General features: G+C 43.7%; 2 protein-coding genes across 2 annotated transcripts; both read left to right on the forward strand.

The window, feature by feature from the left end:
• The first annotated feature begins 2386 nt into the window (after positions 1-2386).
• On the forward strand, positions 2387-32610 carry HSD11B1 (hydroxysteroid 11-beta dehydrogenase 1). The gene is made up of 6 exons (XM_075262675.1): positions 2387-2487; positions 25401-25531; positions 27537-27648; positions 28275-28460; positions 29265-29408; positions 32331-32610. The coding sequence occupies exons 1-6, from the start codon at positions 2400-2402 to the stop codon at positions 32555-32557; spliced, it is 888 nt and encodes a 295-aa protein (XP_075118776.1). The 5' UTR covers positions 2387-2399; the 3' UTR covers positions 32558-32610.
• Positions 32611-48874: 16264 nt separating this feature from the next.
• On the forward strand, positions 48875-56807 carry SNRPE (small nuclear ribonucleoprotein polypeptide E). The gene is made up of 5 exons (XM_075262677.1): positions 48875-48968; positions 49337-49363; positions 50559-50621; positions 52444-52522; positions 56566-56807. The coding sequence occupies exons 1-5, from the start codon at positions 48915-48917 to the stop codon at positions 56619-56621; spliced, it is 279 nt and encodes a 92-aa protein (XP_075118778.1). The 5' UTR covers positions 48875-48914; the 3' UTR covers positions 56622-56807.
• Positions 56808-72089: the final 15282 nt, after the last annotated feature.

Consider the following 72089-nt stretch of genomic DNA (forward strand, 5'->3'; position numbering starts at 1 on the left):
ATATACAATAAGAAAAATAAAACATGAAAAACATGCCATAGTAAGTTGACTGAACATTAGGTAGTTTAACATGGAGATGCACACCAAACTAACTAAACAGAAGTAACACAGAAAGGAGGGGATATGAGTTAGAGACCTTGCATGATACATTAGGCATGTCAGGAAGACCATATGGCATTGAAAGCTTCAACGGTTTAGTTAAGAGAGGCAGTCAGAAACTCCAGACTATGGACGTCCTTCATGTGGCCAACTCAGGAACCCATGGGGGGAGCACCCTCTTCCAGTGAAAAGCAATGAGTGTTGTAGCAGCAGTGCATAAGTAAAGAAATAGTTTGGATGGTTTTTTTTACCCAGTTGTCTCTGGGGGACATTAAAGGGGTATTCCCACGTTGCATACTCAGCAGTCTTCACTGCTGTAAAATCTTCTTTCTTCCTGGTTTCTTGCATCATTTGGTGGGCGGGGTTTCACATGCAACCTGCCGTTTAGCTCCGCCACCAAATTCGTGTGTAGCTCCGCCCATCCATATTGGACTATGAAGTACAGGCAGGAGCAACTCCATTCTGTGTTACATACAGAGACTGCCTGTCTCTGCCATAATGAACACAAATGAGATAGCTAGCCTGATAACTGGGAGAACAGAAGACAGTACAGAAATGAATGCAGCTCCTCTCCTCTATCTGAGAGCAGGAAGCTAGGTCACGTGGTGTAGACACAGGAATAGCTAGATACACAGGCTGGCTCCTGTACACTTAGCCCCTCCTCCCTCCCCCCTGAGAGCAGGCAGGCACATCACTTGACTTTTGAGCAGATAAGTCAAGGGCTGTGTCAACAATGAATTGAATAAAGTAAGATAGTGGACAAACAAAGCAGTTTTGCTGAAGCAGTGTATTTAGGAAAAGTCTTACATCCACATTAACCAGCAGTATAGATAGGATCCTTGTGATGGGACAACCCCTTTAAGCAAGTAGGTAAAAGGGTCCAGTGGCCTCAGTAAAGATTTTATATACCTATCTAGTATCAAGGCTAGTACAATAATGAATAATGTCCACAAAAATATAAGCTGTACAAAAATATACTTTATTCATTAGCTACTTGAGCAGAAAAAGAATTTAAGTTTAAAATCAATTAAAAACACAGAAAATCTTACTTTAGTGGGAGTAACAGTGAAAAGAGCACAAAGAGTAATTATGATTCACACATATACCATAGAGGGGCCAGAGAAGTTGAAGTGTGTACTGTTATAAGTAACCAAATATATATAAGTATGCACAATAATTTAAGGGCTCGTTCACGTGGGCATGGAGGGGGCGGATTATGGCGCGGAATCCACATCATAATCCACCCACTCACAATGGTGGTCTATGGAGACCGCTAAAGATCTTTTTTCTGCTAGCGACATGTTGCACATTTTGTCCCTCCTTCTGTCCTTTGAAAGTTGGGAGGTATGTATTTTTCATCAGTTTTTTTTATATTTTCATTGTTAGAGGTTGCTGAAAATCAAAAGATAGCATCTTGTTTTTGCTTTAGCAAAAAATAAAAATAAAAATAAATACATAAGAAAAAAACAAACAAAAAAATTGTATGGCACACATACTAGACACATATCTAAAACGGTTATAACGATTTACAATGAAGGGTCCATTCACACGGAGTAAACATGCGCTCATTTTGGCAGAATACACGTGTAAAGAATACACATCGCGTTTTCTGGTGCGTTTTTTACACGTGTAAAAAATGTCATTGAAGTCAATGGGAGTGTTATTTTTTACACATGTATTCTTTACACATTTATTCTGCCAAAAAGAGCGCGTGTTTACTCCGTGTGAATGGACCCATAGTTCAGCTCACAAAATTAATCATTGAAGTGAAAACAGCATATAAACAAGTTAGAATCATGTTCTTAGACTCTTTGGGGTGCATTCACACTAAGTATACGCTGACTGATTCTGCAAGTTAAAACACGTTCAGAATCAGCACTTACAAAGCAGATCCCATTCATTTAAATGGGAGCTGGCATACGTGCGCTCCCCATTGAAATGAATGGGCTGCTTTTTTCCCTATTGGTTTCAATGTGATACGCGGGAGCTATCATGCAATCAATAAGGAAAAAGCCTCACATTGAGTTCAATGGGGAGCGCACGTATGCCGGCTCCCATTTAAATGAATGGGATCTGCTTTGTACGCGCTGATTCTGAACGTGTTTTAACTTGCAGAATCAGTCAGCGTATACTCAGTGTGTGAGAGATAACAAAAGCCTTGCCTCTGGGCCTGCCTTCCTTGTTATCCAGTTAATCCAGCCCCAGCCTGGCCTCGCACTACAGAAGCCTTCTCCACACTGCAGCACATGTAATGAATGCTCTGTGAATGTGAACTTCTCTCAGTCTATATACATATCACCATGGCCTTACTAAAGAAAGCATTGTTTGCCCTGATCGGGATCCTACTGGCTGTGTACTTTTACTCTGGGAAAAATGAATTTAAACCTGGTACGTATGTCGTGTTTCTATTTAGCTTGTTTTTAGCCTGATCCTATATAAAGTATTGCTGTTAAAAACTGTAGGTGCTTATTTTTACTGGGACCTTTTAAAATGATCCTGTTATTATCATGAGGCACAGGAGATGCATATAGACACTTCAAGATGGCTTCATGAGGGCTTTTTATATTTCTTTTGCTACACAAATGTATTAGTTTATGCACGCTTTAAGTATCAAGTATTGTAATGTATCTATGAATATCTACAAACAACTGACCTATTAGGGGAGAGATACTAAGGACCGGTCTTTAAAAGTAGTGTAGAGTATGCAATCCTTCTTGGCTTTGGTGGGATTACAATACCTGGCTTCTCCACCATTCAGCTGATTATAAGGGGATGCATTGCCTTTCCTCTTCTTAGTGACTGATAACACATGTCAGTCGTGATCCTTCATTTAGCTCAATCTCATTCAAATGAATGAATGAAACTAAGCCATTATACTAGGTACAGCTGCAACACTATATGGTGCTGTTATCGGTATACAGTGAAGCTAGCCCATTCTAACATTTGATCAGTGGGGGTGCTGGATAGTCGAAACCCCCCAATGTGATATTGTTGTGCTTTACTGAGGACAGGCCATCAAAAATCTAAAATACTGCTGCAAATATACTAAACAAGTGCAAGGCAGCATGGTGACTCTAAAAAATGGACTATGTGCACTAAAAAAAAAAAAGGGATGTGGGCCCTAACTTTTGTGTGCAATGGCTTAGTCTGGTCACCTCACTAGTAGCTGCTCTTTATCTTTTCCGCAGCAATACAATCCAGCTTGATGGAGGAGCTTAAGCAATCATGGGTTAAAATTCCTGCATATAAGCTTACAAAATACCTGGCTGGTTGTTATGAGAGCAAAGTTTCATGCAATATTCTTTGTTAGCAGAAATGTTTATTTCTTGTAATTGTGATTATATTGTTTTATATGTTTAGGGTTCGTGCTCATGTAGCCGCAGTCACAGCCAGAAGCTACAGAATCGTGTGGTCACCAGAGTGCATGATTCTACTATATAATCATTGGGTATAAGCCACATGCGGCTGTCGATACTTGAGTATGCACTTACTAATGAATAACTTGACCAGAATTTTTTTTTTTCTAGAATTGTAAAATTTCTAAATGAGTCCAACATCAAATCTAGAAACAATGCTGATGACTAGAATAAAGGGACCATAGCACTTTAGGCACTTATCTGCACTGTTTAGATATACAAAAAGCAATGTTAGAAATCATGTTTTATGCTGATGTGAAGTTATGCTCAGTTATTATATTTTATCTGTATCAGTTCTAGAGTTCACCAGACTGTAGTGTCTGTGCAATTGTTTTATACCCTGCATTAACCTTTCACAGTGTAATATAATGGAATATTCATGGTCACCTTTCAAGATTGCTAGCATCTAAAACTCCACAGATATATACAATATCTTATCTTACTTTTTCTTGTCAGTTATATAAAAGAGCAGTTCTTGGTAATCATTAACTAGCAGATGACAGTGACAGTAGAGTAGACAATCGTGTCAAGGTGAACCCATACAGAACAGAGGTATTTAGGTCTAAGGGCACTGTCCACTAAACCCTAAAAACATTCATACTGTGTGCATTAGAAATGTACTTAGTCAGCACTGTTGTACTAATGTTACTACTAGAGATGAGCGAGTACTGTTCGGATCAGCCGATCCGAACAGCACGCTCGCATAGAAATGAATGGACGTAGCCGGCACACGGGGGGTTAAGCGGCCGTCCGCCGTCAAAGCGGAAGTACCAGGTGCTTCCATTCATTTCTATGGACCGTGCTGTTCGGATCGGCTGATCCGAACAGTTCTCGCTCATCTCTAGTTACTACTATACCTGACATAACCATGAGGACTATTTTCCAGGACTGGCATTTTATTCACCATTTTTAATCCCCCTGTGCACTAGAAAGCATATGCGTCTAATTTATTAAGCAACACCTTCCTACATAATCATACGCAACGCTAGATTGCTGTGTTCCAGGAACTCCAATCTATCGGCATTTTTGGCATAAATTATGGTAAATCTGCCAGGCTGCAGATCCCTCCTGATAAGCCCCCTGTAATGCCCACGCTTCTGAAAACTGGCATGTAGGGCACAAAGCAGCCATTTGCAAATATTTACTTTTTTTTTTCTTTTTTTTTTTAATTTTTTTGGTATACTGAATTTATTAAATTTCCTTCATGTCTACCCCACGTTTTATGTTCCCTTTTAAAGACAGCAGCCAGACAGCAGCCAGATGGTGAAGCAGGGAGCACTCTCTAGAGTTTAAAGGGATTCTACCACTAAAACACATTTTTTTCTAGTTAACATGTCGGAATAGCCTTTAGAAAGGCTATTCGTCTCCTACCTTTGGATGGGCTCTCCGCCGCGCCGTTCGTTCAAAATACCGGTTTGTACCGGTATGCTAATTAGTTCTCTCGCAGCGATGGGGGCGTCCCCATTGCAGCTCGAAAACCGACCGCAGCGCCGCCTCTATGGTCTTCTGTATCCTCCCCTTGCTTCTTCAGCGTCTGTCGGACACCTGCGCAGTATGCTCTGTTCGGCGAAGATTGACGAACGTACTGCGCATGCGCGAAATTGCGGTGCCCGCACTATGGCTGGGATGGACAGGGTACTATAGATAGTCTCATAGATTGTAAGCTCTTTTGAGCAGGGCCCTCAGTCCCATTGTGTGAAATGACGTTCTTTGTTATGTATGTCTGTCTGTATCTGAACCCTATAAATTGTACAGTGCTGCGGAATATGTTGGCGCTATATAAATAAAATGTATTATTATTATTATTATTATTATTATTATTATTATTATTATTATTACTATGAAGTACCTCAGTAGACATAGACATTGCCTTTACCATGAAAGATCATTTATTATGATTACTAGAAATCTATAGTAATGCAGATCAAATATGCACAGCAGAGGTGTAACTTGCAAAGATTGGTCCCCTCAGCAAAGTTCTGACTCCCCCCCCCCCCCCTCCACCCCCATGGCATAGAGCCACTTTTTCCTAGCCTCTATTCAGTATAATGTCCCATTAATACACAGTATAGTGTCCAATAGCGGCCACTGCACACAGTCAGGGCTGCCGATAGGGCAGTACTACTGGTACTGGCGTCAGGGGCCCGGCCAAATTGAAAAATGGGGGGGGCCCGGTTTTGGCCCGCCACCGTGTGCCGGCTCCCTGGCGCCCGTAGCAGTCATTGTGTATGTCCTATTTCAACTCAGATCTGCATCCAGAGGACGCAGATCTGAGTTGAAGACATACGCGGCTGAAGCAAGGAGCTGACACAGGTCAGCTTCTCGCTTCGCCGCTGCGCGCCTCTCTCCCTGACACATATGCAGCTGAAGCGAGGAGCTGACATGTGTCAGCTCCTCGCTTCGCAGCCGCCGCCGCTGCTACTGGCTTGTAGACGCGATGTGATCACATCGCGTCTAAAAGCCAGTAGCCGGCGGCAGCGGTGAAGCAAGGAGCTGACACAGGTCAGCTCCTCACTTCAGCCATCGCGTCTACAAGCCAGTAATCGGCGGCGAAGCGAGGTGCTGACAGGTCAGCTCCTTGCTTTGCCGCTGCGCGCCTCTCTCGCTGTCACATATGCGGCTGAAGCGAGGAGCTGACCTGTGTCAGCTCCTCGCTTCGCCGCCTCCGCTACTGGCTTGTAGACGCGATGTGATGACGTCACATCGCGTCTATAACTGTGCGCCAGTGAGAGAGAGGCGTGCAGAGAGCTGCGAGGGAACGAAGGAGAAGGTAAGTCAGTCAGTGTAATGTGGAACGTGAAACTGGGGGCAGAGAGAGGACGGCATGACACTGGGGGCAGAGATGGAGAGGACATGAATATGGGGGCAGAGATGGAGAGGACGACATGACAATGGGGGCAGAGATGGAGGGGACATGAATATGGGGGCAGAGATGGAGGGGACATGAATATGGGGGCAGAGATGGAGGGGACATGAATATGGGGGCAGAGATGGAGGGGACATGAATATGGGGGCAGAGATGGAGGGGACATGAATATGGGGGCAGAGATGGAGGGGACATGAATATGGGGGCAGAGATGGAGGGGACATGAATATGGGGGCAGAGATGGAGGGGACATGAATATGGGGGCAGAGATGGAGAGGACGACATGACAATGGGGGCAGAGATGGAGGGGACATGAATATGGGGGCAGAGATGGAGAGGACGACATGACAATGGGGGCAGAGATGGAGGGGACATGAATATGGGGGCAGAGATGGAGAGGACGACATGACAATGGGGGCAGAGATGGAGGGACATGAATATGGGGCAGAGATGGAGGGGACATGAATATGGGGGCAGAGATGGAGAGGACGACATGACAATGGGGGCAGAGATGGAGGGGACATGAATATGGGGGCAGAGATGGAGAGGACGACATGACAATGGGGGCAGAGATGGAGGGACATGAATATGGGGCAGAGATGGAGGGGACATGAATATGGGGGCAGAGACGGAGAGGACGGCATGACAATGGGGGCAGAGATGGAGGGACATGAATATGGGGGCAGAGATGGAGGGGACATGAATATGGGGGCAGAGATGGAGGGGACATGAATATGGGGGCAGAGATGGAGGGGGCATGAATATGGGGGCAGAGATGGAGGGGACATGAATATGGGGGCAGAGATGGAGGGGACATGAATATGGGGACAGAGATGGAGGGGACATGAATATGGGGGCAGAGATGGAGGGGACATGAATATGGGGGCAGAGATGGAGGGCATGAATCTTGGGGTAGAGATGGAAGGGACATGAAACTGGGGGCAGAGATGGAGGGGGGGAACATGAAACTGGGGGCAGAAATGGATGGGCGGACATTAATCTGGGGGCAGAGATTGGGTGGGAGACATGAAACTGGGGGCAGATGAAGGGTGTATATGAAGCTGGGGGAGAGATAGAGGGGGGACATATAATGTACGGGTGACTGTAGGAGGATTATACTGTGTGCGGACACATGAAAAATTAATGAGAATGGGTGGAGTCAACATAACGGTGGGTGGGGCTAAATTTGCCGCGTCCCTCTTTTGGTTCTTCAAAAGTTGGGAGGTATGGGTACAGGGGGCAGTGGAAAGATGTTAGAAGGTGGACGGGGGGGGAAGGGGAATTGTTGGGGCATCGGGTGTGCGGCACTGCGGAGAGGGAACTGGGGCAATAATATATAATATATAAGTTTTTAGCTGGAGAACTACAAAGCACACAAGACCTCCAAAGGTATGTGTGCTTTGTATTAATAATGATGTAGGCGGCTATGCTACTAGCATAGCAGCCTGTTTGGGGGTGGGACTTTCACTTTAAAGGAGTATTCACATTGCGTTTTTGGCCTCCCTTGCCGGGATACGTTGGTAACCAGTCACATTCAGCTCCCCACTTATCCCTGCACGGAGAACTGCAGGCCCCCCTTTTTTTTTTAATGGCCAGTTCTTCGTGCAGGGATAAGTTGACAGCTGATTCTGACTGGTTACCAACGTATCCCGGCAAGGGAGGCCAAAAACGTAATGTGAATAAGCCCTGAGGATTTATTAGGAGGGCTCTTATAGATGGTGCTGGCTCTCTATAGGCGCTTTTACACGTAGCAGATTTTACCTGCAAATAGAATCTGATGAAGCCTTGTAATGCTGCTAAATAAAGGGAAATGTAATACAGAATTGGTATGTCGCAAAATAAAGTAGTTTTAAAATGGCGGCAGCCGGGGGGGGGGGGCAGACACTTAGGCTGTATGGGGCCCCAAAATTCCTGATGGCGGCCCTGCACACAGTATTATGTTTCATAGCAGCCTCCATACAGTATACTGTCATGCAGTGGCCCCTCTGCACAGTATAGGTATCGGTAAGTAAATGGGGCCTGTTATCTGCTGGGGTTATTCCAGCCGCTATGGTTGCTACCACGGTACTTGCGCATCTGGTGCACAATAAATTTATATTATATTACACAGGTTTATAGAGGAAAAAAAAACTTTCTTGCTGCCAGGACCAAGGGCATAGAGTGGGATTGCATTTATCTCAATACTTCTCACCGCAGTATGCCAAAGGGGGCATTCACACAGAGGAAGTTGGCGCTGATTCCGGCACGATAACTCGTGGTAGAATCAGTGTTGAAAAAAAGACTCCCATTGACTTCAATGGGTTCCATTTTCCGCGCGGAACCCATTGAAATCAATGGGAGGCTTTATGTCCCATTGATTTCAACGGGTTCTGCGCGGGAAAACGGAACCCATTCAAGTCAATGGGAGTCTTTTTATTCAGCGCTCATTCTGCCATGGTGAACAAGCGAGTTGGGAATACCCCTTTAACTTTATATTGTTTATCTTTGTTGTTATATAATAATCACAGATCAGTTATTTGGACTACTCTTGGCTTCTTGTACAAACTGTAATAAACTTTTGTGTTGTCAGTAGAAATCTGGTTCTTTACTAGATCATGGATACCTGTTTGATGCTTCTTGTACCAAGTAGTTATTTAGGCTATGGCCCACACATTGCAAAACCTTTTTTGTTGCAGAGTTTGCTGGGGTTTTTTTTTAAAGAAAAGCCAGGAGCGGATTGAGCAGAAAGTTGAAGTATAAAAGAGTTTCCTATATATTTCCTATTCCTTTTGTAGCCATTCTGCAACACGTAGCAACAGCTCTGTAAAGAAAGATATATATATATACAGGGCCGGCTCCAGGTTTTTATGGGCCCTTGGGCGACAGAGCCTCAGTGGGCCCTCTTGTAAAGGAGGTGGGGGGAGTCGAGACACTGTGCGTTGCAGATGAAGCGAGTGATGTCATGCAGGAGTGTGGCGTCACCAACGCCATACCTCCCAATCTTTTAAAGAGTAGAAAGAGGGGCAAAATGTGCGCCGCGGCAAATTTAGTTCCACCCACTTTTATGTTGATTCCACCCATTCTCATTCATTTAGTATGTGCTCCCACACAGTATAATCCTCCTACAGTCACCCGTAAATTATATGCCCCCCTCCATCTCTCCCCCAGTTTCATATACACCCTTCCTCTGCCCCCAGTTTCATGTCCCCCTCCATTCCTGTCCCCAGTTTCATCACGTTCTCCCCCTTCATCTGCCCACAGTTTAATGTCCCCCGTCTCTGCCCCAGTGTCATGCCACCCCCCCCCTCCCCTTCATTTGCCCCTTCAGTTTCATTGGGCCCCCTCCATCTCTGTCCCCAGTTTCATACCGTTCTCTCCCCACCCCCTTCCCCAGTGTCATGCCGTTCCCCCCCCCCCCCTTCATTTGCCCCCTCAGTTTCATTGGGCCCCCTCCATCTCTGTCCCCAGTTCCATGGCGTTCTCTCCCCACCCCCTCCATCTGCCCCAGTGTCATGCTGTTCTCCCCCCCTCCATCTGCCCCAGTGTCATGCTGTTCCCCCCTCCCCTTCCTTTGCCCCCCAGTTTCTTTGGGCCCCCTCCATCTCTGTCCCCAGTTTCATGCAGGAACACATGGATCACATGCGCACATACATATACACGGACCACACACGTACATGCACACATGCATACATACACATGGATCACGTGTGTGCACACACACACAAATACACACATACATATACACAAACCACACACGTGCATGCACACACGCTTACATACACATGGATCACACACATTCGCACACACACGTGCGCGCACACACATGCACAGACGACACACGTGCATGCACACGCATACATACACATGCATCACACGCGCATGCACGTATACATATCCACAGGCCATACACACGTGCATGCCCACACGCATACATACACAAAGATCACACACATGTACACACACGCATGCACTGACAAAACACGTCTGGTATCCTTAGTGGCTGCTTGCACACTATAGGCCTATATCCAGGCCATGGATTTGGCAGTTCCATAGACTTCTTTGTGCACAAAGCTGGGAATTTTGCAGGCTCCATAGAAGTATATGGAGATGTAGAAACCACGGGCCGGAGACTGTAGTGTTACTGTAGTGTGCAAGCAGCCTTACTGAGCAGTGATATTGGTCAGGCGAAAACTGCCTCATAGTAAGATTGTCAGTATTACTTACTATACAGGGAGCTTTCATCACTGAATCCCTACAATAGATAGTTGTGTAACTGGAAACCAATATTACTCTTTTGTCCATGAACTACTTATACATTACACTGGAGGGAGGGGGAAAGGGTTGCACTATGTTGTTAATTGGGTGTAAATCCGTGGCATAACTAGGAATGGCGGGAAGTGGGACCCGTGGTAAACTTTTTTTTTTTTTTAAATGTAGATTGTGAGCTCCTTATAGGCATCACAATGTACTTTTTTTTTCTTTTTCCTATCAGTATGTCTTTGTAGAATGGGAGGAAATCCACGCAAACACGGGGAGAACATACAAACTCCTTGCAGATGTTGTTCCTGGCGAGATTCAAACCCAGGACTCCAGCGCTGCAAGGCTGCAGTGCCAACCGCTGAGCCACCGTGTTGCCCCACGTGGCGAACTTTTGACATGGCCCCACCCCCCCCTCCCGATGCTGAAGACCCCAACCGACACCATGAACAATTATTATACTGTGCGGACTTTTCAGAACCCAGAATATAATAATCGGAGATCCAGGAGGGATACAAACATAAAAAAACACTGTTACTTACCTATCCTTGGCTTCGCTGTACTCCCTGATGATGGCGGCCATCTGCAATGACATCTGGGACGTCATGTGACTCGGGGGGCCTGTGTTGCAACGCAAAGGACACAGGCCCTGATCATGTGAAGTCAGGGACATCACACAAGTAGGCCCGAAGCTTGCCTAGGAGAGGTAAGTAACACAGTTTTTTTATTTTCCATTATCTCTCCTGGGCCTCTGGTCATTATACTTGGGGGTCTTTTCAGACCCTTGAGTATAATAATACTGTTTGTGGGGCCCGTGGTGTCACCTTCCGACCCCGGCCGTTGCCAGAATCGGTAAGTAAATAGGGCCTGTTACCGTCTGGAGTAACTCCAGCCAGTAACGGCCTATTAAAAAAAAAACAAAGACGCAGCGGTATTGGCTGTCGCTGGGCCCCTAATTTCCCGGGCCCTGTGGCAGCTGCTACCACTGTTACCCCGGTAGTTACACCACTGTAAATGTAAACCGTAAATGTTTTATATGTTTGTGTAAGGTGCATAAATTTTAATTTTTGACAAAAAATAGTTCAAAAAATAGTTGTAATAGTTTATACTACATAATATGTATTGAATATGTAAAATCAATAAAAATGTTGAAATGAAAAAAAAAGTTGTTCACATCAATGTTATGCCAAATTAGTAAAATGCCAAAATAATAAAAATTTAAAGTGGAAAAAAAGATCTACTGTAGCTCTGAAAATGTCAATTTCAGTCTGACTCTGAAAATTTTACTTTAGCATAATCAATAATTTAACATATTTTCCGTGAGCGAAGCCGTGGGTATTCTACTAGTGTATATATATATATATATATATATATATATATATATATATATATATATATATATATATATATGGTATATACTTTTCTAATGTTTTCTCAGGCTACTGTTGCAAGATTCTGAACATTATTTGAAGGCTTTCAGTTTTCCACTTTTACAGTTAAAAGGGACTGTGTCACCAATGACCCATCAATCAGGAGAAAGGATACCAAGGATACCAAAAGTTCCCTGGTGCACCTTGTGCTGGTGTGCGTCAGTCACTTCTATTGGACTGCTGGTCACCATTCTGACAGACCCACAAAAGTGAATAGAACACTAGCACTTCATTCATGACTACATAGAAACTTTCAATCTCCCATTCTCCTGATCACGGGGGGTCCCAGCGGTCACATAAAGGACAAGTGTCTCTGTGGTAAAATCCCTTTGAGGGTATCTTCACATGGAGGAAAAGGTGGCGGAAACGTTTTCCAGAAACTTTCCGCACGGCTAGCCGCGATAAGATGCCGATACAGTATCAGTATTCCGTCGCAGCATCCCGCTCCTGTTTAAGCCTGAATGAATGGGCCTAATCAGGAGCGTGTCTTGAGCCACAGACGCTGTGGCTGACTTAGCAGCGGAATCCATGGCAAGAAAGGTCATGTCTCTTATTTTGGGAAAAAAAAGCGAGCGGCTCCCGTTGAAGTCAAAGGGAGCCATTTTTGCAGGCGGATTTTGAGGCAGATTCTGTGTCAAAATACACTTGCAAAAAAACTCTGTGTGAACCTACCCCAACAGTATATAAGTTTTTTTTTTTTTTTTAAATAACTATTAGAGATGAGCGAACACTAAAATGTTCGAGGTTCGAAATTCGATTCGAACAGCCGCTCAATGTTCGTGTGTTCGAACGGGTTTCGAACCCCATTATAGTCTATGGGGAACAGATACTCGTTAAGGGGGAAACCCAAATCCGTGTCTGGAGGGTCACCAAGTCCACTATGACACCCCAGGAAATGATGCCAACACCTCTGGAATGACACTGGGACAGCAGGGGAAGCATGTCTGGGGGCATCTAACACACCAAAGACCCTCTATTACCCCAACATCACAGCCTAACAACTACACACTTTACACATTCAAAAAAACCTCTATCAAAGTGGGAAAATACCTGGAAACCTTCTTTACTCCCCAAATGGATGGACACAAACCCCAATTTAAGCTCAACAAACAGTAACAACCACCCCTTTAAATCACGTTCCCCATGACAACCACAAATGGAATAGGCAATGGGAATTCCAAAAGCCCTCACCCTTAACTGTCATTTTGAGTGTGTGTGTGTGTGTGTGTGTGTGTGATGTGGTAAGACCTTCCAAAATTCACTTTTCTAGCCCTTAACATGAGCCCTTCCAAACAAAGTTACAGGACCTTAAGCTGAGCTACCAGCAGAGATTGAGGCCCTTGGCATGAGTAGAGCCTTGCACCAGCAGTGTTTTTGGCACTTAGGGTGAGTTGAGCCTTGTACCAGCGTGTGTCCCTTAACATCAGGCGGGCCCTAAGTTCTGCGCTTTGCACAAAAGTTCCACATTAACTAGGCTGAATGGTACAAAGATTAGTAGGCCCGAGAACCAGGAACAGGTCTTGCAATGGCTGTCGGATAACGCTTAAAGCACATTGTCCACCAGCCAGGCAGCCTCTACCTCCTCTTACCCAACAGTCTTGTCCTCCTTCCACCCAAAATTCCCAATCTTCCCAGAACAATAACCCCAACTGTCCCTGCTCCCCAGAGCTGTTCTCCCTTCCTTTGACTGTACCGCAACCTGCCCCTCCATTTCGCGATTCCACAGACCTAACAGACGAGTATCTGTGTCCAGATGCTCAAACACTAGAGTCTCCTCCATTCCATCTCCGGTCGATTTGGTGGCGGATGACCAGCAACCCACCCTCATCGACGACGATGAGACGCAGTTGCTGTCAGGGCAGCCAGTTGACATGCGCATTGTGCAGGAGGAGGAGGCGAGACAGGAGTTGGAAGAGGAGGTGGTGGACGACGAGGACACCGACCCCACCTGGACAAGGCAGATGTCAAGCTGGGAAAGTAGTGTGGATGTTGAGGCAGGTGCAGCACCAAAAAGGGTAGCTAGAGGCAGAGACATGTCCAGAGGCAGAGGTCAGCTGCTTTGCCGAAGCCAGGCCAGACCCGGAATGTCCGAAGATGTTCCCTTTTGTACCCAGCCCAGAAAAACTCCCCCATCGAGGGCACGTTTCTTGAAGGTGTAGAGTTTTTTCAAGGAATGCACCGAGGACAGATATAGTGTCGTCTACACAATTTGCCTCTCGAAATCGAGTAGGGGCCCTGAGAAGAGCAACCTGTCCACCACTTCAATGCACCGTCATTTGGAATCCAAGCAATGGAATCAGTGGCAGGCAGCAACGGCAGGACAAACGTCGCCCGCCGTTCATGCCACTGCCTCTGCTCACAGTGCTGGTGATGCACTCCAGAGGACGAGCCAGGACATCACTTCATCTGCCTCCGCCACTTTGTTGACTTCTCCCTCATCCTCCCCTGTTTCTGTCTTATCTCCTTCTCCTGCACCATCAAAGGCACCATCAGGCGCTTCTTTACAACAACCCACCATCTCTCAGACATTGGAGCGCCGGCAGAAATACACCGCTAACCACCCACCCACGCAAGCCTAAAACGCCAACATCGCTAAACTGCTGGCCCAGGAGAGGTTGGCGTTCCGGCTTGTTGAAACTCCCGCCTTCCCGGACCTGATGGCAACTGTGGCACCTCACTATGCCGTCCCTAGCCGTCTCAACTTCTCCCGGTGTGGCGTCCCCGCCTTGCACCAGCACGTGTCACTCAACATCAGGTGGGCCCTTAGTTCCGCGCTTTGCTGCAAGGTCCACTTGACCACCGACACTTGGACAAGCGCCTGTGGTCAGGGATGCTGCAGTGCTTATCTTTAATGACAGGCAGGGTGAATGTGGTGGAGTCTGTTCCCCGGGTGCAAACTGGGGTGGCCTATCTCCTCTCCCAGGCCATGGCAGGAGTAGACTGAAACCCTATGACGCTGCAACCTCCACCACAGCTACTAGCGGCAAACGCTAAAACACTGGTGTGGGGAGACGTCAGCAGGCGGTGCTGAAGCTCATCAGCTTGGGGGACAGACAGCACAGTGCTTCCGAGGTCAGGGATGCCATCCTGGCTGAGATGGCATTTTTTTTCCCTGCTACACCTGGGGCCTGGCATTTTTACGCCTGTGATAATGGCTGGAACCTGGTAGCGGCTCTGGAGCTTGCCAGCCTCCAACACGTTCCATGTTTGGCCCACGTCTAACCTAGTGGTGCAAAGTTTTTTAAAAACATACCCAAATGTACCGAAGCTACTGTTGAAAATGCGGCGCTTGTGCGCCCACTTTTGCAAGTGCACAGGAGTCGCTGCTAGCCTAAAAACACTCTAGCAAGGCCTACATCTGTCCAAACACAGGCTGTTGTCCGTCATTCACACACGCTGAAACCCTACAATACCATATCTTGAGCAGGGTGTGTGAGCTGCACAGACCTTTGATGGAGTTCCATCTACAAAACCCAAGGGTTCCTCAAAGTCAGCTCCCAAAGTTTCTGCACCATGAGTTTCCAGGGGTGGCAGAGTTATGGCTAGGGGCAGAGGCATGGATAGGGATGATGTCTAGGGGCAAAAGCAGTGTGGATGTGGAGGCAAGCTAAGCAGGAAAAACTGGGGGTACAAGCTAAGGCATGGACTGGGGTGATGTCTAGGGGCAAAAGCAGTGTGGATGTGGAGGCAAGCTAAGCAGGAAAAACTGGGGGTACAAGCTAAGGCATGGACTGGGGTGATGTCTAGGGGCAAAAGCAGTGTGGATGTGGAGGCAAGCTAAGCAGGAAAAACTGGGGGTACAAGCTAAGGCATGGACTGGGGTGATGTCTAGGGGCAAAAGCAGTGTGGATGTGGAGGCAAGCTAAGCAGGAAAAACTGGGGGTACAAGCTAAGGCATGGACTGGGGTGATGTCTAGGGGCAATAGCAGTGTGGATGTGGAGGCAAGCTAAGCAGGAAAAACTGGGGGTACAAGCTAAGGCATGGACTGGGGTGATGTCTAGGGGCAAAAGCAGTGTGGATGTGGAGGCAAGCTAAGCAGGAAAAACTGGGGGTACAAGCTAAGGCATGGACTGGGGTGATGTCTAGGGGCAAAAGCAGTGTGGATGTGGAGGCAAGCAAAGCAGGGAAAATGGTGGCTAGAGGCAAAGGGATGTCCATAGGCAGCAAGGGCAAAGATGCAAAACTCCCGTTTCAAGAATTTTCCTGACTTGTCTCCCCACAAAACATTCCTGGGAGGAGGGCTGAAACACCACCCTCCTCCTCCTCCGCTGTTAGATTGACCCCAGCTACGAGCTGAAAACGCTGCAACACTGGTGTGGGGAGACGTCAGCAGGCTGGGCTGAAGCTCATCAGCTTGGGAGACGGACAGCACACTGCCTCTGAGGTCAGGGATGCCATCCTGGATGAGATGGCAATTTGTTTATCCCCGCTGCCCCTGGGGCCAGGCTTTTTTGTCTTGTTGGAGGGCTCTGGAGCTTGCCAGCCTCCAACACGTTCCATGCCTGGCCCACGTGTTCAATGTAGTGGTGCAATGATTTTTAAAAACATACCCCAAATTAGCTGAGCTAAGGGTGAAAGTGCGGCACTTGGACACCCACTTTCCCAAGTCTACAGTACCTGGAGCTAGCCGCAATACACTCCAGCAAGGCCTACATCTGCCTGAAGCACCTACTGTTGTGCGAGGTCACCACACGCTCTAACCCTAGATACCGTATGTTCAGCAGGGTGTGTGAGCAGCAGAGACCTTTGATGGAGTACCAGCTACAAAACCCAAGGGTTCCTCAGAGTCAGCTCCCTCACTTTCTGCACCATGAGTTTCCATGGGTGGCAGACTTATGGCTAGAGGCACAGGCATGGATAGGGGTGATGTGTAGGGGCAAAAGCAGTGTGGATGTGGAGGCAAGCTAAGCAGCAAAAACTGCGGGTACAAGCAGCCGGTGGCATCATCACTGACAAGCACAGCTGTCTGTCAGCTGACAGGCTGAATTTCACCAAAATGAACAGACAATGGATAGACTCATCATATACATGTCAGTTACATGACAAATTTAGTGCAATTTGCAAGTCCAAGATGGGTTGGAGATCTGCGGAGAGGAATCTCACCACCTCTTGCGGGTGCCATCATTTGGAAGGCAAGCCCTGGGCTCAGTGGGTGAGAGCAAGCGCAGGATAATCGTCGTTTGGCCTGGCGGCCACTGCCTCTCCCACTGTTGACAGGGCTGGCGCTGCAGTCCAGACCAGCAGCCAGGACACCTCCACATCTGCCTCTGACACTTTGGGGAGTTCACCCTTATCCTCACCTTTTCCTGCCATTTCTCCTTTTGCCCGCGCCATCATGCGCCTCTTCCCAGCAACTCCCCATCTCCCAAGCCTTTCATTTCATGCTAAAGTACAGCGCAACCCACCCACATGCCCAAGGCTTCAACGGCCTCATCTCAAGAAATCTGGCCCAGGAGATGTTGGAATCCCGGCTGGGGGACACTCTGCCCTTTTTGGGCAGAGTGTCTACTGCGCCACCGCACTGTGCCGTCCACACCAGCACTTTCCCCCAAACATGAGGCGGTCCCTAAATTCAGCGCTTAGCCCTAAAGTTCCATGTGACCAGTTACGAATGGACAAGTGCATGCGGACAGGGACGCTACCTTTCAATTTGGGCACAGTGGTTGAATGTAGTTGAGGCGTGGACCGGGTCGCAAAATGTGGTGGCCTGACTTGTCTCCCCACACAACATTCCTGGGAGGAGGGCTGAAACACCACCCTCCTCCGCTGTTAAATTGACCCCAGCTACGAGCTGGAAACGCTGCAACACTGGTGTGGGGAGACGTCAGCGGGCCGTGCTGAAGCTCATCAGCTTGGGGGCCAGACAGCACACTGCCTACAAAGTGAGTCATGCCATCCTCGATGAGACGGCAATGTGGTTTTTGCCACTGCACCTGGGCCCAGGCATGTTGTCATGTGTGATAATGGCCGTAACCTGGGATTGGCTCTGTAGCTTGGCAGCCTGCAACATATTCCATGCCTGGGCCACGTTTTTAACTCATTGCTGCTAATCTTTTGAAAAAGGTACCCCAATGTTCCTGAGCTACTGGTGAAAGTGTGGCGCTTGTGCGGATAGTTTTTAAAGTCTATAGTTGCCGCTGCTAGCCTCTATGCACTCCTACAATGCCTGTACCTGCTGGAACAACGGCTGTTGTGTGACGTCTCCACACTGCTGGCACTAAACATATCATGTGTTGAGCAGAGTGTGTGAGCAGCACAGACCTTTGATGTAGTTCCAACTCCAAAACCCTCGGGTTCGTCAAAGTCAACTCCCTCAGTTGCTCAACCATGAGTGGCCATGGGTGGCAGACTTATGTGAAATCCCATCCCATCCATTGCACTGGACACGAAACATTAGCATGCGCTCAGCACAACTTCGGATATGGCAGCTGCGTTAAGCAGGGTGCAGGGTACAACACAGACCAGGCCCGAGCACCAGGAACAGGTGTTAGAAATACTGCAGCATCTGCCATTTCCTTCCAATTTTGGGGTTTTGGACCCGCCACCGACTTGTCTGGACCTAAGTGGGGATCATGAGACACAGTTGCCATCAAGGCAAGCTGTGGTCATGTGCAGTTTGCAGTAAGGGGGCAGTGCGCAATTGGAAGAGGAGTTGGTGGATGACGAGGCCACCGACCCCACATGAACAGGGGTGATGTCTAGGGGCTAAAGCAGTGTAGATGTGGAGGGAAGCTAATTCAACAAAAAAAACAGGTTAGAAACAAAGGCATAAACTGGGGTGATGTTTAGGGGTGAAAGCAGTGTAGATGTGGAGGGAAGCTAAGCAGCAAAAACAGTGGGTAGAAGCAAAGGCATGCAAAACTCTACCCTGTTGGAAGACTTATTCCTAGGTCTGGAACACGTTAATGGCCCCCGTGGACAAATTACTGCCACTCAGGGGCCTAGTGTCACCAGGAGGGACAAGTATAGGCGCATGTTGTGGGAATACCTGGCCGACACCAGCTCTGTCCTCTCCGATCCCTCTGTGCTCTACAGCCTACACTTATTTTCTCATCTTTTTTTCTGAACTGCACATCTCTTGCCTGCTTCCTTTGGGATCTTAGAAATGGTGGTCCACTTCCACAGATGGTAACTTCAATAGACAGTGTAACGGGAGTAGCTGAGGGATCGCTGTCTTAACCACTTTTTGGCACAAAATTAACTTCCAAAGCCAAATATGGTGCAAGTATATGATGCAAGGACACCTACACACCTATCTCTGACACATTGGGGAGTTCACCCTCATGCGCCCTTTTGGCCTGCACCATCATGCGCCTCTTCCCAGCCACTCCACATTTCCCAAGCTTTTCATTGCAGGCAGAAGTACAACACAACCCACCCCCATGCCCAAGCCTTTAACAGCCTCATCGATAAACTGCTGGCCCTGGAGATGTTGGTGTTTGTTTATGCTTCTGGAGACCCAGGCCTTCCGTCAGCAGATGGCAGCTGGGGCACCTCCCTATGCTGGGCCTAGCCGTTACTACTTCTCTTGGTGTGCTGTCCCTGCCTTGCGCCTGCATGTGTCCCATAACATCAGTCGGGCCCAGAGCTCTGCGCTTTGCTGCAAGGTCCACTTGACCACCAACACATGGACAAGCGCCTGTGGTCAGGGATGCTGCAGTGCTTATCTTTAATGACAGGCAGGGTGAATGTGGTGGAGTCTGTTCCCCGGGTGCAAACTGGGGTGGCCTATCTCCTCTCCCAGGCCATGGCAGGAGTAGACTGAAACCCTACGACGCTGCAACCTCCACCACAGCTACTAGCGGCAAACGCTAAAACACTGGTGTGGGGAGACGTCAGCAGGCGGTGCTGAAGCTCATCAGCTTGGGGGACAGACAGCACAGTGCCTCCGAGGTCAGGGATGCCATCCTGGCTGAGATGGCATTTTTTTTTCCCTGCTACACCTGGGGCCTAGCATTTTTGCGCCTGTGATAATGGCTGGAACCTGGTAGCAGATCTGGAGCTTGCCAGACTCAAACACGGTCCACGCATGGCCCACGTTTTCCAACTTGTTGGTGCCATGTTTCTTTGAAACCTACACCATTGTGCCTGATATACAGGTCAAAGTGAGGCCATTTTCGTAAGTGAGAACTAGCCTCTGCTAGGCAGAAAACATTCAGAGCACACTCCTCTCATCTTCGCACCGTTGGCTGGCGGAGGAAGACGAGGGGGTTGGAGTGGCATCTGATGTCCCTATCCCACACGAGGCTAGAGGGTGCACTTCAGTGCATCCCATTGCTTCACCACAAATGGTGTGAAGGGGAGTGGAAAATGGAGGAAATGGAGAGTGACCCTTACAGTTGGGGCCAGCAAAGGCATGCCAAGTAACACACTGGCACACATGGCTGACTTCATCTTGGGTTGCTTTTCAACACATATTTCACATCATGAAGAACAAATAATACTGGATTTTTACAAGCCTCGAACCCCGGTCTAGGTCTAATGTCTGTTCCTTTCTTATATTAGGGGAGAGGGAAAAAAAATTACTTCAGTGATACGTTTAGCGTACATAGACTGACTATTAATGTGTATCCCACTTAGTGTTGTTAGGGTTACACACCGTCACAACCTGGCTAAAGCTTCTATAGCTGTTAATAAAGTCAACATAACTTTACGGTATCCAAAAAGACAGCTGGTACCGACAGAGAGCAAGACAAATGTCAACCAAAGCTGTGAGCTCTGAACACCCACAGTGACTTTGGCGTCATCATCATTATAAGGGAGCGGGTGGTAATAAATAACTTGGCAGTGCCTAAAACTCAAAAAGCTTATACAACTATATTTACATTAAGATACACAAATGACACTTTTCAGTAGCATGTCATGAGACAAGCTGATAAGCTCTTCCTTTGTGCAGTGCTATTTGAAAGTTAAATGCTGCCTTTATTTTAATTCTGGAGAAGGTGCAGACATTAGATTTAGAACATGTTGTCTTCATTGTCCAAATCCTCTATATAGGTAACGTGTTTTTCGGGCCGAGCTGTCTGGGAACGAGCTGGTGCAGCACTGACAACCTGGGTGAATATGGCAAGAGCCTGAGATGTAGGGTGAATGAATCCCCAAATTATTTGTGGAATTCCCAGTGAGACAATGGCACTATCTACCAGTAGCAAAAATTGTGGGTGCACGTAACCCCCATATATTCTTTGAATTCCCAGTCAGACAATGGCACTATATGCCAGTAGCAAAAATTGTGGGTGCACGTAACCCCCATATATTCTTTGAATTCCCAGTCAGACAATGGCACTGTATACCAGTAGTAAAAATTGTGGGTGCACATAACCCCAATATAATCTTTGAATTCCCAGTGAGACAATGGCACTGTATAGCAGTAGCAAAAATTGTGGGTGCACGTAACCCCCATATATTCTTTGAATTCCCAGTCAGACAATGGCACTGTATACCAGTAGTAAAAATTGTGGGTGCACATAACCCCAATATAATCTTTGAATTCCCAGTGAGACAATGGCACTGTATAGCAGTAGCAAAAATTGTGGGTGCACGTAACCCCCATATATTCTTTGAATTCCCAGTGAGACAATGGCACTGTATAGCAGTAGCAAAAATTGTGGGTGCACGTAACCCCCATATATTCTTTGAATTCCCAGTCAGACAATGGCACTATATACCAGTAGTAAAAATTGTGGGTGCACATAACCCCAATATATTCTTTGAATTCCCAGTGAGACAATGGCACTGTATAGCAGTAGCAAAAATTGTGGGTGCACGTAACCCCCATATATTCTTTGAATTCCCAGTCAGACAATGGCACTATATACCAGTAGTAAAAATTGTGGGTGCACATAACCCCAATATATTCTTTGAATTCCCAGTGAGACAATGACACTGTATAGCAGTAGCAAAAATTGTGGGTGCACGTAACCCCCATATATTCTTTGAATTCCCAGTCAGACAATGGCACTATATACCAGTAGTAAAAATTGTGGGTGCACATAACCCTAATATATTCTTTGAATTCCCAGTGAGACAATGGCACTGTATAGCAGTAGCAAAAATTGTGGGTGCACGTAACCCCCATATATTCTTTGAATTCCCAGTCAGACAATGGCACTGTATACCAGTAGTAAAAATTGTGGGTGCACATAACCCCAATATAATCTTTGAATTCCCAGTGAGACAATGGCACTGTATAGCAGTAGCAAAAATTGTGGGTGCACGTAACCCCCATATATTCTTTGAATTCCCAGTGAGACAATGGCACTGTATAGCAGTAGCAAAAATTGTGGGTGCACGTAACCCCCATATATTCTTTGAATTCCCAGTCAGACAATGGCACTGTATAGCAGTAGCAAAAATTGTGGGTGCACGTAACCCCCATATATTCTTTGAATTCCCAGTCAGACAATGGCACTGTATACCAGTAGTAAAAATTGTGGGTGCACATAACCCCAATATAATCTTCGAATTCCCAGTGAGACAATGGCACTGTATAGCAGTAGCAAAAATTGTGGGTGCACGTAACCCCCATATATTCTTTGAATTCCCAGTGAGACAATGGCACTGTATAGCAGTAGCAAAAATTGTGGGTGCACGTAACCCCAATATATTCTTTGAATTCCCAGTCAGACAATGGCACTGTATACCAGTAGTAAAAATTGTGGGTGCACGTAACCCCAATATATTCTTTGAATTCCCAGTGAGACAATGGCACTGTATAGCAGTAGCAAAAATTGTGGGTGCACGTAACCCCCATATATTCTTTGAATTCCCAGTCAGACAATGGCACTATATACCAGTAGTAAAAATTGTGGGTGCACATAACCCCAATATATTCTTTGAATTCCCAGTGAGACAATGGCACTGTATAGCAGTAGCAAAAATTGTGGGTGCACGTAACCCCCATATATTCTTTGAATTCCCAGTCAGACAATGGCACTGTATACCAGTAGTAAAAATTGTGGGTGCACATAACCCCAATATATTCTTTGAATTCCCAGTGAGACAATGGCACTGTATAGCAGTAGCAAAAATTGTGGGTGCACGTAACCCCAATATATTCTTTGAATTCCCAGTCAGACAATGGCACTGTATACCAGTAGTAAAAATAGTGGGTGTATATAGCCCCAATTCTATTGCTAGGGGACTTGCAGGGTATTTCTGAGGTGAAGGTGGGGGGGCACACCGTTGGAACGGGGATTTGGGGTATATATATGGGGTATATGGGAATACACTGTCAGTGTGTTCCATTCAGGATCCTGGGAAAGCTGTGTTGCGGCGATTGAGCCCGTCAGTGCCACGTTACACTGACAAGCTTCTCCCTGGAATTGAAGTTATATGTAAGCCCAATATATTCTTTGAATTCCCAGTGAGACAATGGCACTATATGGCAGTAGCAAAAATAGTGGGTGTATATAGCCCCAATTCTATTGCTAGGGAACTTGCAGGGTATTTCTGGGGTGAAGGTGGGGGGGCACACCGTTGGAACGGGTATCGGGGGTATATATCGGGTATACGGGAATACACTGACAGTGTATTCCATTCAGGATCCTGGGAAAGCTGGGTTGCGGCGATTGAGCCCGTCAGTGCCACGTTACACTGACAAGCTTCTCCCTGGAATTTAGCTCTTATAAGAGCTGTTGGTTGTCTTCTCCTTCCTATCCTAGCCTGTCCCTGCCTACCCAGAATCTAAGCCCTAGCTAACTGGACGGAAACCTCCGTCCCCGGTGAATTGCAAGCTCAGAATGACGCGAACCTGGGCGGCGCTGTTCTTTTAAATTAGAGGTCACATGTTTTCGGCAGCCAATGGGTTTTTCCTACTTTTTTCAACGTCACCGGTGTCGTAGTTCCTGTCCCACCTACCCTGCGCTGTTATTGGAGCAAAAAAGGCGCCAGGGAAGGTGGGAGGGGAATCGAGTAATGGCGCACTTTACCACGCGGTGTTCGATTCGATTCGAACATGCCGAACAGCCTAATATCCGATCGAACATGAGTTCGATAGAACACTGTTCGCTCATCTCTAATAACTATGTCATTGGTATTTAGAATCTTAAAAAAAAAAAATCATTTTTCATGTTGTTTCTTTCTTTCCTTAGTAGGATTATAAGAAGACAGGGGCACTTCAGATAGATGGCAACCATAGAGTAGATGGAAATGATTGCAAGTGAATTCTTATCCGCATCGGTTTACCTGTGTTTATAGTCAAAGTTCATATTTTACAATTTATAGAAAGCATAGTGCAAGGCCAAAAGAATAAATCAATTACATTGCTTGCAGACGGGTGATAAATCTTTATATTCTCCAGCAGATTGTACAAAAAATAATCTCATAGCACTAAGTATTAAATCCAAGGCCGTTACAATGCATATTATTACATGCTATAGAAGAGCAATCGTTCATTCACATATTATGTAGCTGGTGTAATGTAGCATGAAAGGAAGAAAAAGCTAGTCTTGTAATATAGCCACATCAGATGTACTGTATGTGGTCTAGACATAAGACTGAGTGCTAATGGAGTTGTCCAGGCATACCGTATTTACCACCCAAAAATAATAATTACTAGGCTATAATCATACAAATAAATACATGTACAGATTTATATTTGAAGAATTATTTTTCACGCAGATGTGTCAAAAAATGAAAATTGTTCCCTATTTTAGAATACTTTTTAAACTGACCATCCTCCCTTTGGTAAATGTTTCAGCTCTACATGCGCCATTGAGTACATGTGTATAGGTAGAGCCTTTCTGGCAATGCTTAGTTACAGTATTGCTAATGGGAACTTTACAGCCTGTTTTCTATGAAGAGAAAGCTTGCTAGTCTGATAAAGTATGTTACAGAAATGTTCACCAGACACCACCTGACACAATAGGAAATATACATAAAATAAAATGGGAGTTACACTTTAAATCTTGCCCTAGGGGTGGAGCAGTTATTCCCACCTTGTAAGTGATTTGCCAAGATAGGAATAAGTCTTTATTGACATGCAAACAATTCTGTCTAGCAAAAGAAAAGACTGTGTACAAAGAAAGGGTGGTAGGTTATACGGTATATTGCTTTAGATCATTTACAAGATAAAACATCTGACCTATAACTCTTGAAATGACATTTTAGAACTTTGCAAAGGATGTATTGGCAGGTTAGCCGGACTCTTCGTAGGTAAGACAGCGATATTTTATGCCGCCCCTATAACGGAGATCTTTCAATGAAATGTTGTCAAAATTGGATCAACATTTTTTTAATGGTTGCATTCTTTATTTGTACTAATGGTTGCATTCTTTATTTGTACAGAACAAAATCAGGATATGTTAACAAAACTGTATAGACACTAACATACATTGATTCTGTTTCTTTAGAAATGCTTAAGGGCAAAAGGGTGATTGTTACTGGTGCAAGTTCTGGCATTGGTGAACAGATGGCATATCACCTGGCGAAGATGGGATCACATGTACTAATAACAGCACGTACTGAAGAGAGACTCAAGAAGGTAACACCATAATGCCGTTTGTTTATTAACATTAATTTCAATCAAGCTAGTTGTCACAAAATACACATCATGTCTGCCTTGTCTACGGTCATAAGAAAACTTCCCATAATGTTCCGAGCATACAATAAAAAAATATATGCCAACAAGTAGAAACCTTCAAGAAGCAAAGCTATTTAAAAAATGTACAAAAGAGTAAAATAAAATAAAAGTGCTTTTGATCATACGAGTGTACAATATATTCATTATATAACGTTATTCAGCTTCATTGTATACAATTACATAGCTACAACTGCAAGATAGGTACCAATACTTTAATAGGGACAGTAATTCTGTAACCAACACTTACCGAGGTTTTGTGTGAATAACTGCATTTATTTGAAGAATAAACGTAACAATTTCTACCTATTTACAGAGGTGAAAGAAATTATCCACAATATCACTCTCTTAGGGCTAGTTCACACAGGGGCTTTGTGTGTGCCTATTCCGTCACGGCTTTCCGCTCTGGATTAGGCCCAAATGAATGGGCCTAGTCCAGAGTGTACCGTTGCAAGGCGGACGCCATGGCTGAATCAGCCACCGAATCCGCATGAAGAAAGGGCAGATCGCTTCTTTTTTCCGCAAGCGGGAACAAACCGCTAGCAGAAAACAGAACGCTAGCGACCTCTGTTGTGAGGGGGCAGATTTTGAGGCGGATTGCGCGCCAAAATCCGCCCGTCTTGCCCCTTGTGAACTAGCCTTTATGGCTTAAATATAAAATATAACTTTTATTATAAATATTTGATATGCGATCTTAAGAAATATTCCTGAGAGAGAAGCAGTGTCGAGACGTAAGGGAAAGTATGCACTACACATCATGTACTACTTACCCAGAGGTCCTGGATATTACTTACCTGCAGGCAGTGTATACAATATTGTGACTGTATTAGGGGCAACACTTAGGATTTCTCTCTCTATAGGGGCAACAAGATTTTCAAGAGGGGTGTAGCCATAATATGGCAGTCCACATATATGTGACATGTGAACTGGTCATTTTTATGTCGTTCACTGTGCAGCCAAAACGACATGTCACCTGTATTCTATGTTTTGGTACAATTCCATAGATACCAAATTTCATAGTTTTATCTACATTTTAACCCCTTAAAAAAAACTAAAACTTTGCTAATTTTTTTTTATTCTGACACCCATAACTTTTTTATATTTTTGTGTACAGGGATACATAGGACATCATTTTTTGCAGGGCCAGGTGTACTTTTTAGTTCTACCATTTTGTGGAATGTCTATTGCTTTGATCACTTTTTATTCAAATTTTTATCACAGACAAAACAGTGAAAAAACAATGGTTCGGCAATTTAGATTTTTTTCCCCGCTACAGCATTCACCATAAAATATTTTTATAAGTTTGTAAACCGGGAGTTTTTAGACGCAGGGATACCTAAAGTGTATGTGTTTCACAGTTAGGCTCTGTTCCAACGGAGTAACGCGCCGCTCATTTAGACATGTAAACACGTGTCAGAGCGAGGTGTTTCAAAACAGATCCCATTGACTTCAATGGGTCCTGGTTTATGCGTGCTACACATTGAAATCAATGGGTTATAAAGCCTCCCATTGATTTCAATGTGTAGCGCGCGTAAGCCGGCACCCATTGAAGTCAATGGGATCTGTTTTGAAGCGACTCACTCTGGCACGTGTTTACGTGTCTAAATAAGCGGCGCGTTACTCCATGGGAACGGAGCCTAATTTTTTACTTTTATGTGTATTCTAGGGAAAGAGGGGGTGATTTGAATTTTTAATTATTTTTTAAAAAATGTATATTTGTTTTTACTTTTTTTTATACTTTAATTATTAGACCCCCCTAGGGGTCTTGAATCCCAGAGAGTCTTATCACTAATGTGATGCATTACAATGCTAATACATTGCAGTGCATTGCAACATAACAGCACTTGTATGACAGACTGTACTCCTGTTCCAAGGTTAATGGTGCACGATAATTTTATTTTTTCCTAAGGTCATTGAAAAGTGTACAGAACTTGGTGCAGCTTCTGCCTATTACATCCCTGGAAGTATGGACAATATGACTTTTGCTAAGCATGTGGTGCATGAAGCTGAACGACTGTTTGGTAAGAGACAATAAAGTAAACAACTGAAAGTCTGTAATTAAGTAACGTAGCTATTTCCATTGGGTTACATATATTATTAAAAGGGTATATCCCATATGGCCAATTATTGCTATATGAATTAGATATACCATGAATGCCTAATGGATTCTTCTATCTCAGGAATGGGGGCCTATTCACGACTACAAGTGCATTATAAAGGGCCACGTATGTGTGTGTTCTCCATTCACTTGTATTAGGAGTTCTAGAAATAGCTGAAGATGTTGAAACTGCTTGACCATTTTAGTTCTGTACAAGTGAATGGAGAAACTTGCACATGTGTGGCCCTTTCTCATTCACTTGTGGCTACAAACGGGCCTCATTCTATCAGGCATTAAACATATTCCATGGATATAGCCATAAATGCCAAGATGGGAAAATACCTTTGAGCTATTTCAGTAGAGTTTTGTGTATTTAGGATGTAGATCTCTTTTGTAACAGACTTAGCATATGAAATCAGATAGTGGGGGTGTAGTTTGATTTTGACCGTTTTTTACCCAATAATGATTGGTCAGATAATGCTACTTTTGATCTGTGAGAGTCCCAAGACTGTATTTAATCTGTTATGTTTTCTTTTTCTATACAAATAGGTGGACTGGACATGCTAATCCTGAACCATATTGGTTTCACCTACTTTAATTATTTTGATGGTGATGTGGATCATATACGAAAACTTCTGGAAATTAATTTTCTGAGCTATGCAACCATGACAGTCGAAGCTCTGCCAATGTTAAAAGCGAGTGGTGGTAACATTATAGTGGTCTCCTCATTAGCTGGTAATTACATTTTAATACTTTTCAATGGAAATAGGTTTTAGTCAAGATAGAGTTAGGACAGCCTACAATATTAGATCAGTAGAAAACTCAAACAGTAGTCTTATGACAGTACGGAAGTACCTGAAGCCACCACTACCTTTGTAAAGCAAGTGAGCAGCAAAGTTACCAGCACGTAAACATTACCAGGAGCGCACTGTCCTGGAACAAATAAGTATAGGTCATCGATATTCCAAAGGTAGATAACCCCTATAAATACGACTAAGTCTAAAAAGTTAGTTATGCTGTTGTGGACATTTTGCCTTTTGCTTCAAATTTCTTCATAAATTTGTTAAACCAGGTACTGAAAAAGAAGTCCATACAATGGTCCACATTTACTAAGAATACACAGTGCAAACTTTGGCAATATGAAAATGCATCCAATTTATCACAAGGGCCGATACGGCATGATAAATTTGGTGCATTTTTATACTGTCTAGTGTACATTCATGCCATGTAGTAGCTGGGTGGTATAAATGTTGGGTAGGAATTTTCCTTAAAATTTTTGGTGTAATTTCGAACATTTACGTCACACCAATTTCAACTGCAAAGCCATACCCCCTTTCTGTGAAGCTATACCCATTTTCCAAGCGAATCAGAATATTTTTATCTAAAATTAGATGTGCCAAAATACTACTAAATTGCACCATAGTCTGGTATATTTTAGGCTGTGTTTTAATTGCAAACACAATAGTAAATATGCCCTGTTATGTATATTTTGGCCTTGACATCATTAATACAGTATTATTCAAAAAATTTATATTACAGGCAAGGTTGGCTTACCATTGACTGTGCCATATTCAACCACTAAATTTGCCCTGGATGGCTTCTTCAGCTCTCTACGAATGGAGTTCTATTCTCAAAAAGTTAATGTGTCCGTTACCTTGTGTGTTATCAGCTATATTGATACAGGTAAGAACAATTTACAAGACAAATAACGTAACATGCTCCTTACAGTCAAAAACTAATAAAACAACAAGTCAGATGTACCAGGAGCACAGGACGGGTCCAGGGAGGGTTTTTTCAATATTTTTCAACCATTAACACAATCCTATGTGCAGAACACAATCCTTTTAGACTGTGAATTATCATTATACAACCTTACAATAAAGATAACAATATACAAGACATTAGGGAATACTCATTACTCTATATACCATCTGACAAGCATTAATGTCCATATCTCCATGTTCTAGTATCCTGTTAGCTGAGAAACTCATGGCCACTTAGTTTGTTATCTTTTTACCCATTGTACTCTGATTATACTCTATTAACATACCATCATCTAGAATTTACTAGCTCAGATTTAATATATGGCTATTGCTGTTTGACCTGTGTCTCTGACACAGCTCTACTCTGTCTTTACTACCTTTTTTTACTTGTATGTGTCTCAAATTTGGCAACAGCATACAGACCCATCCCACATCTGCTGCAGTCTTTTGCCATGTAAGGCTAAGGCCCCACTTTGCAGAAATCCATGTTTTTTTGTTGCAGATTTTGTTGCGGTTTTTTCAGCCAAAGCCAAGAATGGCTACAAGTGGCATGAGATATATATATATATATATATATATATATATATATATATATATATATATATATATATATATATATATATAGCACTTATACTTCTACCGTCTGCTCAATCCACTCTTGGCTTTGGCTCAAAAAAATGCAACAAAAACTGCAATAAAAAAAGCTGTGTTTCCACAACGTGGCTCTTAGCCTAAGAGACACATCAAGCTTCACCAACTGACGGGGCTCAGTCAGGATAGTGCGACAAACCCTTAAGTGCTGGGTGCACATTGGCGTAATCTATGCACCAAACAGGGGACTAGATTAAATTTTTCATCTACCATATAACTAAACATTGTTGTTAACACAGACTTTGTGATTTCTCAATAAAACAATTATAATAAATCAATTATAGAAATTATTAGACCAATCCCACTTCTCACACCAAGTGTAGACAAACAGGTTCAATTGACACAAGGGAATTTGGCGTGAAACTTGGGAATTTGGGTTTTCCGCACAGAACCCATGGAACTCAATGGGAAAAAGCCTCCCATTGATTTCAATGGGCTCCACGCAGAAAACGAAACCCATTGAAATCAATGGGTTTTTTTGCATGCGGATTCCGCGCCAGAATCTGCACCAAATTCCTCCGTGTAAATGGACCCTTATAGTACTTTTGGAGGAGTGAGGGGGCTTCCCGAACTATGTCAGTCTGGACATAACATGACTATTTATAGAAAACCAGGAATGTTTAGCAACTAATCAGAAACCAAACTTATCCATAGATGGACATAAATACAGATTGGTCGTTAAGACATTAACCATGTCATATCACCTCAATAAGTCTGATTTTGTGGAAAAAAAATGTCCTATTACACAGCTCCAAAACACTGTGTTTGAGTGAATTAAAAAAAAACTAGGATCTCATGTGGGATATTTCTACAAAGTTCAGAATTAGAGTAATAAATATTGAGGTTTGGTTTTCTATTAACCCTTTACAGGAGAACATGGGTTAAAATAGAGAATGTGAAAAAAAAAATTAAATTTTTACCTTAGTTAAGAAATACTTAAATTTCCTAAATGGAATTTTGAATACTTTGTACAGCACAGATTCTAAAATAGGGTTATTTATTATGGTTTTAAAATATATAGGTCCTCTAAAATCACTTCAGAACTGTACTGTTTCCTAAAAATTCATATTTGGTCTATGGTAAATGTTTTTTTTTATGATATAGCTGTATTTCTTAAAGTTTTGGAAATTCATTTTTTTTTAAATAAAATTTGATCATTTACCATAGTAAAATTTGGGATTTCTAATAAATGTAAACATACAGACTAAAATTAGCCACTAACATAAATTGCAACATTTCATGAAAAATACTGTCTCAAAATCACTTGGATAAGTAATAATTAGACATGAGCGAACAGTAAAATGTTCGAGATTTGATATTCGTTTTGAGTAGCCCCTCAATATTCGACTACTCGAATCGAATATCGAACCCTATTATAGTCTATGGGGGGGAAATGCTCGTTTCAGGGGTAGGCAACATTTGATCAAATTATACTTACCAAGTCCACGAATGAGGGTTGGGCTGGATCCTCCGAGAAGTCTTCTCCGTGCAGCGTTCCCGCGGCATCTTCCGGCTCTGAATTCACTCTGCCAGGCATCGGGCCTGGGCAGAGCTGACTGCGCGGGCATGCGCAGTCCGCTCTACCCAGGCCCGATGCTTGGCAGAGTGAATGAAGAGCCGGAAGACGCCGCGGGGAAGCTGCACGGAGAAGACTTCTAAAGGTAGGAGAAGAACCAGCATTGATTGGCTGACTGTATAGCATTCGACCAATCAATGCTGGTTCTGCATCGAACTTTTACATTCGAATAGCGAGTGGTACTCGATCGAGTACGGGTATTTCGAATACCGTAGTATTCGATCGAATACCTATTCGATCGAATACTACTCGCTCATCTCTAGTAATAATTCATTCCAAAATTATTACCACGTAAAGTGAGACATGTCACACCTGATATATAGAGCTGTATCCAGATGGAGTAAACGGATGTACAATATAGCCTATATCATGCCATGCAGCACTCAGCTCTGTGTCCTTAGGTGGTTGATGGGGAAGGAATCATGTGATGTGTAAACTAACTAAACTGAATTATCTATAAACAATCCATGAAGATCTAGTTCAATGACATGCTGAGAATAGTAGTGACACCTATGGTAATTTAGAGGTACTGATTCATGGTGAAGGTGCATGTATGTGATGAAAGAGAATTCACATTTCACCATTAATTACAATATATCTTATTAATTATTGCAGATTCCGCTGTAAATACAGTATCACACGTGATCCAACAACCTGCAGCCCCAAAAGAAGAATGTGCTCTAGAAATCATTAAAGGTGGAGCCTTAAGACAAAGAGAAGTCTATTACCAGTATCAAGCCACCAAGATTCCATTGTTGCTTAGAGACTGGGCGCCAGAATTCTTAGAATACCTTACCCTTATGAATTACAATATCGAGGCGCTGAATAAGAAGAAGCAATGATGTGATTTAAAATTGTGGAAATACGGCATCAGGAGATATCATGGAATGCCATAACATACATAAAATCATTAAAGATTAAGACTGTTTTGCTACTCAAAATCACAATTGCTGGACAAAATAAATGATGAAATATAGAAAATGCTTGTTATTTAACCCCTACACGTCACTAATGTAACAGCTGATGGCTTGTGATGCTGTGATAACTACTCTCTTTAGGAGTTATACAAGATGGCTTCTTCTGCAAGGGTTAAGTCGCATTCAAACAACCGAGTTTCAGCCAGAAAACTTGGTCCATGCAGTTTCTGAATTTACTGATCTGCTGCTTATGTCAGGACTCCGAAGCAGTATCGTATGTATGCTGCAAGGAGTCCCAGATACCCAGCTACATACTGTCCCATACCAATGATGTGAGATTATGACAGTATGTGACAGTGTGTTACTGGGAGACAGGGACTCCTAGCAGCATAGATAACTATACTACTAGTAGTCCCTCTCCCGACATTAGGTTCAAGGTAGTAAATCCAGCCAACACACAGGTTTCGTGGCTGAAACTAGTTCGTATAAATGCACCCTTACAGTCCAGTCCAGTTCCTCTGTGATAAGTGAATCTTTTAGTTTCTTTATCATAACTGTGATCAGCAAACTGTAACTATCTATAGTGATCACAGTGAAGTAAAAGTAACTTCTGAATCACATTGTGCAAGGACAAGCTGCTCCCCATGCCAGCCCCTCTTTGATCTTCTTAGGCTGCCTTCACCCTATATATATAGTGGTCAGGGAACCAGTCTTTCCCCGACCGCTGTCATAGTGGTACCGGGCCCCAGCCATCTCCAGCTTGTCGCGGGCCCCATCACGATCGATATGCTCCTGGCAGTGGGTCTTTGAGGTACTGTTGGCATCTAAAGGAGGAGCAGGGTTCCTTATGGGTGCTGCTGGCATCTAAATGGGGGCAGGGGTGCAGCTGGCATCTGAATGAGGGCATGAGTCCCTTGGAAGATGCTAGCATCTAAGTGGGCAGGGATCCTTGGGATGCTGCTGGTATCTGACGGAGGGCAGGGGTCTTGGGGTGCACCTGGCAGCTGAAGGAGAACAGGGGTCCTTGGGGTGCTGCTGGCATCTGAAGAAAGGTAAGGGTCCTCAAGGTGCTGCTGGCATAAAGGGGGAGGTCCTTGGTGTGCTATTGGCATCTAAGGGGGATGCTGCTGGCATGGATAGAGTGTTTTTGGTGTGCTTCTGGCAACCAAAAGGGGTGGAGACACAGGTACCTGGGGTGCCATTGACATCTAATTACATAGGCATGCATCCTTGGTGTGCTTCAGGTATCTGCGGGGGGGGGGGGGGGAGTCCTTGTGGTGCTGCTGACATCTAAAGGGGGAACAAACATCCCTGGGGTGCTGCTTACATGTAATGGGGGCAGGGTCCCTGGGGGGCTTCTGCATGCATCTGTGTGGGATCTCTGGGGTATTGACTTTGTGTGTTGAGATCCTGGGGCAGAGCTTGTGTGTGAGAGGAAGTTCTGGATGTGGTCCCAGGGTGCTGCCACCTGTGAGATTATTTGTGGGTCCCTGGGATGTTACCTGTGTGTATGAAGGGGTGCTGGTGGTTGTCCCTTGGGTACTTCCACTTGTTGGCATGTGGTGGAGGTTCCGAGGTACTAACGTGTAGTGTCACTTAGGTACTGCCTTCATGTAAGTGGGGGATTCCTGCGGTGCTACCATTATGTGGGCGAGGGTTGTTGGTGGGCCCTGAGATACTGCCACCTGTGTATGTGTGGGGTTGCTGCCTGTGTATTGGAGGGGTCCAGCACCTGGGGTGTTGCCATCTGTATTCAGAGAGGGGCGCAGGCGCTGCCGTCTGTATGCTAGGGGGATGCAGGACCTAGGGGCTGCCTCCTGTGTGCTGTTGTGATCTGGACCCTGGGGGACTGCTGCCTGTGTGCTTAGGTGATCCAGGCACTGGGGAGCTGCCACGTGTGTTGGTGGGGTGAGGGTCCGGTCCATGGGCGGTTGCTGCCTGTATGCTAGTGGAGGGTGGTAGTCCGGTCCTTGGAGGGCTTCCACCTGTATGCTGTCGTGATCTGGACCCTGGGGGCCGCCTTTGTGCTAGGGGTTCTGGTTCTGAGGGGTTGCTGTCTGTGCCTTGGGAAGGGGGGTCCCTCAGAGGTTGCTGTCTGTTGTGGGGTGCTGCCTTTGTGTGAGGGCAGGCTTTGAGTGTCCTTGAGGAGGCTGCCACCTGTATGAATGTGGAGGATCCGTGAGGGGCTGCCGACTGTATGTTGTGGGGGTCAGGTTCCTGGTGGGTTGTCATCTGTGTATTGGTGGAGGGGGTCCCAGGGGAGTGCCACTTTTCGTGTGTGTGTGTGTGTGTGTGTGTGTGTATGTATCCCTGGCGTATTGCTGCATGTGTGGTTGGGGAAGGGGGCTGCTTGGGTGTAAGCAGAGTTGTGGAGCTGTGTAAATCAGGTAGCTCTCGTTACATCGCCCAGGGATGCTGAAGTTCTAACATACAGTAGTGCCCCTGTGTTAAATATATTCTCACTCCTCCTGCATTATAAATAGAATGGCCCCCACATCCTACTGTCCCATCCTTTCATGTCCAGGGTGTGAGCTGGCCCCATTCATATCTGTGTCGGTAATCCACAAATCCATTCTAGTCAATTCTGGAGTGAGACAGCTAGAATGGAGTTGCTGTAAGGAGGACCTACCTAAAGAAACTACAGACTACAGTGAGACCATGAACCTACCTATAGCAACTGCACAATATACTCAAACCATAAACCTACCTGCAGCAACTCCATTCTAGTCAATTCTGTATTGAGACAGCTAGAATGGAGTTGCTGTAATAAGGAACTACCTAAAGCAACTACAGACTACAGCGAGACTATGAACCTACTTATAGTAAGTACAGAATACACCCAGACCATAGACCTACCTATAGTAACTACAGAATACACGCAGACCATGGACCTACCTGCAGTAAATATATACTGATAAATGAGGCGCACAAAAGTATGTCAGAATTTAGATCTATGTCAGTTATTAATTCCCATATATTTCCATTATCACTTACAACAAGAAAGTGGTGAGAGTTATAATAAACGCATCAGGCTGCCGCGTCACCGCCCTGTACAGGCCATATAGCACTTATTAATTATATGCACACACATATATATATATACAGTATATAGTTTATGAGAATGTATTATTCCTCTATTCCTATTGATAATCATTTATGATGTATATATATATATATATATATACACAATAATAATAATAATAAAAATTTATTTATATAGCGCCAACATATTCCGCAGCGCTGTACAATTTGTAGAGTTCAAACACAGACAGAAAGATACATTACAAAGAAAGCAATTTCACACAATGGGACTGAGGGCCCTGCTCGCAAGAGCTTACAATCTATGAGGTAGAGGGGGTGACACAAGAGGTAGCAGGGGCGGCATTGCTTATGCAGAGGTCAGACACTTTTGTAATAGAGGTTACTGTCATTACATAAACATAAGACTTTATGAGCCGTCGACAGTCGTGTCCTTTAACATGTGGATGGAGCTTGGACCTATGGAGTTAGCATGAGATGGCATCATATCATGTGGGGAAATGTCTCTCTTGGCCAGTTCTGGATCCTTCCTATAGACACTCCACTCTAGCTGCTCCTGTAGTGAGGTGACTACATTGGAGTTTCTGGCGGTAGCTCCTGTAAGCAACTCCATTCTAGTCACCTCAGTACTGAACAGTCAACATTGGAGTTGATTCTTGCAGATCCTCCCTCCAGTAACTGCAATCTAGTCACCTCAGTAATGCATTGTCTAGAATGGAGTTGCTCCTGGTAAGTCCTTCCTCCAGCAACTCCATTCTAGACCATTCACTAGTGAGGTGACTAGATTGGAGTTGCTGGAGGGAGGCTCTACCAGGAGCAAATCCATTCTAGACGCAACCCTACTCCTCCTCTTGTGCCACTCTCTATTAGGATGATGGGGGTTATAGTAGGGCAAGGAGTCGCTAACAGGGATCTGGTTACCTGAAAACTAGCCCGAATACGTTCCTCCTGTCAGTTCCTCCGTTTCTCCTCCGGGTACATCTGGCAAATGTCCTCACAGAAACGCAGCAACAAACTCCCTGTCTCAGGGCTATCTCTGGATGAGCCTGGGGCATTAAGTAATCCTCCAAGGGCTGTAATGGCCGATCGCTGGCCCAGAGTCCGGCTGAGGTACAGGACACCTCTGCATACCTTAAACTTCAGCACTTAACTGCCAGAACCCTGGACCAGGGATCACCAAGGAGACAGGTCTCCTACAACGCCACCCAATGGCCTGTGATTGGCCAGGGCCAGACCAAGGCACTGGTTTGAAGTACCCAGGCAGGGAAAGCTGCCATAACAATTCACATTTAACATATAACATATAGGACTGGACATACCAACATAACCCAGAAGCACAATAGACAAACACATTAAGCAGAAACCCTTGTGGGATGCTGCAATATTACTTGTCCAACAGAGACAACTAGATGTTTAAAAAGTGAACTACCCTGATGATTGCACTAACAATACTGCACTTAAATATACCCAGCAGTCTAGATGTACATACAGTCCTATGAAAAAGTTTGGGCACCCCTATTAATCTTAATCATTTTTAGCTCTAAATATTTTGGTGTTTGCAACAGCCTGGTGCCTGCCTCCTCCAGCCCTGTCTGGTGTCGCTCTGCCCCTTAGGCCCAAAGGTGAGCCTGGGTCAGGCGCCTGTCTTCTCCAACCCTGTCTGGAGTTGCTATAACCCCTTGGGCCCGGGGGTGTGCCGGGCACAGGCGCTCTTCCCCTTGGGCCCAGGTGGGAGCCTGGAATTGGCGCCTGCCTCATCCAGGCCCATCCAGCGTGGCTCTACCCCTTGGGCCCAGGAGGGAGCCTGGCCTGGGCTCCTACCTTCTCCAACCCCCTCCAGCCTTTCTGTACCCCTTTGGCCCAAGAGGGAGCTGGTGCCAGGCACCTGCCTCCTCCAGTCCCGTCTGGCGTCACTCTACCTGTACGTCGTCATTCTACCCCTTGGGCCCAGGGAAAGCTGGGGCTGGGCACTTGCCTGTTCCAGCCTAGTCCAGCATCGCTCTTCCCTCTTAGGCCCAGGGTAGCTCCTCCTCCAGGATGTAGCTTCTCCTCCTCTACTTTTGGGTGTATGTACAATGTAAATGTTCCCGTATATCTTCCCCATATGCTCTTCTAGTTTCTGCCAGCTGTTTCCTTGGTATATTATACATAGAAATATATCCCAGGGTAGCACCTCCTCCAGGATGTAGCTCCTCCTCTTCTCCTTTTGGGTGTATGTACAATGTAAATGTTCCCCTATATCTTCCCCATATGCTCTTCTAGTTTCTGCCAGCTGTTTCCTTGGTATATCATACATAGAAATATATAATCTTTTAACAAACTATTTATATGTTTTGTGTTCTTTATTTAAATAAAATATTTTTCTATTTGGTATTTTTATCCTGTTATTCGTTTCTTTTTGTTTTCTGTTTATAATTGAATTCAGGATATTATGTTTGGACCCTACTTTAGGGGAAGTCATGATGATTTAATGTTTTAGTTTTTCCCCTTGTCCTACCATGTTTGTTTTTCCATAGAAATATATATAGAAAACAATCTGTAATATTTGTCTGTATAAAGTGGAGCCCCAGCAATAATAAGAATGGAATTCTGGTGTCCTTCCTTATCATGTATGAGCAGACAGAAGTGTGTAAGTGACGGTGCATATGTATGCGTACTCTCACATTCTCATCACTTTGCCATCTCCTTATCTTCTTATGTCTGTTGCCCCAGACAATAGCTTGCTATTGGCCCCATCTTTCCTAGTTAACCCCCTGTACATTATGTCCAGTCCTCCATTACCCAAATTAAAACATCAGGTAGGATTTACAGAGAATAAAGACATTGCTGAACAAACAGCTTCATAATAGTGGCGTAACTACCGGGGTAGCAGAGGTAGCGGCTGCCACAGGGTCCGGGACATTAGGGGCCTGGCAACAGCCGCTAACGCTGCGGTTTTTTTTATTCCCCTTTACCGGCTGGAGCTACTCCAGCCGATAACAGGCCCTAATTACTTACCGATCCTGGCAGTGGCCCAGATCGGTAAGTGACGCCACGGGCCCCACAGACATCATTATTATACTCGGGGGTCTGAAAATGATCGGAGGTCCAGGAAAGTTAAGAGAACATAAAACCCATGTTACTTAGCTTTCCACGCTCCGGGCAAAACTTTGGAGTTTGGAGCTGATTGTGAGGTGGATTCCACCACAAAATCTCCAAATCCCATCAGAAATCAGGGCCCATTCACTTTAAGGGGGCATTCACATGGAGTTTTGTGGCGCTGTTTTTGCCTCAAAACTCATGTGAAAAAAGCAGCGCTGTAAAACTGAATCCCATTGAGGAAAAAAGAAGTGAACGACTCCCATTGAAGTCAACAGGAGGCGTTTTTTGGAGCTGAATTCTGAGGCGGATTCCGCATCAAAATCCGGTCCAAAAAACTCAGTGTGAACTCAGCTTTAGGTAACAGAGAAGAATTCAGCTTCAATTTCCTGAAGATGAATTTGTCAGCAGCGAGAATAGGGCCGGTTGAGTAATCGAAAAATAACCAAAACCAAACATCAACCAAAATAACCAGAGTTATTTTGTTTATGTTGGCTATTTTGGTTCAATTATTAAAATATTTGTGAGGTTCTACCTGCAGTTTCATTTGGACTTACCAAAACCAAATAGAACTGCTATTATTATACTCTGGGGTCTCTTCAGAGGTGAGCAAGCAAAAACAAAATAAATCAGTGTTACTCCCCTTCCTGGGCTCCCACATGACTTCTTGCTGTCTCAGGCTTTTCTGACTTACGTAAGGGACATGTGGCATTGTGACGCAATAACAGGCTTCATCTAACGTGATGTTCGTGCCGTTAGATTGGCTACTAATATCATTGCACTGCAAAACTGCAGCTTTGCAACGATTAAATAATATGCTCTGTATTAGAAGATGTGAAAGGATCTCTTTAACCACTTCTGTACTGGGCCAATTTGTGGGGTCTGAGCGGAACCGCATTATGGTAGAGTACATAGCTGTGTATACAGCTCTCATTGTGCTCTGTGTACACAGCAATTGGAAAGGCAGGGGTGCAACCCATTTCAGAAGGTTGCACGATTTCATGCAGCTGCTGAAAACTGCAAGGATGTATCAGAATGTCCTTACAGAACAAGAGAGGGACAACCCGTAAGTATATATTCTGTGGGTGATCTGGAAGAGGTTAATGAAGGGAAAGTAAAAAACAGGTAAATTAGATGAGAACTGGTGCACCCAGAATAGCTTATAGAGGAACCAAAGACTAAAGCCTAGACCCAGTTCTGACAAGTGAGTTGTTACTTCTGGTGCAGAGCCTTAAATGATAAAATTTTTGGACTACACTTTCATGTATTACTGACTACAGTTATAAATGTGAGGTTCTTAGCGCACAGTTTGGGAAATTGTGCGAGCCCATCTGCCACGTCACGGCGACCTCATTCAGATGGGTCCCTACACTAAGACTTTATTTGTAGAAGATATGCTAACCCCTCCCCCACTTCTAATCTATAGACAAGACCCCAGAGATCAAATTCTTAAAAACGGCATTGTAACAGTGAATCTTTAAGAAGTTTATCTCTTGCCCCATGTAAAGTGTTAGTGTAGGGACCCATCCTAATGAGACCACTAAGGTGGTTGATGTGCTGAAAAATGTCACACAAAAAATTTGCTATGACATCACAACGGCTAATACATAACTATATACTATAATATACTAGTAATATAACATACTATGATGGATATAAATTTTTATTTATTGAATTAAATGTGTTTAAATGGAACAATTGGTACATAATTGGAACAACTGAAAGACAAAAGATCTAAATATACAGTATTTCATGATCGAACATTTATACATAAGGCACATACCTTACCGAATCTGAACATGGACAAACAACAATATGGAAGGAGAAGCAGCACTCCAAGGTATTGTCAATAAATCTATAGGAGGTTATTCTCCCATTATCTAGTGGCACTTTTTTTTGTCTATAGATAGTCATAGGCTTGAGAAAGGTCCTGCACTTCTGGGACCAAAACGTTGCTAAGGAATAAATCCTCACCTTTTTTTTATTTATTTTTGGAGTGCTGTTCATTTGCTGCAATATATATATATATATATATATATATATATATATATATATATATATATTGTTGTAAAGATTTTATTTTGTCTATATATACTAGTTTACTGTACATATATATGCCTATTACATAAATGGACAATAAATATATACGGAACAAAAACCTGACACATATTGTATATTAAGATAAATTAAATAAGTTTAACTAAATATAGACATGTTATATATAATTAACACAAAAACCTACATATCTACATATCTCAGGGGTCAGACTCTCCTCACTACTCTTCTCCTACCTCTCTTCTTATCCCTCTTCTTATTCCTTACGTGCTTCTATATTTTTAGCACTGTGCCTCTCCTCCTCCTACCACTCCACTCCTCTACCCTGATATTGTCTCCTCTCTTTTTACCTCTCCACTCCTCCTTCTTACCTTCTTCCTTCTCTATACCCTCAACTTTCATTTTCCTGCATCTCCTCTGTCCTTACCGCCCTCTTCCTAACCGTCTTCTCCTCCTATCTCTCCTCTTCTCCTTCCCCTCCTCTCCTTTTTAACCCTCTTACCCTTTTACTCAGTTTCCTCTCAGTCCTCAACTCCCATTCCTCTCCTCCAATTCCTCCTATCTTCTTCTTTTAACCAAGCTATCCTCCTACCCAACACCTCTTCAACTACCTCTCCTGCACTCTTTCCACTTTCTGCTCTCCATGCTTTTCTCCACTATTCTTTTACTACCACTTCCACTCCTCATACCACACTTAATTCACTAGCCCTCCTCCTTCTTCCATGGATAAAAAGTAATCCAGCAGGCAGATGTGAAAAAATAAGACTTCACTTTTATTGATAGACAACATAAAAACGGTCTCTACACACATGGTATGAAAATACTGCATCCTCCCTCCTCTCTTCTTACCTCTTTTCTTTTTTATATCACTCTTGTCCCTTTACCCCTCTTCTCCTCTTACCCCTCCATGACACTTCTCTCTTCCCTCCTACTCCTTCAAGCCTCCTACCTCTCCTTTTCATTCTTCCTACCTTTTTTCTGGTATAGCTTGTCTCTGCTCCTCACCATTGTGTTCCTCAAAGCCCTCATCCCCTCTACTTTTCTCTATCCTCATCCAACCCCACCTCACTTCTCCTCTTCTCTTATCCCACCTTTTCTTTCCATTCCTCACCTCCTACCCCTCCTCTTTCCACTCTGTTCTCTATGCTTTCCTCCACTCTTCTTTTCCTACCTCATACTCTCCTCATGCCGCACCTCTTTAACTAGCCTTCTTCTCCTCCTACCCCTCCTCTACACCTACCTCTACTCTTCTCTTGTCCTATCACTCCTCTCCTACCTAGGCTCTCTTCCTACTTCTCTCCTTTCTTCTTGTTCCTCCTCTCCTCGCAACTCTCCTCTTCTCCAGAATTACTAACCATCTACCTAAGCAAACATTATACCCATAGGTACAATCTGTGTATATGCAAAGATAAATTCCTAAAACATAACTTTTAGTAGAAACACACAACTAAAACCACCAGTGTCTAAGATATAACGACAGTATTGCAAAATCTTCTAACTACCTAAATTGGTTTGCTACCTGCCTAAGTCTGAACTCCCAGGATAGTCTGCAGTACCATAGATGGTAAGAATATGAATTGTTCCAGAAGCTGAATTAAAATAAAAATTGAAGACCCTCTCAAGACTCTCCACTTCTCCTTTGCCTCCTCTCCTTGTACCCCTCCTTTCCTCCTTCGTTTCTTTCCCCCCTACCCCCTCTTGTCTCTCTTCCTACCCTCCTTTCCTACTTTGTTTCTTTTCCCCCTACTCCTTCTTGTCTCTCTTCCTACCCCTCTTCTCATCTCATCTTCTACCCCTCCTCTTGGCTTACCCCACCTCTCCTATCCTGCCATAATTACATTCCTCTGCTCCTTCCCCTACTTTCCTCTACTTTTCGCTTATTCCCCCTCTCTTTTCCAACTCCTTTCTCCTCTCCTATGATCTTATCCCTCTTCTCCTCTCCTCCTAATGAATGACCTCCTAACCTTCCTTCCTCTTCTCTACAAGTACAACTCCTCTAGTCATACCTTTCCATTAAAATTACATACACATACACATGCTGCTGTTTATATAGAGAATCTGCAATATAAGTATAAATGTATGCAATCACAAGTGGATTACACTAGCACAATCCACCTGCAATGCTGTACCTCACTACTCTGTTCCCTCCTGCAGCTCCCTCTAGTGCCAAATTCAAATAGGCAACATCACAGAATCATTGACGCCATGAATAGGGCCAATTATATAGTGATATATTATTCCTCCACTGTGCCACCAAGTATTTTTTTTTCTTTTTGCCATTAAGCAGAAGTAAATGGGTTGTACTGCAGGAGAGAGGCAGACACAGCCTGGCAATTCATTTGTATTGAGAGGCAGCTCATGCCAAGGCTTCTGACAATTAAGTCTGGAATATCGTGCCAGATTTAATTTTAAAAACTGCATCTACAACTACATTTACACTTACACATACTGACAACATAGATACTTAAGTGGTACAACGTGCAAATATTTATAAATATACATATATATACATTAGTGTTGGGTTAACCCTGCTAAATTTAGCTTGCGATTATTCGCCAGGCTCACCCTGCAGTTTCAGTCAATAACACAACTGCAGTTATTATACTCTGGGGTCTCTTCACACCCCAGAATATAAAAAAGTAAGGTCCAGGGGAGGTGCATAAACATAACAAACAGTATTACTCACCTCTCCTGGGCTTAGGGGAGAGTATAAACTATAAAAATAGTATTACTCACCTCTCCTGGGCTTAGGGGAGAGTATAAACTGAAAAAAATAGTATTACTCACCTCCCTTGGTCTCTCACTATACACCGTTACGGAGCCCAGAAGAGATTGAGTAAGACTGTTAGGCTGCATTCACACAGAGTAACGCCAGGCGTCATTTGTGTGTAATTTGTGTGTCTTTTACGGCCGTCATAAAACGTTTACATAGAGTTCTATAGGAAAAGACGGCTGTCATTTACGGCCGTCATTTACGGCCGTCATTACAATGACGGCCGTAAATGACTCCCGTCTTTTCCTATAGAACTCTATGTAAACGTTTTATGACGGCCGTAAAAGACACACAAATTACACACAAATGACGCCTGGCGTTACTCTGTGTGAATGCAGCCTTAGTTATATTTACACACCTCACCTGGACCTTTGCTTATTATTCTCTGATGATAGAATACACTACAGAGTATAATAGCATGTGGGTTGAGAACTCCTAAAATGTAAAAATTTTGGAAAATCTAAAATAAACTCAGGCCCTTTCAAATATAACATACTCACCTTACACATGATTTAGATAGACATACCTGCTATGACCACGGACATCATTCACACAGACATTACATATAGGGTACCTTAAATTCCTCCAACAAATTTGTTTTTCTTTGTCGTACATAGAAAGAAGGATAAAACCATGTCAGTTACAAAGTTTATGATAGGAGTAATATATTACAAATGTTGTGTATCGACAGTGGTTGAACATTCACAATAATTTCCTCTGGTGGACTCAGGGACCCCACCCCTTCACTGTACTTTATCACATATTGAAGAAATAAAAAGTAATATAATAAGGTATCATAAAATAAGCATTTATATTAGGGACAGGTGTATCAGGTACCAGGTATGAGCAATTATTTGTACCAAACTGAATATTTTCAGCACAATATAAGTCACTGGTCCAATAGCTACATACATTGCTTTTTTTTGTATTAGATCAGAATGGTATTAACCCTTGTACACAGTGCTAATCGTGGTAAGGCTCTGTTCACATAACTCACGTGGCATCTACATGACGCACATGTCTGAAAATACTATTAATATATACATCTAGTGGCTAATGCATGTAACTGTGTGCCTCATAGGTGTATATATCACCCATAGGCCACCACTGTACAAATGAATACTACCCAGTGTACATATTACCTGCACTTTCCCACACAGTGAAAATAATCCTACTGTCTATAAACTGACTACAACTATACGGCAGCCATGCTCATGGCATCTGTCAACCTGCTGATATATTTTGCTTATGTGCTGAGAGTGTTTCCTACTCCATGTATTAAATGGGGGCAAATAGATGAAAGTAAACGGCAGGAAAGACGTCATTGGTTTTATTGGTAGAAATATAAAATCAGGAGGTTAGGTTCTCAACTTTTATAATTATACAGTATAGCAGAGCTGACTGCGCTCTTCTGTCTGCCCCATAACAACCCAACCCTGACTGAGTAGAGATAACTGATGACAACTGAAGCCATTGCACATAGGAAGAAATCTTATTATAAATGAAAAAAGACATTAATAGAAATGTTTCCTATTTGTTATATGAATGATCGGGCAGAATACAGAGAAGCTCAGAGACTAATACTGGTCATTTATTAACAGTCGCCCCCTAGCTGTTACCTGTAATACAGTCAATGTAATGATCGGTCATTTCTTAAGATCTTCAGTATTAGGATTAGATCCCGGTCACTTACCAAAGACATCGCCACAAAGTCCATCACGGCCGCAGAGAGGAATCATAGACGTCCGTCTTCTCCCATCTACTAACTGACTGCACTCAACTGATTTTTTCAAATTCCTATCCAGCAATCCTATTGGTTGTAAGAGGATGCAGTTACCATGGTGACATATACAGCTGATTTCACTCCTTAAGTACCAATACTGTTTTAGCATTAAGGCCTGTTTTTCTAACGGCATCACTATATATGGACTTATTGTTATTGCAGTGTCCCCCCCCCCCCCACCACACACACAGTGTTATATGCCCAGCCATGCCCCCCCCCCAGTATTATATTCCCAGCAGCGCCCCACACACACACACTCAGTATTATATGCCCAGTATTATATGTCCCCCCCACACACACACTCAGTATTATATGCCCAGTATTATATGTCCCCCCATACACAAGCTACTACATGCCCAGCAGTGTCCCCCCACACGAAGTAGTATATGCCCAGCAGTGCCCCCCCCATACAGTATTACATGTCCAGCAGTGTGTTCCCCGCACACACAGTATTATATGCCCAGCAGTGCATCCCCGCACAATATTATGTGCTCCCAACAGCACCCCTCCGCTCCAGAGCTATTATTATACACTGGGGTCTCCTCAGACCTCAGAGTATAATAATCAGAGGCCCAGGGAAGGTGAATATAGATAAAAAAAAACACTAATACTTACCTTGCCTAGCTTTTCCTGGGCATCCTGTCTCCAGCATCTTCGGCCATCTTCCTGACGTCTCTGTTGAGGCCTGTGATTGGTCCTCAGAGGTCACGTGGGGGCACACTGACGTCATTACGTCACTGCACTCCAAATGACAGCTGGGGCCTAATCTCAGGCCTCAGTCACATGATGGAAAACGCCGGAAAGGACGCAGAGCCCAGGAGAGGCGAGTATATCTATTTATTATCTTAAGTCACCTTCCCTGGGCTAGTATCTATTGAAAAGGGGTTTGGCAAAATGTTAGAGTCCCTTTTCATTTACAATATATATAGTGGTCGGGGAACCAGGCTTTCCCCGACCGCTGTCATAGTGGTACCGGTTCCCAGCCATCTCCAGCTTGCCGCAGGCCCCGTCACGATCAATACGCTCATGGCAAGGGTCTTTGAGGTACTGTTGGCATCTAAAGGAGGAACAGGGTTCCTTAGAGGTGCTGCTGGCATCTAAATGGGGGCAGGGGTGCAGCTGGCATCTGAATGAGGGCATGAGTCCCTTGGAAGATGTGAACATCTAAGTGGGCAAGGGTCCTTGGGATGCTGCTGGTAGCTGACGGAGGGCAGGGGTCTTGGGGTGCCCCTGGCAGCTGAAGAAGAGCAGGGGTCCTTGAGGTGCTGCTGGCATCTGAAGAAAGGTAAGGGTCCTCAAGGTGCTACTGGCATAAAGGGGGATACTGCTGGCATGGATAGAGTGTGTTTGGTGTGCTTCTGGCAACCAAAAGGGGTGGAGACACAGGTCCCTGGGGTGCCATTGACATCTAATTACGTGGGCATGCATCCTTGGTGTGCTTCAGGCATCTGCGGGGGGGGGGGGGGGTCCTTGGGGTGCTGCTGACATCTAAAAGGGGAACAAACGTCCCTGGGGTGCTGCTTACATGTAATGGGGGCAGGGTCCCTGGGGGGAGGCTGCTGCATGCGTCTGTGTGGGATCTCTGGGGTATTGACTTTGTGTGTTGGGATCCTGGGGCACAGGTTGTGTGTGAGAGGAAGTTCTGGAGGTGGTCCCAGGGTGCTGCCACCTGTGTGCTTATTTGGGGGTCCCTGAGATGTTACCTGTGTGTATGAGGGGGTGCTGGTGGTTTTCCCTTGGGTACTTCCACTTGTTGGCATGTGGTGGAGGTTCCGAGGTACTAACGTGTAGTGTTTGGGTCACTTAGGTACTGCCTTTATGTAAGTGGGGGATTCCTGTGGTGCTGCCAGTATGTGGGCAAGGGTTGTTGGTGGGCCCTGAGATACTGCCACTTGTGTACGTGTGGGGTTGCTGCCTGTGTGTTGGAGGTGTCCGGCAGCTGGGGTTTTGCCACCTATGTGTTGGGGTTCTTCTGCTGTATGCTGAGGGGGATGGGGGCTCCAGTCCCTGGGGGACTGCCATCTGTATTCGGAGAGGGGCGCAGGCGCTGCCGTCTGTATGCTAGGAGGATCCAGGACCTGGGGGCTGCCTCCTGTGTGCTGTTGTGATCTGGACACTGGGGGGCTGCCAGCTGTGTGCATGTGGGGGATCCATGAGGGGCTGCCATATGTATGTTGTGGGGGTCAGGTCCCTAGTGGGTTGTCATCTGTGTGTTGGTGTAGGGGGTCCTTGGGAAGTGCCGCTTTTCTAGTGTGTGTGTGTGTGTGTGTGTGTGTGTGTGTGTGTGTTTCTGCATATGTGGAGGAGGTGGTTGGGAAAGGGGGCTGCTTGGGTGTAACCAGAGTTGTGGAGCTGTGTAAATCACGTAGCTCTTGTTACATCGCCCAGGGATTCTGAAGTTATAACATACAGTAGTGCCCCTGTGTTAAATATATTCTCACTCCTCCTGCATTAGAAATAGAATGGCCCCCACATCCTACTGTCCCATCCATTCATGTCCAGGGTGTGAGCTGTACGCATAAATATTCTGCTAGTTTATTATAAGATATAGGCCCTATACTGACTAACCTGAACAGAATACACCCAGATCATGAGCCTATCTGCAGTAACTCCATTCTAGTCAGCGAAACTATGAACCTACCTATAGTAACTACAGAATAGACCCAGACCATGGACCTACCTGCAGTAACTATACTGATAAATGAGGTGCACAGCGATACGTCAGAATTTAGATCTATGTCAGTTATTAATTGACACATATTTCCAATATCACTTACAACAACAAAGTAGCGAGAGTTATAATAAACACATCAGGCTGCCGCGTCACCGCCCTGTTCAGGCCGTACAACACTTATAAAATATATGCACATATACATATATATCTTACATATATATATATATATATATATATATATATATATATATATAGTTTATGAGTGCCATATGTATATATGTCCAGGAATGTGTTTTTTCCTCTATCCCTATTGATAGTCATGTATGATTTTATATTTATACAGTATATATATTTACAATGTCTCTCTTGGCCAGTTATGGATCCTCCCTATTGAAACTCCACTCTAGCTGCTCCTGTAGTGAGGTGACTAGATTGGAGTTTCTGGCGGTAGCTCCTGGAAGCAACTCCATTCTAGTCACCTCAGTACTGAACAGTCTACATTGGAGTTGATTCTAGCAGATCCTCCCTCCAGCAACTCCATTCTAGACCGTTCACTAGTGAGGTGACTAGATTGGAGATGCTGGAGGGAGGCTCTACCAGGAGCAACTCCATTCTAGACGCAAACATAACTTCTTCACAGCAGGAACAATACGCAGTCCCAACGTCGTACACACTTGGCGTCACGTGACAACCGGCCAAACCTGTCGCACTGCGATGACGCGACGAGGGATCTCTCGTTTGTTGGCGAGACTCATAAGGCGGGAGCAGTGTACTTCCGGCATCACATCACGTCTGTTCCGGCGATTCTTTTGCGTCACTGCGCCTAGTTGGTTGCTTTTCTCGTTTCCGGTCCCTTCTAGGCGGCTAGTCTGTGGTGAAGATGGCGTACCGTGGCCAGGGACAGAAAGTACAGAAAGTGATGGTTCAGCCCATCGTATCCTTCTCTAGTGTGTGGTATCTCCCGCAGATATTCGGGGGGCTGATCCTTTACTATAGAGGCGCAGGACGCGACATGTGTGGTGCTGTGTGTGAACACGTGTAGCTGCGCTTTGTATGACTGCTAGGTCAGGAGCCCGCACAGTGTGTACTAAGCCGTTGTGCTGCCTGGGTAGGGGGGCTATACAAATAGTAGGAGCAGGGGCTTCACTCTGTGTGTGCTTGTGGATAATAGACCTGTGAATGGGCTGTATGTGGCATGTGCCTGCTGTGCCACACTTCTTAGGGAATACCAATTCTAGTCTGTAGTCTATTATGTATTAATACAATATGTCTGTGATCTTTACCTTGACTTTCTGTGTCCAGAATCTGATCTTCAGGTATCTACAAAATGTAAGTATATATAGAATAGACTTTTCTTCACCTGCATCATTGTTCACTCCGATAGGTAGTGTCCGTTCCTAGTGTCCGTGCAAAATCTTGCACGGACATTAGGAGCGGACACTAGCTGTGTCCGTGACATTTTTCATTCATTTAAATGGATATTCTTTTGCACTCCGTGCCTGTCCTTAACTGTCCGTTCGTAAAGATGTCCAACTTTTCAAGCGCACAGAAAAAACCTACATGTCGGGTTTTGCGGTCCACTTGAAAAGTCGGACATCTTTAGGAACGGACACTTAAGGACAGGCACGGAGTGTAAAACAACGCACCCGATCTTCATTTAAATGAATGAAAAATGTCACGGACACAGCTAGTGTACGCTGCTAATGTCCGTGTGAGATTTTGAACGGACATTAGCAGCAGACACTACCTGTCAGACACTGACGGTAGTGTGAATGCTCCCTTATCCTCAGGATAGAATTCCTCCTGATCAGCTGAGTATATGTCACGACTACTTCACTGTTTACATCTCTCACTGTCTGTAACACTTGTGTGATGTAATTATAACTTTAATCCATTCATCTCAATGCGACATTCTATGCTGTAATTATATTGTGCGACCATCATGAAACGCACAAAATAGTTCTTAACACTGAAGAGGTCACAGTGCTTGTCCAAGCCTCTTCAAACAGCTGATCAGTGTGGGTTCTGGGTCTCTGATACCCACCAGTCATTTATTGGTGATCTATCATGAAAATTTGTCATCCATAGCAAGGAGTTGAGCAACCCCTTAAGGAATGTTTTGTATTAGGATCCTTTCCACTTTTTATGGGTGAAGATAAGAGTGCATCTGCTGAACAGTGGAGGAAATTTTGTCATACTGTTAGTGCTAATATTCTGGCATGCACAGCATGAAAAAGTTTAGTTTTTTTTTTTTTTTCCTGTCTTTTATGCTGCCCTCATTGCTTTCCTGAAAGTAGTTGAGACATGAGCCGGGTCATCAACGTTATCAGATCTATGATCACTTATGCCATTTTTATATATTTATTTATTTATTTATATAATACGTGGAATTACACTTGGCATACATTTCATTGCCGTGTGCTCAAAATATAAATCTTGAATGAGGTATATATGCAGCCTAATACACCTTCAATACTGGTATTGCTTTCTCTTTGCTGATTTTCCCTCTCTCTTACTATTACAGAGATCTCGGATCCAAGTGTGGCTGTATGAGCAGGTTAACATGCGGATTGAAGGATGCATCATTGTAAGTCTGTTATGTCTGAACCCATCCTTATTTCATTATTAGTTTCTAACAATAAACTGAGCCATGACTGTTAGCCAAGTTCAGCTGTGATTTTTAATAGAGGCTTAGTATACTTTTCTGATGTTTATAATGTGTTCCCTGCACTGCAGTAATTTATCCCTTATCCACAGGATAGGGGATAAATTGCAGATTGTTGAGGTCCAACTCCTGGAGTCACCCCTGATCAAGGGAACTGGGGTGGTTTCTCCACAGCCTGAATGAAGCGCGGTTGGAGAGGCGCGAACACCTGCTCCATTTCTAACAGTGTTATTGACAGAAGTCCAGTGTTCAACTATCTCCCACTAACAATACATCTCTTTTATTGCTGGGGGTTCCTGTTTGAATGCAGCAGTAGATGTCTGACTACCATTTCACTCACATGGGACTGAGGAAGCACTGTACTCCTGCCATCTCCATCAGAAGTTTGTGTAGCGGTGGTGACACATACCCACTTATTCTATGTTCACATGGGGCATTGGGGGATCATGTTCTTCTTATCCTTTGGCGTTTCAGTGGTCGGGTCTACAGTGATCAAATCTGTGTTTTAACATCAGCGCTCTCCACTTAACCGCTGAGGTCCAATCGCGAGATGTGTAGTTTTTTTTGTTTTGTTTTGTTTTTTTGGCCCAAAACTCATTGTAGGGATATGCTTCTCTGTCCATCAAAGAAGCGAACAGGCAAGAAGAGTTGGTAACATGATGTCAATGCACCCTGACAAAGTTCTGAAGTTTATTAAAGCCCCTTTCCTTCATCCATATGCTTTCCCATGCCAGTTGAACTTGAGGAACATAGTACTTTAAAACAAAGAAAAATCAGTTGTCATAACTATGTAATATTATTGATATTCCCTGAATGATAAGCCAAGGATCCACAAAGGTCGCTGACTCTTGGCAGAAATTCAGACCTGCTAGACCACTTTAACTATTACTTGTGATTTTAGGAGTGTCATATTTTGGAATTAAAGGGGTTGGCAACTTTCAGACCAATATTTAGAGACAGATGTTATGGTTTGTATAATAAAAAGTTGTACAATTTTCCAATATACTTTCTGTATCAATTCCTCACAGTTTTCTAGATCTCTGCTTGCTGTCATTCATTCTGTTACTTCTAGTGGATAAAACTCTGACCATGGTCATGTGACTTACGGTCCATGGTCATGTGATGAGCACACAGGTGCACAGCTGATTACCAGGCAGATGTCTGATTATTGTGCTGTGACTATAACGAGCAGCACCTGTGTGCTCATCACATGACCATGGACCGTAAGTCACATGACCATGGTCAGACTTTTATCCACTAGAAGTAACAGAATGAATGACAGCAAGCAGAGATCTAGAAAACCGTGAGGAATTGATACAGAAAGTATATTGGAAAATTGCTAATCTTTTTATTGTACAAACAATAACATTTGTTTCTCAATATTGGTCTGAAAATGGCCAACCCCTTTAAGGTCACATGTGTAGTCCTAGCCTTATTCGATAAAAACGGAGAAAGGAATATAATGAATGAAGGTGAGGCTCTGTGATTATGTCCTACGTAAAAATTAATCAGTATTTTAACTTGATTATGGTTAAAATAGATTTTAGATTCTGCCCTTTTATAGTATGTGTGGGGCATCGGTTATCCTGATTGATGTTCAGTTTCGGCTATTTTTCGTTTAATCGCCCAGCCCTACATGAAGCAATGTTTTATGCTTGTGTCTGTGGTTACAGTTATATTATCTAGACTAGATAGGCCTTCTGTTACTCTATTTTAACCTGGTTTGTTTTTATGTCATTTGTAGGGATTTGATGAATATATGAATCTGGTTTTGGATGATGCTGAAGAAATCCACCTGAAAACAAAGTCACGAAAACAACTCGGTGAGGTTCTAGTTAATTTCTCTTTTCCATATACTGTCTAACATATTATATAAAAGAATTTAATAACAGTAGACACTTCTCCTGCTATTAAATTCTTATATATTATATGTTTGTAGATGAAATAGAGACATTTCGAGCCCTTATTAACTCCCTTACCGTTTTGAACAAACAGGACTTGGGTCTTGAGCAAAGTGCATCACTGTTCACCCCAAGTAAAATACGTTCATTGACACAAACTTTAAACGACTCCATCTCGAGTAACACGGGGGCTAGAATTTTGGCTTTAAAATAAGACCAAGATCATGTCTGTAGCCAATATAGATTTTTGAGATATCACTGGTTAAAGTGAAGGTTCATATACTTTAATCAGTATGTAGGAGAACACGAGCAGCTGACGGTGCAGGTAGAGCAGAACTACTTCTGTCCTTGTCACTTCAGATAACCCCAGAGAAGGGGGTAGCATGAACTTCTGTACATGATATCACAACCTCTTTCTCATTTATCATTAAGAAGCATATTGAACCCCTTTATAATCTGACCACATCACCTCAGTTTATTTACCCCCCAAAAAAAGGAAATAGACTCACTCCCCCAAGTTAATGAAAAGACAAAGTAAAAAAAACACAATTAATATAACCACATCCATAACGACCCCTAAAATAAAATTAGTTGTTCTACATGGTAAACGCTATAAACCTTAGGGGCTCTATCAGCACAATTATGCTGATAGAGCCCCACATATGCGTGAATAGCCTTTAAAAAGGCACCGTAATCTAATTTTAAACCCCCTGCCTGTTTTAAAATAAAACTATAAAAACATATATGTAAATGATACCTGAACATGCACGCTGGGCGGTCGTGCACGATCCGACGTCATCTTCGGTCCCTCTTTCTTCTTCCAGCAACGTCCTCCTCTTCTGGATCTTCTCTGCCTTCATCTTCTGTTTTTCCGGCGGGTTGTGTTGAAATCCCACACGTGCGCAGTAGCGCTCCCTCTGGAGCGCTATTGAGCACGCACCACCGCCATTTTTGCTGTAGTTCTAAGTATCCTTAGAACTATGTGAGCATGCGCAGAATGCTCGTGAACGTCTTCATATCCGGAAGAAAAGAAGGTGAAGGCGGAGAAGAGCCAGGACAGGAGGACGTTGCTGGAAGAAGAAAAAAGAGGAAGGAGGGGCCGAAGATGATGTCAGATCATGCACGACCGCCCAGCGTGCATGTTCAGGTATCATTTACATATATGTTTTTATAGTTTTACTTTAAAACAGGCAGGGGGTTTAAAATTAGATTAGCGGTGCCTGAATAGTCTTTTTAAAGGCTATTCACGCATACGTGGAGCTCTATCAGCATAATTTTCTGATCAGCCCTGAATGCACCCCTCTGACTGTACAGGGCTATGGATGAGTACTGTCAGGGGTTGGGCTGGTGTTCCTCACAGCCCAGCTAGACTGTCAGGAACGCCCTTCTGACAGTGAAGAGCTATCGGTAAGTGCCCCAATATCTCTTTCCCCCGGCGCACATAACGGGAAAGCCGTGCACTGAATTCAAGTCCTTCTTAACCACTTCACAACATCTGCCGTAACAGAATGGTAGACTTTAAAATGTCCTCACTGATGAATTGACCAGGTGCCATAGCTACAAGGTCTGTGTTTTATACAGCAAAGACCCTGCAGCAGTGTCTGCTATCATTTCTGATGGCAGGCACTCTCGGGTGCCATTTTTCGGATCTGATGTGACCATGGCACCTGCAGGATTCAGTTTAAATTTCTTTCTCTGAATGGCTTCCAAGCAGCAAGATTAGAGATGAGCAAACACTATTCGAAACAGCCGTTTCGAATAGCACGCTCCCATAGAAATGAATGGAAGCGGCTAGCAGACAGACTTTGCCAGTGGCCGGCCGCTTAACCCCCCCGCGTCTGGCTACGTCCATTCAAAACGGCTGTTTCGAATAGTGTTCGCTCATCTCTAAGCAAGATCATAGATGCCTTTTGTGTGTTGTAGCAGCTGGAAACCTTCTGAATTCTTCCAGTCCTGCTATAGCAATATAACTGTTGAGTCCTCAGTAGTTATACAGAGATTTTACTGTTGACTGCAATGCAATCTATGGATCTAAAGAACATAGATTTTCCCTTTTTCCTGGAATACATATAAAGTAAATAAAAGCACATTAGACAAACTATACAAAATATAAACTTATTTATTGCATGTTGTGATATTTGCAGGGGAAAAAGTAATCAATAAGCTCAAATCTGTTTCACCTTTAAAAAAAAAAAAAAAAAAAAAAAAAAAAATCTAAACATCACATACCATGTCAATAAATGCATATTCTGGAAAAATACATCCTCCACAGATCCTTACACAGAGATGTTTAAAAAAACAACTTTTTTTTTTATCACAATATGGCACTACAAACAAACTTGTTAATTTAAATATATATATATATATATATATATATATATATATATATATATATATATATATATATATATATAATGAATTTGCTGTCACAGTGACGCTGGGTTCACAGCAGCGCCTGAGCTCCGTTTTCAGGTTTCTGTCTTCTGCATGCAGAAGACGGAAACCTGTCATGCCGAGTCTGGCCGTGAGCGCCGGTGAATTTTATGCACTCCGCGGCGAAACGCTTTTTTTCAAACCAGACACATAGTACTACATGTGTGACTCTTTGTCCGGTTAAAAAAAAAAAAAATGGTTTCGCTGCGACGCGCATCATATGCACAACGGTGTACACGGCCTGAGACTTTTCAAGCCCATTCAAATGAATGGGATTGAAACATGCCGGCAGGTTTCTGTATCCTGCCCCTGTTTTGTGCAGGAAATGGAAACCTGCAGAACGGAGTATGGGCGCAGATGTGAACGAACCCTGATGGTTCTAACCTACAGGATGTAAGCAACATATAACTTTTACTGCACAGTGGATGGTTTAAGAACAATATCTAAGAAATTGGCACACTTGCTTTTTTCCAGCTTTGCAATGCACTGTACAGAATATTAAATCGTTACATGATGTTGTGCAGTTTGTACAAAAAAAAAAGCACTCCTACAGCACTGAATAGAAAACTAAAGTCATGCAAGAAATTTTAATAGAGGTTGTGTAGTGTAAATAAAAAAATACAGATATAACCTTTCACTGCAAGTGTCACATGCTTAGACTGCACGTGATCCACTCAAAGGACAAAGGAGTCTGTATTAGGGCATTGTAGGGGAGAGCAGTGGAGCTGTCCATGCTTCACCATATTGCTCACTTGCATATTGTGCAGCAAATGAATAGCTCAACAAAGGTGCAAATTTTCATAGCTAAAAAGGCACGATATTTAGGTGAGCCTGACCATGTATTTGTGTTACTGATTTAATATACTTTGCTCTGGTGACACTTCCTTTAAGACTGGGGCCATACATGGCGTAAACAGTGCGGTATGGCCACGGTGAAAACTGTACGGCAAAAACTGTGGTGTTTTACAGTCACTGCAAAGTTCTAGCAAATCCCATCCACATATTGGGGAAAAATACACGCAGCAGAGACACTGCAATCTCCAAAACAGTCACGTTTTTGGAATTGACAGCATGTCAATTATACCTAGGGAAACCGCCAGCGTTTCCATATAGGTATAAGAAAAGCAGAAGCTTCTCAGAGGAAATCTTTGTGGACTTTCTGTGAAAAGCTGTGTGGGCAAAAACTGTCTGATTGTTTGCTCTGGCCCACTATGTGGGTCCCTGTCCTAAATGGGTGAATGTTGGTTATTTTATTTTAAGGCGGTCCCAGCCTTTAGATAAACCCCCTGTTTAGGGCCAGTGCATACAGAGTTTTTTGGTGCTGTTTTTGACACTGAATCTGCCTCGAAATCAGGCTCCAAGAAAGGCCTCCCAATAAAGTTCTATTGGGAGGCTTTTTCTGGAGGCTGATTCAGCGTCAAAATCAGCGCCAAAAAACTGTGCACTGACACATATTTTCTATGAAACGGATGGGAGTTATGTTGCTGATTTTAAGCTACATTAATAATTTTTTTTTTTTTTTTTTTTTGCAGGACGTATTATGCTTAAAGGAGACAACATTACTTTGCTACAAAGTGTCGTAAATTAACAACATCAAGTTTCAAGATTTATTTTTTTTTTGACATATAATTTTTTTTTTTTTTTTTATTGCACAAAGTTTGGAGCTCCTGATTTTAAGCCTGATACATCCTTTTCATGTGAACTGTTCTACTTTATGGTGGAAACTGTCTTTGTGAACTTAGTTTTTGTGTTTTGATAAATAATTTCTACACAATCTGTGTCTTTGCATGTTTTGTGAGTTGCAGGAGTGAGTAATAACATTTTTGTGAACCACTGTTGCAATTTTCCAAAAGAGCTTCTATTTCAAACCAAATTCAGTTTATTCACTCTTTGTAAATTCTTTGTATTAGCTTCTGTAATTTTAGTTTTGTAACCAGACAATGCTACATTTATGTATTTCACTAGCTGGTGGTGCAGTATTAGATTATAATCTGAGTAAGTTTAGCTGCAGTAATTATAAATAGTGAAAGGGTGTTCAACAGTTTGTCTCCTAGGGATGCTACATGTAACTCAGGCTGTCAGATATAGCAGCTGTTTGATATGATCAAGTACATATATATATATATATATATATATATATATATATATATATATATAAAAAATTTTATTCTTCTCTATTTGTGGCATTGAGTGGTGTTTGTTGAACAGGACCTTTCACGTCCTCAAAGATGTGTGATATCATAAACTGCTAGAAAGCTATTGGGAGGCTTTTTTTGGAGGATGATTTTGAGGCGGATTCAGTGTCAAAATCAGCACCAAAAAACTGTTTGCACTGACTTGGAATGAGCAGAGCTAGCCGTACACGCGAGCACTTCCCATTCACTTCAATGGGAGCACTCGTAGTGAAAAAAGCAGTATAAAGCAGTTCCCATTCATTTCAATGGGAGCCGGCATACGAGCGCTCCCCTTTGAAATGAATGGGAACTGCTTTATACGCGCTGATTCTGAACGTGTTTTAATGTTCAGAATCAGGCAGCGTATCAGTAGTGTGAATGCACCCTAAGGCAGACCTGGGCAAAGCACGGCCCACGGGCCATATCCAGCCCTCTGACTGATTCAGACCGGCCCGCATAGCTTGACTAGGGAGGCGTGTCTTAGTGCCGGCAGGACAGTGCAAGAAGATGGAAACGTGTGTGTCATAAGATACTGAGAGGGGAATGTGAGATGCAGGGTGGCGTGTGTGTTATATATATATATACACTCACCGGCCACTTTATTAGGTACACCATGCTAGTAACGGCTTGGACCCCCTTTTGCCTTCAGAACTGCCTCAATTCTTCGTGGCATAGATTCAGCAAGGTGCTGGAAGCATTCCTCAGAGATTTTGGTCCATATTGACATGATGGCATCACACAGTTGCCGCAGATTTGTCGGCTGCACATCCATGATGCGAATCTCCCGTTCCACCACATCCCAAAGATGCTCTATTGGTTTGAGATCTGGTGACTGTGGAGGCCATTGGAGTACAGTGAACTCATTGTCATGTTCAAGAAACCAGTCTGAGATGATTCCAGCTTTATGACATGGCGCATTATCCTGCTGAAAGTAGCCATCAGATGTTGGGTACATTATGGTCATAAAGGGATGGACATGGTCAGCAACAATACTCAGGTAGGCTTTGGCGTTGCAACGATGCTCAATTGGTACCAAGGGGCCCAAAGAGTGCCAAGAAAATATTCCCCACACCATGACACCACCACCACCAGCCTGAACCGTTGATACAAGGCAGGATGGATCCATGCTTTCATGTTGTTGACGCCAAATTCTGACCCTACCATCCGAATGTCGCAGCAGAAATCGAGACTCATCAGACCAGGCAACGTTTTTCCAATCTTCAATTGTCCAATTTCGATGAGCTTGTGCAAATTGTAGCCTGTTTCCTGTTCTTAGCTGAAAGGAGTGGCACCCGGTGTGGTCTTCTGCTGCTGTAGCCCATCTGCCTCAAAGTTCGACGTACTGTGCGTTCAGAGATGCTCTTCTGGCTACCTTGGTTGTAACGGGTGGCTATTTGAGTCACTGTTGCCTTTCTATCAGCTCGAACCAGTCTGGCCATTCTCCTCTGACCTCTGGCATCAACAACGCATTTCCGCCCACAGAACTGCCGCTCACTGGATGTTTTTTCTTTTTCGGACCATTCTCTGTAAACCCTAGAGATGGTTGTGCGTGAAAATCCCAGTAGATCAGCAGTTTCTGAAATACTCAGACCAGCCCTTCTGGCACCAACAACCATGCCACGTTCAAAGGCACTCAAATCACCTTTCTTCCCCATACTGATGCTCGGCTTGAACTGCAGGAGATTGTCTTGACCATGTCTACATGCCTAAATGCACTGAGTTGCCGCCATGTGATTGGCTGATTAGAAATTAAGTGTTAACGAGCAGTTGGACAGGTGTACCTAATAAAGTGGCCGGTGAGTGTATTTCCCATTCCCTTTGTAGCCATTCTTGGCTTTGCTTCAAAAAACCCTCCAAAAACTGCAAAAAAAAAAAAAAAAGCTGCGTTTCCGCAACGTGTGGGGCCTCAGCCTTAAGAGGTTTTCTGTGCTTATAATATTAATGACCTATATGTAGGGGAATCAATATCAGACTGTTCAGTTCGGTTCTGGTAACTAGAATCACTGCCAGCCAGTTCGGTCCTGTCTGTCCATCCTGAGGATCCAAGGCCCCTCGTAACAAACAGTTTTAAATCAAGAATCAAAACTAATCTCTTCAGTCTGGTATTTGAGGGAAAATAACATCCTCACTATACGTAGAAAACAGCAAAATACTGTTTAATCAATGACCCGCACTCAGAGCTGCACGCATGCTATGTGACGAATGACCATGACATCATCAGCCTGTGGAGTGGAAGCAGCACTGGAAATATTTCCCGATCTTGCTGTAACATGGCATAAAAAGTGATCAAAACAGTAACAAAAGTACTGCATTAAAAAAAAAAAAGCTATAAACCAACTCATGTCAACAGAACAATAAAAATGTTATGGGTCTAAAGTTTGTAATGCAGAAGCAATTGCTTTTTCTCCAAATAACTTTTTGTAATGCAACATTATTAATGCATTAAAAAAAATCTATATAAATTAGGTATTGACATGTTCATACCAACCCTTAGAATAAAGGTAACATGTTACTTATGCTGTATACTGCACAGCAAAAAAGGTAAAAAAGCAATTCAAGAATAGTTTTTGTTTTTAAATCCACCATGGAAAAAAACAATTAGTCAATAAGTTACGAGTACCCCAATGTGCCAAGGGTAAGCTACTCCATAAGAAAAGGTTTAGCTCTTTCTCTGGACCATGTCAGGATTCCTCTTCAGTTGACGAATCCTACCGGGAGGAGAGTCTTGAATTGTCCAATTACTCTTCCTCGTCATCCTCTTTAGAGTTTGACATAGAGGGTTCAACATGTTTTCCTGGAGATGAAACCGGGGAACTGGATATTTGGGCTACTATAGGTATAGAGGACTCCAAACCAGTTCCCATGGTCCTGGAAATAATGTTTGACGGTCTAAAGCAGTGATGGCAAGCTTTGTAGAGTGCCCAAATGCAGCCCAAAACCCATTAATTTATCGCAAAGTGCCAGCAATTTAACCTTAAAGGAGATGTCCGGGATAACCTGAAATCCCTACACTTCTCTAAACACCCTCCTACTTTCTAAATAACATCAATTATCAAAAAATAATAGTTACCTATATCCCTGGGGCGGCCATGTGACTGCCTCAGGGACATTTTCTCATTATCCGGTGACAATCTGTTTCCCCATTTCCGGAAATGGATCGTCACTACTACAGTCATGGCCAAAAGTTTTGAGAATGACACAAATATATTTTCACATGATCTGCTGCCCTCTGGTTTTTATGTGTGTTTGTCAGATGTTTTTATCACAGAAATATAATTGCAATCATATTATGAGTAACAAAAGCTTATATTGACAGTTAGAATGAGTTAATGCAGCGTTGCAATAGTTGCAGTGTTGACCCTTCTTCTTCAGGACCTCTGTCCACCCGTCTCTTGATGATTGACCACAAGTTCTCAATGGGATTAAGATCTGGGGAGTTTCCAGGCCATGGACCCACAATCTCTATGTTTTGTTCCCTGAGCCATTTAGTTATCACCTTTGCTTTATGGCAAGGTGCTCTATCATGCTGGAAAAAGCATTGTTGATCGCCAAACTGCTCTTGGACGGTTGGGAGAAGTTGATCTTGGAGGACATTCTGGTACCATTCTTTATTCATGGCTGTGTTTTTAGGCAAGACTGTGAGAGAGCCGATTCCCTTGGCTGAGAAGCAACCCCACACATGAATGGTTTCAGGATGCTTTACAGTTGGCATGAGACAAGACTGGTGGAAGCGCTCCCCTCGTCTTCTCCGAATAAGCTGTTTTCCAGATGTCCCAAACAATCGAAAAGGGGATTCATCAGAGAAAATGACTTTACCCCAGTCCTCAGCAGTCCACTCCCTGTACCTTTTGCAGAATATCAGTCTGTCCCTGATGTTTTTTCTGTAGAGAAGTGGCTTCTTTGCTGCCCTCCTTGAGACCAGGCCTTGCTCCAGGAGTCTCCACCTCACAGTGCGTGCAGATGCACTCACACCTGCCTGCTTCCATTCCTGAGCAAGCTCTGCACTGCTGGTAGCCCGATCCCGCAGCTGAAACACTTTTAAGAGACGGTCCTGGCGCTTGCTGGTCTTTCTTGGGCACCCTGGAGCCTTTTTGCCAACAATGGAACCTCTCTCCTTGAAGTTCTTGATGATGCGATAGATTGTTGACTGAGGTGCAATCTTTCTAGCTGCGATACTCTTCCCTGTTAGGCCATTTTTGTGCAGTGCAATGACTGCACGTGTTTCTTTAGAGATAATCATGGTTAACAGAAGAGAAACAATGATGCCAAGCACCAGCCTCCTTTTAAAGTGTCCAGTGGTATCATTCTTACTTAATCATGACAGATTGATCTGCAGCCCTGTCCTCATCAACACCCACACCTGTGTTAATGGAGCAATCACTGAAACGATGTTAGCTGGTCCTTTTAAGGCAGGGCTGCAATGATGTTGAAATGTGTTTTGGGGGATAAAGTTCATTTTCTAGGCAAATATTGACTTTGCAAGTACTTGCTGTTAAGCTGATCAGTCTTTATAACATTCTGGAGTATATGCAAATTGCCATTAGAAAAACTGAAGCAGTAGACTTTGTAAAAATTAATATTTGTATCATTCTCAAAACTTTTGGCCATGACTGTACTCCCCCATCCACTCTATTATACTTACTATTCAGGCTTCTTCTCCTGTAATTCTGCTGTCTTATGTGTCTCTTCACTGTGCGTGCCGCCACCGCTGGTAATTCACCTGTACAGCGCTTTCACACATGCGCAGCAGAGGTGGCTCATTGCTGCAGAAAATGAGGAGTACAGGAGCAGTAAATGAGGAGGGACTGTTTCGCCGGAAGAAGCGGGGTGGGGTAAGCATATAACATGGGTCAGGGGTTCGGCTGAGTAGGTAAGGAGAGGCAGGATAGCTGGGGGGGGGGGGGGTAATGTGAGAGGTTTAGTGAGAAAGTTACATAGGAGGAAGCTGAGCATGTAAACAAAAGAAGATATACCAGCAGCCCCCAGAGACACCCAGAAATCACTCAAAACACGCTAAAAAGTATATAGGGGCATTTATTAACCCATTAGTAGCACTAACAGACAAAAAATTTTTTTTAAAAAAAAACATTTTTTTGCCCAGAAAATCCCTTTAATACTGTGCAGATCCACAATTGTGGACATTTATGAATCCGCAAAACAAAGTTCATGTGAATGGGGCTTTCCAGAGCTTTCAATGATGCAAACAACTTTGTACGGAAAGGTAGAAGTTTGCGTTTGTTACTTTTGGAACAAATAATGTTCAATATTTACATTGCAAAGGATCTGTTTATAGTGACTGTGCAATGTGCCTGTAATAATATCACATCTGCTATAAACCGATAGGGCTAGTTCACATGGGGTTCTGTGTGTGCACATTCCGTCACGGCTTTCTGCACCGGATTAGGCCCAAATGAATGGGCCTAGTCCAGAGTGAGTGTCGCGAGGCGGAATCTGCCTGAAGAAAGGGCAGCTTGCTTCTCTTTTCCAGGAAATGACTGACTCCCATTGATTTCAATGGGAGGCGGGGTTTTTTTTAGCAGGATTTTGACGCAAATTTTGCATCAAAATCCTGACCATTTTGCCCTGTGTGAACTAGCCCATACTGTGAGATATAAATAGTGAAGGGCACCCACACATTATAATATGCTCCTGTACTTACCTCACTCCCACGCAAAGCAGCTGGGCGACCTCCTTCCCCCACATAGCAGGAACTGATGAATGATGTCAATGCGCCTGTGTTGGAGCAGAGTTCATGACCTTCTGTCAGTGTAAGCCTCGGACCCATGGGCTACACTGACAGTTTTCAGGTGTATGTGCATTTGCACATACAACTGAAAGAAAGAAGCACTGGATCTCTCGCTAGTGTGCAATGGCTGACACAAGTTAGATGCATCTGTGTAGAAAGATGAGTCCGGCAGCTGCATTCAGGACAGATCGGAGGGGAGAGTTTAGTAAGAGGAAGCCCAATTAGAAGAGAATTACAATAGTGAAGACGAGAGAATCAGAGCAATAATGAGGGGTTTTGATGTTACAATACTGACATGTATCATCTTAACAGCAGCCTTACTGTCCATTTGATGCTTTAGATAATGAACATCATTGCTAAGAATTACTGGTTGACTGTTAGAGAAATATAAAATGGTGCTCTCACCTGATATGTTGACCCTCAGTTTACCGCGCCTGCCACTGGATGGATGTATATAAAGAAAGAAACTATATAGAGCCGCTTCCTGGTGCATTTAGCAAGATCGCATAAGAAATCCATTTGAATATGTACAATGTAATATATCATTTACTTTACAGTCAGGGGCGTAACTACCAGGGTAGCAGCGGTAGCAGCTGCCACAGGGCCGGGGCATTAGGGGCCCAGTGACAGCCGCCACGTTTTTTTAAAAAATTTATTTACTTACCGATTCTGGCAGGGGCCAGGATCAGTAAGTGACACCATGGGCCCCACAAACACTATTATTATATGCAGGGTCTTTTCCGACCCTCGAGTAACACTGTTACTTACCTCTCTGGGCTCCATACAGGCTTCGGGCCTACTTGTGTGACATGTCACTGAAGATAGCCAACACCACCAATGAGTGCAGTGGAGCCAGGAAGAGATAAGTAACAGTGGTTTTTATGCTGATATCCCCCCTCAGTCTCCAATTATTATATTTTCAGACCCCAAAATATAATAATTGTTCATGGGTGTCCACAGTAGGGCATAATAGTGTGTGTAGGGGCCACTATGCGGCATAATACTGTGTGCAGAGGCCACTATGGGGAATAATAGTGCACGCAGGAATGTGTGGGAGGGGGGGGGGATCGGTTGGTTCGTCGAGGTCTTCAGCGTCGGTTCGGGGCCCCCATGTCAAAAGTTCACCACGGTGCCGCCATTCCTAGTTTTGCCAATGTTTACAGTATATAAAGTTACATTGGAAATCCTTGATGCTTGGTGTCATATTTGTCACCAGTCCCATTTTCACTAGACAGGCCCTTTGTAAAAGGTAATTCCACTGTGAACTACATTTATAAGGGCTTGTTCACATGGGGCTAGAGGGGGCGAATTTTGGCGCGGAATCCACGTCATATTCTGCCCTCTCACAATGCTGGTCTATGTAGACCGCTAGCGTTCTTTTTTCCACTAGCGGATGAAAGAAACGAGCTGCTTTTTCTTCAGGCGGATTCTGCGGCTGATTCAGCCACGGCGTCCGTCTCATGGCAGCAGACTCCGGACTAGGCCCATTCATTTGGGCCTACGCTAGACTGGAGTGCTGCGACTGTCTGAAGTCATGGCAGACGGATTTTGGCCATATTCTGACGCGGCTTCCCGCGTCACAATCAGGACCAAAATCCGCCACCTGTGCCCCGTGTGAACGGGGCCTTACCTGTTCAGATCTACGAAGTAGAAGGAATATATATATCCTATTAATATTATAAATGTGAAAGTTTGTGAGTTTGTGGGTTTGTGTGTTTGGATGTTTGCATGTTCGGATGTTTGTTCCTCAATCACGCAAAACCCGCTCCACCGATTTGGCTGAAATTTTCCACAAACATAGTTAATACACCCGATTAAACAATAGGCTACTTTTCGTCACAATAGCGCACATACGTTTGTGCCAGGACCCCCACAAAACCCAAACTCACATCACTATCTCTGCAATCTCACACACTTTGGATCATAGCAAGCCACAAAATTCATATTGCCCTCTGCAGCCTCGCCCCTAACCCCACACAATCTCATATACATATACTTTACCACTTTGCCCCTCACCTTAACGATACTCCAGGAGGCTCTCTTTAACGCTCCGGAGCAGCCATGTTTGCCGACCCCCACCGCTCTGACAACCCGCGACACCGCGCACCCATGTCAATACCCCTAGGCGGTCTAATAAATGCAAAAAAAAAAGTTTAAAAAATGTAAAAGACATAAAAAAAATAAATAAAAAGGATTAAAAATTCAAATCACCCCCCTTTCCCTAGAACACATATAAAAGTAGTTAAAAACTGTGAAACACATACATGTTAGGTATCCCCACGTCCAAAATCGCCCGCTCTACAAAGCTATACAAATATTTTTCCTGTTCGGTAAACGCCATAGCGGGAAAAATGGTTAAAAGTGCCAAACCGCCATTTTTTCACTGTTTTGATTCTGATAAAAATTTGAATAAAAAGTGATCAAAGCAATAACATTTCCCGAAAATGGTAGAACTACAAAGTACACCCGGCCCCGCAAAAAAATACGCCCTATACATCCCCGTACACGCACGTATAAAAAAGTTACGACTGTCGGAATATGGCGACTTTTCAAAAAATAATTTTTTAACACAGTTTTGGATTTTTTTAACCCCATAGAGACACAGCCCAAAAGTGACTTAAGGACCAGGCCTCTTTTTTCAAAACTGACATGTGTCACTTTAAATGTCAATAGCTTTGAGACGCTTTAACTTACACAAGTGATTCTGAGACTGTTTTTTCGTAACACACTGTACTTAATGTCAGTAGTAAATTTTCGACAATATGTTTTGTCTTTAATTATGAAAAAATAGGAAATTTGGTGAAAATTTTGAAAAAAATGCAGTTTTCAAACTTTGAAATTGCAAGCCTTTCAAATAGAAAGTCATACTACCCAAATTTTTTCATAAATATAATTAACCATGTCTCATATTTATGTGGCAATCAAATTTTAAGCACCCTTTCATTTTTTTCAGAAATTATAAGGCTTACAAGTCAAGCAGTAATTTTCCAAATTTTCAAGAAAATTTCCAAAACACATTTTTCAAGAGACTAGTTCAGTTCTGAAGGGAAATTGAAAGGCCTCTCTAATAAAACCCCCCAAAAGTCACCCCATTCTAAAAACTGCACTCCTGAAAGAATCCAAAACAGCAGTTAGAAAGTTTCTTAATCCTTTCAGCATTTCACAGCAATTACAGCAAAATGGAGGTCAAATTTACATTTTTCAATTTCTGTCACTAATATATTCATTTAGCCCTAGAACTTACACATTTACTAAGGGTTAAAGGAGAAACTGCACCCCAAATTTTGTTACACAGTTTCTCCCGAACACGACAATACCACATATGTTCTGTTACCCTAATGTACGGGCACACGGTCGCTCTCAGAACGGATGGAGCGCTAATTGGATTTTGTAGGCCAGATTTTGCTAGAATACTTTTCAGGCACCATGTCCCGTTTGCAGAGCCCCCAAGGTGCCAAAACAGGGGAAACCCCCAAAATGTCACCCCATTTTGGAAACTAGACCCCTCAAGGAATTTATCAAGGGGTATAGTGAGCCCTTTGACCCTACAGGAGTGTAGCAGAATTGGCCCAACAAAAGGAAAAGTAATATTTTTTGCTATAAAATGTTGCTTTAACCCCAAATTTTGCATTTCCACAAGGGGTTAAAAGAGAAAATGCACCCCACAAATTGTCAAGCATTTTCTCCCAACAACAGAAATGCCCCATATGTGGATGTAAAATGATCTATGGGCATGCTGTGAGGTCCAGAGCGGAAGGAGCGCTATTGGGATTTTGGAGGGCAAATTTAGCTGGAATCTGTTTCAGGCACCATGTTGCATTTGGAGAGCCCCCGAAGTGCCAGAACAGTAGAACCCCCCCCCCCCCCCAAATGACCCCATTTTGGAAACTAGACCCCTCAAGGAATTTATCAAGGGGTATAGTGAGCACTTGGACCCTACAGGTGTTTCACAGATTTTTTTTACCATTGAGATGTGAAAATGAAAAATTACTTTTTTTATAATAAAATGTCACTGTAGCCCCAAATTTTTCATCTTCACAAGGGGTTAAAAGAAAAATTGCACCCCACATTTTGTTACACAATTTCTCCCAAACACGACAATACCCCGTATGTGCTGGTACCCTAATGTACGGGCACACGGTCGCTCTCAAAACGGATGGAGCGCTAATTGGATTTTGTAGGCCAGGTTTTGCTAGAATACTTTTCAGGCACCATGTCCCGTTTGCAGAGCCCCCAAGGTGCCAAAACAGGGAAACCCCCAAAATGTCACCCCATTTTGGAAACTAGACCCCTCAAGGAATTTATCAAGGGGTATAGTGAGCCCTTTGACCCTACAGGAGTGTAGCAGAATTGGCCCAACAAAAGGAAAAGTAACATTTTTTGCTATAAAATGTTGCTTTAACCCCAAATTTTGCATTTCCACAAGGGGTTAAAAGAGAAAATGCACCCCACAAATTGTCAAGCATTTTCTCCCAACAACAGAAATGCCCCATATGTGGATGTAAAATGATCTATGGGCACGCTGTGAGGTCCAGAGCGGAAGGAGCGCTATTGGGATTTTGGAGGGCAAATTTAGCTGGAATCTGTTTCAGGCACCATGTTGCATTTGGAGAGCCCCTGAAGTGCCAGAACAGTAGAAACCCCCCCAAAATGACCCCATTTTGGAAACTAGACCCCTCAAGGAATTTATCAAGGGGTATAGTGAGCACTTAGACCCTACAGGTGTTTCACAGATTTTTTTACCATTGAGATGTGAAAATGAAAAATTACTTTTTTTATAATAAAATGTCACTGTAGCCCCAAATTTTTCATCTTCACAAGGGGTTAAAGGAAAAATTGCACCCCACATTTTGTTACACAATTTCTCCCGAACACGACAATACCCCGTATGTGCTGGTACCCTAATGTACGGGCACACGGTCGCTCTCAAAACGGATGGAGCGCTAATTGGATTTTGTAGGCCAGGTTTTGCTAGAATACTTTTCAGGCACCATGTCCCGTTTGCAGAGCCCCCAAGGTGCCAAAACAGGGGAAACCCCCAAAATGTCACCCCATTTTGGAAACTAGACCCCTCAAGGAATTTATCAAGGGGTATAGTGAGCCCTTTGACCCTACAGGAGTGTAGCAGAATTGGCCCAACAAAAGGAAAAGTAACATTTTTTGCTATAAAATGTTGCTTTAACCCCAAATTTTGCATTTCCACAAGGGGTTAAAAGAGAAAATGCACCCCACAAATTGTCAAGCATTTTCTCCCAACAACAGAAATGCCCCATATGTGGATGTAAAATGATCTATGGGCACGCTGTGAGGTCCAGAGCGGAAGGAGCACTATTGGGATTTTGGAGGGCAAATTTAGCTGAAATCTGTTTCAGGCACCATGTTGCATTTGGAGAGCCCCTGAAGTGCCAGAACAGTAGAAACCCCCCCAAATGAGCCCATTTTGGAAACTAGACCCCTCAAGGAATTTATCAAGGGGTATAGTGAGCACTTAGACCCTACAGGTGTTTCACAGATTTTTTTACCATTTTTCATTTTCACATCTCAGGGTGCATGCACACTGAGTAACGCCGGGCGTGTATGAGAGCCGTACACGCCGGCATTACAGCAGACTGCCGAACACTTCCCATTCACTTCAATGGGAGCGCTCGTAACAGCGGCATTTACGAGCGCTCCCATTGAAGTGAATGGAAAGTGTTCGGCAGTCTGCTGTAATGCCGGCGTGTACGGCTCTCATACACGCCCGGCGTTACTCAGTGTGCATGCACCCTGAGATGTGAAAATGAAAAATTACTTTTTTTATAATAAAATGTCACTGTAGCCCCAAATTTTTCATCTTCACAAGGGGTTAAAGGAAAAATTGCACCCCACATTTTGTTACACAATTTCTCCCGAACACGACAATACCCCATATGTGCTGGTACCCTAATGTACGGGCACACGGTCGCTCTCAGAACGGATGGAGCGCTAATTGGATTTTGTAGGCCAGGTTTTGCTAGAATACTTTTCAGGCACCATGTCCCGTTTGCAGAGCCCCCAAGGTGCCAAAACAGGGGAAACCCCCAAAATGTCACCCCATTTTGGAAACTAGACCCCTCAAGGAATTTATCAAGGGGTATAGTGAGCCCTTTGACCCTACAGGAGTGTAGCAGAATTGGCCCAACAAAAGGAAAAGTAACATTTTTTGCTATAAAATGTTGCTTTAACCCCAAATTTTGCATTTCCACAAGGGGTTAAAAGAGAAAATGCACCCCACAAATTGTCAAGCATTTTCTCCCAACAACAGAAATGCCCCACATGTGTATGTAAAGTGATGTATGGTCACACAGTGGGAGAGAACAATAGTTGGAGGGTAGATTTGGCTGCAATTAGTTTTAGTTACCATGTCACATTTGCAGAGGCCTTGAAGTGCCAAAACAGTGAAAGCCCCCAAAAATGTGACCCCATTTTGGAAACTAGACCCCTCAGGAAAATTATCAAGCGGCATAGTTAACACTTGGACCCTATAGGAGTTTCACAAAATAATTAACTATTGGGATGTGAAAATGAAAAATTTCCTTTTTTACAATAAAATGTTGCTTTAACCCCAAATTTTGCATTTCCACAAGGGGTTAAAAGAGAAAATGCACCCCACAAATTGTCAAGCATTTTCTCCCAACTACAGAAATGCCCCACATGTGTATGTAAAGTGATGTATGGTCACACAGTGGGAGAGAACAATAGTTGGAGGGTAGATTTGGCTGCAATTGGTTTTAGTTACTATGTCACATTTGCAGAGGCCTTGAAGTGCCAAAACAGTGAAAGCCCCCAAAAATGTGACCCCATTTTGGAAACTAGACCCCTTGACTTCAGTGACGTCAGCAAACATTTGGATGCAGCTTGTATGGCAATAATTTATTATCCAGAAATTACTGCATAACCGGATGAAAGTAATTGTGTGCAGAATACGTGATGGTATAAGGAGGCGATATTCCCTGGAAAATAAATTCTAAAATTAATATTCCATGGAAGTGTGGTACAATCTAAAGCACTCCTTCATGCACAGGCCAGGTTTATCAGGGCAGGTGTCACACTGATAAGTGGTGTCTCTCCTTATTCCTCTTTTGTAACACACTCTGCATCTTTTTTGGTTTTTCCCTTTTTTAGCAGTTTGGGGGACTTCGCTGGGAAAATGTTGCCCTGGTACAATACGGGAACCTTGAGTTTCAGAAGTACTGGGGCCTGGCACTTCTAGGTCCCCAAATATCAGGGTCTTGATAATTGCCTCCTGAAACTCAAGGAAAGTTCCTGTGTGGCCTGCACATCGTGATAGCACGTACGCGTTATACAATGCCATCTGAACCATGTGCACGGCCAGCTTTTTGTACCACACTCTTGTTTTTCGCATGGCACTGTAGGGCTTTAGGACTTGATCAGATAGATCAACCCCTCCCATGTACTTATTGTATGCCAGGATGCAGTCTGGCTTGGAGACAGTGGTACTGGTGCCACGCACAGGGACAGAGGTGCTGCCGCTGCCATGAATTGTGGTCAGTACAAGGACATCCCTCTTGTCCTTATACTTGACCAGCAGCATATTTTCATTGCAGACGGCACTACTCTCACCCTTTCTGAGGGGCTGCGCAATATGTGCCCTAGGGAGGCCTCTTTGATTTCTGCGCACAGTCCCACAAGCTGCAGTTCCTCTAGTACTCAGGGACCTAAAGAGTGGGATGCTGGTGTAAAAGTTATCTACATAGAGGTGATAACCCTTGTCCAGCAGTGGGTGCAGCAAATCCCACACAATTTTCCCACTAACTCCTAGGATTGGGGGGCAGTCTGGGGGCTCAATCCTTGTGTCCCTTCCTTCATACACCCTAAATTTATAAGTGTATCCTGAACTGCTCTCACATAGCTTATACATTTTAATGCCATACCGTGCCCGCTTACTGGGCAAGTATTGGCGGAATTTTAGCCTCCCTTTGAAACTGATCAGAGACTCATCAATTGCAATGTTCTGATCAGGGATGTAGGACTCTGCAAATTTGGTACTAAAGTGTTCAATAACTGGCCTAACTTTGTATAAGCGGTCAAAATTTGGGGCATCTTGGGGCGGGCACTGGGAATTATCATTGTAATGAAGGAACTTTAGGATACTTTCAAACCGCTTCCTGGTCATAGCCATTCGATAGATTGGAGTGTTGTGCAAGACATCTGTACTCCAATACTGACGAATTTTCGGTTTTTTCACTATGCCCATATGCAGAATAAGACCCCAGAAAATCTTCATTTCTGCTGCATTTACTGGGGTCCAGTTCTGTGGCCTGGCATAGGAAGAGGTGGCATTTTGTTCCAAAAATTGTACGGCGTACAAATTTGTTTGGGCCACCATAAGATCTACAAACTCATCAGAGAAAAAGATTTTGAAAAAGTCATTTTCTCTGAAGCCCTCAGTCTCAATTTGTATTCCTGACCGGGCAACAAAGTCAGGAAGCTGAGGTTCAAAATTTTCTGGTGGTGGGGTCCACATGGGCTCTACAGGTGTGGCAACTAAATCAGCAATTGTTCTGGGGCGCCTCCTTTGGGGTTGCTCATCACTGGATGAGGAGGAGGAAGAAGAGGAAAAATAAAGGAATGGGGCATTTTCCTTTTCTCCCTCGCTGGCGGTATCAGTGTCAGAGGCCAGTATGGCATACGCCTCTTCTACTGAAAACCTTCTTTGGGATGATTGGGACTGTTGGGACATTTTTGTGTGTGTGTGGTGTTTTACTTGAGTATATAAAACTTTATTTCTTGAAACTTTATTGAAAATTCAAAGTGTGGGGTGTGTGTTGTGCTTTAACACGTGTATTTGATGTAAAAAAAAAAAACCTGCAAAATAAGTACAGATGTGATCAGTAACGTTTATTTGTTACTGATCACTGCGCTGAGTAGCACAAAGGAAAAAAAAAAAGATTCTTTTCTTCTAACTAAAATTGAATTAACTAGAAAAAAGTGCGCAAAAAAGTACAGATGTGATCAGTAACGTTTATTTGTTACTGAGCACTGCGTTGAGTTTAGCACAAAGGAAAAAAAAAATTATTTTCTTCTAACTAAAATTGAACTAATAAAATATAAAATAGACGGAGCAGTCTATATATATTTTATTACTAAGTCTAAC

This window comes from Leptodactylus fuscus, chromosome 2 (assembly GCF_031893055.1).
Source record: "Leptodactylus fuscus isolate aLepFus1 chromosome 2, aLepFus1.hap2, whole genome shotgun sequence".
Lineage (NCBI taxonomy): Eukaryota > Metazoa > Chordata > Amphibia > Anura > Leptodactylidae > Leptodactylus > Leptodactylus fuscus.

Excerpts from the sequence above, each read along its gene's own strand:
- HSD11B1 (XM_075262675.1), top strand. The coding sequence starts at position 2,400 with ATGGCCTTACTAAAGAAAGCATTGTTTGCCCTGATCGGGATCCTACTG. Across the intron at positions 2,488-25,400 it reads GAAAAATGAATTTAAACCTG|AAATGCTTAAGGGCAAAAGG; the intron begins GTACGTATGTCG and ends CTGTTTCTTTAG. Across the intron at positions 28,461-29,264 it reads AGTGGTCTCCTCATTAGCTG|GCAAGGTTGGCTTACCATTG; the intron begins GTAATTACATTT and ends TTTATATTACAG.
- SNRPE (XM_075262677.1), top strand. The coding sequence starts at position 48,915 with ATGGCGTACCGTGGCCAGGGACAGAAAGTACAGAAAGTGATGGTTCAG. Across the intron at positions 48,969-49,336 it reads AAGTGATGGTTCAGCCCATC|AATCTGATCTTCAGGTATCT; the intron begins GTATCCTTCTCT and ends TTCTGTGTCCAG. Across the intron at positions 50,622-52,443 it reads GGATTGAAGGATGCATCATT|GGATTTGATGAATATATGAA; the intron begins GTAAGTCTGTTA and ends TGTCATTTGTAG.